General features: G+C 45.3%; 1 protein-coding gene across 1 annotated transcript; it reads left to right on the forward strand.

Annotated features, from left to right (window-relative positions):
• The first annotated feature begins 10,546 nt into the window (after positions 1-10,546).
• LOC122942229 (homeobox protein NOBOX-like) lies at positions 10,547-51,176 on the forward strand. The gene is made up of 10 exons (XM_044299731.1): positions 10,547-10,646; positions 13,273-13,770; positions 16,361-16,467; positions 17,537-17,745; positions 22,836-22,921; positions 23,238-23,457; positions 23,659-23,930; positions 30,351-30,566; positions 47,435-47,579; positions 51,146-51,176. The coding sequence occupies exons 1-10, from the start codon at positions 10,547-10,549 to the stop codon at positions 51,174-51,176; spliced, it is 1,884 nt and encodes a 627-aa protein (XP_044155666.1).
• The last annotated feature ends 13,966 nt before the right edge of the window (positions 51,177-65,142 follow it).

Here is a 65,142-nt window from a genome sequence, read left to right on the forward strand (position 1 = left end):
AGTGATGGCATATAGCTAGGATATGCCACCCATTGCCAGACAGATTGGGGTTCCACTTCTGGGGACCCTCTCCTGTCTCCAGAACTGGACCCCTGAAGTGCAGGACAGCACATCGCTCTTGCGCAGCATGCTCTCCATTCACTGGTATGGGAGCTCCAAAAACAGTCAAGCGAGGGCGCCTGGCTGTTTTAGTAAGTCCCATAATGGTGTATAGAGGGCATTTCTCTCCATTCACCAGGATGGAACCGCTGCCTGATCACGATATGTCATCAATGCCCCAGATGGAAATACCCCTTTAACCCCTTCAGGGCCTTCACCATACATGTACGGTGAAAGTTGTGTCTTTAAATAGGGCTCCCATTAGCACGTGCAAATGAGCGCTACAGCTGCCAAGTTTCTGCTGTTTAAAACACCCGCGGCACATGTATGTGTTCAGCCATAAGGCTGATAGCATAAATTTTCCCCCTCAGATGCCGTGGTCAAATTTGACTATGGCATCTGAGCTGTCTGCAAGCGGAAGCCATGCGCTCCTGCTATGGAAACAGCATTCCCGAGTTGAGATCGGGGAACCTGTTACAGTACACTAAGGCCCCTTTCACACAGGCGAGTTTTCCGTGCGGGTGCGATCCGTGCGGCGAACGTATGGCACCCGCACTAAATCCTGACCCATTCATTTCTATTGGGCTGTGCACATGAGCGTTGTTTTTAACGCATCACTTGTGCGTTCAGTGGAAATCGCAGCATGCTCTATATTGTCCGATTTTGACGTGACGCAGGCCCCATAGAAGTGAATGGGGTGTGTGAAAATCGGATGGCATCCGGATATCCATGCGTTGCGTTCAGTTTTTGTTGGACGGAAGTCACTTAGCAACACTCCTGGGCTATATAATACAGGAAGTAGGCTTTTTTTTCTCTGTGTCGGTCTGCATGTGGTTTTTGGCAGCACATGAGGGAGAAGTTTGCTGCTTCTTTTTCAAGCCCTCGCGGAGCGAATTATCGGCAGCATGCCCAAAAATCCACGTGCCATGGATGTGGAGAAGCTTATTGTCCTGGTGCAGGATAGGCCCTGCCTCTGGGATCTCCGTTGTTCTGAATACCAGGACCGATATAAAAAGGACGCTGCCTGGGAGGAGGTTACCCAGGATCTGTTTGCAGCCATATGGCAAACGACCAAAGGCCAAAGTCGCAGGAATTTAGGTAAGTTAACAATGTATACATGTTTGATCTATGTTGTCCTCCCTAGTATACAGGCCTTGTTATACCTTAGTTTACCTATCACTTTAGAAATTGATCCATGTTCCTTTATTGCCTTTCTATTACCAGTTAAAGAGGTCAAGAATCGTTGGCGGAGCTGCCGTGACCAATTCCGGAAGGAAATGAGAAAGCAGGGGCGGAGCGGGGCTGGTCTCCCCAAGAAAAGACCGTACCTCTTCCGGGAGCAGCTAATGTTCCTCCGCGCTGTCATGGATCTGCGTCCGTAAGTCCATTCTACACAATAAGCTATACGCACTGTATGTAGAATTTTTACGTACTGTGAATGTTTTGAATGGATCAATGTGAAATGTCCTATTTATCACTAGCAAACATTCGCATTGCTCCTTTCTTATCCAAAAGTAGGAGATTAAAATGATAAGTTGAGTAAAGATTGATGGTACGTAAATAATGTAGCAGGATGAACCCACATGCTCTATGGGACATAAGATGTCTACTAAATGTGTTTTAAAATTTTCGTTTCCTCGTTTTGGTTAAAGTTAACACGATAGTATACATGAGTATAGACCTTATATTTCTGAGTGTGTGGGTTATCCCTGCTACATCTATACTACCACAATTACCACATATGTCTATTTTAGGTTGGCAGGGAAGTTGCTAGTGTGTGAAAACATCTGAGGCACAAGGCCACTGTCCAACGCCCCCGTGAATCAAAGTTCCACCCATGAAGCTATGTCGCTATCCCCGGGAGGGGGGCATCACACTAGTTATTAACCCCTTTCAGCAGTCCCCCCTTCAGCGAATGGGGGAGTGCTGAAAGTGGTTTAATAACTACTGCGAAGGGACTAGCCATCTGGGCAACCCCCAGATCAACCCCCAACCCCCCTTGTACTAGTTCCGCTACTTATCTGCTGCGTTGGCATGAGTTCAGTCACTTCTGTGCCATCGGTGCTCAATCGCAGCAGATAAGTAGCGGAACTAGTACAAGGGGGGTGATCAGGGGGTTGGCCAGTTCCAATCAATGGAAAAATTCACTTGAATATTTCCTTAACATTCTATCACCAATCCAGCATAACATTCAGGGCACTGGACCAAACATATGGGGCACAAGCCCCGAATAGTTTGCCAGAATGAAACCTCAGTTTGTTGGGCCTGTTAGTACTATGTGACAAATGTAGATGGTGTAGCTCATGACAGGAATATGTTAATCGTTTTTTTGCGAATCGTCATGTTTATATATTTTCATCCTTTTGTAGAACGGAGGACAACCTAGAGGAGGAAGAAGAAGAATCAGCTCCACAATTGTCAAGTGCCTGTGACGAGGAGCCGACAGCTGGGCAGCAGGAGAGTCTTCTGGGACCAACACCAGCACCTTCCGAGCCTCCTGCAGCATCAGGAGCTGATTCTCCCCCCTCCCTCTGGCTCTACCCATCAGGTCCAGACGACGGGCAAATCCTCCTGCCGAGTCCAACGTGAATGTCCAAGTTTTGGATTATTTATCTCGGGCTCGGCAGGAGGATCATCACGATATGTTTGCCCGTAGTCTGGCCCATTATATGCGGCAGCTCCCTCCAGAACGAGTTTTATGGACAAGAACTTCCGTAGAAATCGTTCTGGAGCTAGCGAATTCCCTTCCTTATCCCTCGATCATGCATGACGCCCTAGAAAATTTGCGCCGCTATGGGCAACTAATTGGCCCCAAACACCCCACTCTTTCCCAGCCATTACCCGACCAACCACAAATGCCCCCCCCAAGGGATCATTATGGGCCACCAATGGCGCCATATGTTCCCCAGATTCAGGGTGAACCCAGCTATGGTCCTCCGGGACCCTCGCCCAGTCGAGCTGGCCCACCACAATGCCTTGGCCCCCCTTCCCAGGCACAATATTCAAGGGCTCCTTCCCAGGCCCAATATTCAGGTCCCCCATCCCAGGGCCAATATTCCGGCCCCCCTTCACAGGGCCAATATTCCGGCCCCCCTTCACAGGGCCAATATTCCAGGGCTCCTTATGAGGGACAAGGTCAAAATCAGGCTGGACCCTCACAATATTCGGCCCCTCCTTATCAGGGATCTTCTTCGCCATCAAGGCAATATGTTAATTTGTAGGAATTTTGGCTGATAAATTTATTTATTTTCATATACCACAGATTTTATTTTAATATTGTGTGCAATAAAACACATTTTTGTTTTCAAGCTTCTAATGTGTGTGATTTTATTTTATTGTGCATACACATACCACAATATATAGCTAGTACATTTGTACTAGACATTAGTAACCACATAGGACACATATGAAAAGTTAATTTTGCACACAAACACTGACGTTCAATAGTTTTTATTTTTAGGGCTTCTTACATCAAAATGTTGGTCATAATAAATTTAAATGAGTTTGTTTTATTATACATACAAAACATGTTAGACCAACAAATCTATACTCCTACAACACCATATAATCAATATTAACACATTTGTTTAACTCTGTATTATACCGAAAAACATTTTGACAAATTTGAGTAATTTTGCCACATTTTGTAGGTAATAGAGAAATTAGGTATTAGTACATATTTCACATACCAGGTAGATTACACTCTTTTTTGGCAAAATATGTAAGCTCGCAACCCACGTCAAGGGTCCTCATTATCTTGCGAGTCCCTAACTTCCAAAAATCAAAACTGAACTAAACTCAAACCATCCTGGTTATGAAAATAGACTGCCAAACACAAAAGTCCATGAATTGACGACTACTGTTGAAAAGGAAAAGAACCGATAGGGGACATAAAATAATCTGACAATAATTCCCGCACTCTGAGTCCAGCAGATACAGATCGTCCAAGTAGTAAAGTGTCTCTTGATGATGGTGTACTGTACACTTGGGCATCTTCATCAGGTGTGGCCTCATAGGTGCGTATGTAGTTATGCAGCACTACACACGCCTTGATGACCACATTGACATTTTGTGGTGCCAGCTGTATTGACGACTGGAAAACACGCCATTTATTAGATAAAATGCCGAATGTGCACTCCACAAACCTTCTGGCTCTACTTAACCGATAATTAAAATTGCGCTTCTTGGCATCCAAACCGCGTCGAGGATAAGGACGCATCAGGTGGGTAGAAAGGGCAAATCCCTCGTCCCCTACGACCACATAAGGCGCAGGTGGCCCAGTAGAGCCAGGAAGGTTTGCTGGCTGTGGTACGTCCAGTTGGTTGGACTGAAGCCAGCGACCCATTCTGGAAGCCCTGAAGATGCGAGCATCTGCAGAACTTCCATAGGACCCAATATCTACAATTATAAACCTGTAGTTTGTGTCAGCCAAGGCCAACAAAACTACAGAGAAAAACTGCTTATAATTATAGTATTGGGACCCTGAGTTCGGTGGCTTCTTAACCCGTATGTGCTTCCCGTCAAGGGCACCAATACAATTCGGAAATTGAGCCCTTTCCTGGAAGCCATGGGCTATATCAAGCCACTGCTGCCTGGTTGGTTGTGGCAGCACTGAAGCCTTCAGTGTCAACCAAATGGCGGCACATGTAGCCCGTGCCACGCCAGCAATTGTGGAAGTGCCCATTCGAAAAACAAAATGCAAACACGAAAAAGAATTACCAGTCGCCAGATATCTGAAAAGAAAAAAAAAATGGAATTAGATACTTTCATAGCATATGTTGGTAAATCTAGCAACATTACTTGACATTATTTAATGGAAAAGTAGCTGGTAAATATAATGAAACAAGCACATAGTGGTATATTTAGTTAACAAATAATTTATATTCTGATATCAAAGTAAATAAGGAATAGCAATTAAACCTTGATAAAGTTCAAGACAATTAACATATACACACACAGGTGAGGTGTCCTCATCATTACAGGCTGCATTTGAATAATTAACCCCTGCGGAACTGGATTCTGGTGTGACTCATCTAACCACACACAGTTTCTCACTACAAATCAGTGAGTTTAAATACAGGTCTACTTCATTTACGCACTCAGGCAGATAATATTTAAACTTTATAATACATAGGCCATTGACCTAACAACTATGTATTGGAAAACAGGGTGGCATTTAATAAGTATTTAGTCTGAAAATATATATAGTCTTACCTTAAAGTAATAATAAGCCGTTCTTCAGATGACACACTCCGCCGCATATTGGTGTCCTGAAAAGTTAAGGAAGGCCTCAACTCCTCCAACAGACGATCAAACGTAGACACCGACATGCGGCAATAATTGAAGAACTTTGGAGGGTGCGCACGGAGCTCAGCGTACAAGCCAACAAAGATACCTTTGCTGGCACGCAGCGAAAGTATAGGATGCACCCACATGCGCTTCCTCCGCGGCTCCTCCTCAAGCATTTTTGGCTGTTCGCCAAAACAGCGGGAGACCAGCCAGTGCAAAAACACATGGTCAGTGGATGACAGGGTGAAAGTGGACATCCTGCAAAGGAAAATCCACTAACAAACACACACACCAATCAACACACAAACCACTCCACCAAAAAATGGAGCCGTCCAACAAAACAATGCATGATGGGGGTATTTATATGGTGTGTGCAGTTACAGGTGAATGTAGTGGATTGATCAGTTTTTTTGAACGCGCGTGGAAAAAAACGCATGCCATCCGGATGTCACACGCACGGGAAAAACGTCGGAACGCGAGCCAAACGTATAATGAACTGACAGCACTCGCCTGAAAAATCGCAAGCTTTTAACTGAACGCACCCTGAACGCATCCGGCTAAAAAACATGACGCCCGTGTGAAAGAGGCCTAATAGCCCAAAGCCTCAAACAGATTTCAGAGGCCATTAGATGAATATACCAACACAGGCCACTAGGTGCCAGCACTGTATTGTTAAATTAAAAATGAAGTGTTCAATGAAAATGCCCATACAATTAAAATATAACAATATTAATGCCATACGGTGATCAAAGTCACACACACTTCAAAATGGTATCACTGAAAAGTACAGATTGCCCCGCAAAAAATGAGCCCTCAAACAGCCCCTACACATAACTACAAAAAAGTTATATGGGTCAGAATATGGTGATAAAAAAAATATATATATTTTTTTTTTTTCTCAAGGCTTTTAATTTTCTTTCAGTATAAAAACGCAAGAACAAGGATACAAGTGCGGCATCACTGTAACCATACTGACCTAGGGAATGAAGGTAACGGGTCAATTTTACCACATAGTGAACGGTGCAACAAAAAAAACTGTCAGAATCGCAAGGTCCTCTAAGAGTTAGGCCTCATGCACACGACCGTATGTATTTTGCGGAACAGAACAGCTGACCCCTAATAGAACAGTCCTATCCTTGTCTGTAATGCGGACAATAATAGGACATGTTCTAGCTTTTTGCAGAACAGAAATACGGAAATGGAATGCACAGGGAATACCTTCCATTTTTTTTGCGGACCCATTCAAATAAATGCTTCCGTATACGGTCCGCGACAAAAGCGGAACGGACACGGAATGAAAATACGTTCATGTGCATGAGGCCTTAAAGCAGAAGCCCCTTCCGATATTTCCTGTGATGGACGATCAGTGACTGCAGGTATTTTACTAATAAACGCAAATTAAGTCTAAAGCAGCTTTCCTATAGTTTCCATTCCTCACCATTTTCAAGATCCTTGCTTGCTGTCTGTGAATGAGAACATTGTAGGGTACGTGCAGCGTTTTAGAGCTCTCCCTCTATAGATCTGTCACCAGAACGACTTCACGGATGATCCACCGTCACGTTTTCTATGTGAAGTTTCCAGATCCATAATGGGTTGGGCAAAAAAGCAATAAAAACTAAAAATAATAATTAGGGGCTGGAGCTATAAAATCAGGGGAAGGCCTCGCAGCGCAAAACGATAAGTGTTTTCTGGTCTGTAAACTGTGCGTCCTCTAAACATGGACACCGGCCGTGTGCACGCCGCATGATGGTGCGGACCCATTGATTACAATGAGTCCATGGTCCGCATGTTGCGGCGAAGTATCGGACATGTCCTATCTTCTGCGCAGCACACGGCCTAATCGGTCATGTGTCCTGTCTTTTGCGGCACAGATGCTTCCGTGTGCTTCCACATCCATGCAGCCGTGCCGCAAAAGACAGGACACATGACCGATTAGGCCGTGTGCTGCGGACTGCAAATTGTGGTCCACAATACACGGGCACCGACCGTGGGTCCGCCGCATGTGGATCGCGGACCTATTCACTTGAATGGAGTCCGCGATCCGCATCCGGCGGTCCGCACCACTAAAAAGTAGTACTTTTTTGCCGTGTGGAGGCACAGACAGAAAACCCACGGAAACGCTTTTTGCCAGATTGCGGACCCATTTAAGTGATGCGAGGTGCACGCGGCCGGTGCCCGTGTATTGCGGACCCACTGTATGCAGGCTGCAATACGGACACGGCCGGGCAACAGCCCTAACTGTTTTGTGGATCTGTGGTTCGTGGACGTGCCCAGATGAGGCCTAAAAACGTGGCTGCATGCAGCTTTTCCCTTACAGGATAACAGGGTCCCATGTTCACATGTGAGCAAAAGCGGAGGCCGAGCAGTAGGCTCCGGCCTGTCTCACACTTGTGTTGTTGGTTTCCGGTGTTGAGATCAAGCAGAGGATTCAGGACCAGGCCAAACGGATCCGTTTTGTCCTCATTCATTGTCAATTGACCGGACACAAAACTGCTGCAACCGTTTTGTGTCTGGTCTGCAAAACAGAACAAACCGGATCTGACATGAAACCGCTAAGCACGCTGCATTTTTAAAAGAAGCCAGAAACACAAAAAAACACCACCTAAAAATTCCTGGAGGTGAAAAAAAAACACTTGTGAATCCTGTGTTTGATGTCTCCCATTGACCTGGAACTGGTGTTTTTACAGCAAAAAAAATAAATTAAAAAAGCTGCAAAAAAACCACAGGTAAAACCGCAAAAGTGCAGAAAATGCAACCACAAAAAAAATGACGTGTGAGAGCGACCTATGGGGACAGCCACGCGGTCAGGTTTCTTAAAACAGAAAAGTATAAGGCTAGGACCACACATCGACATGTACAGGGGCGGACTGGGAACTTAAAGTGGCCCTGGAAAAAATACTAAAAGTGGCCCCGTTTTGTAGTTGGGTCCAAATTGATGGAAGGCGGGGCCAACAATACCACGCGTGGCACATTATACCGCCCAACAGAGCCAAATACAACAATCCATCACAAAATACTGCCAGCAGCGCAAAATACATCCCCAAAAACTACAACCCACCGGCCGTGAGGAGGGCTCAGGCGGCCCCTGGGAACTTCTCCTGTAAGGTCTATGGCCCATCAGCCCCTGGACATGTATCATGGAACAAAAAGGGTGAAACTGCACTGAAACGTGTCGGACGACAATTTTTGTAATGATGGTCAATGGTGTCGCGCTGCGACTGCGCACGGATTTTCTGCCACTGGCACCTTACACCTAAAGGACAGATACGACTTCTCTTTTTTTGAAGTCACTGCTGGTTTTGGCTCCCAAAACTGCATCAGGAAACCTGACCGTGTGGCTGCACCCAACACATAAAAACACAAAAACACAAAAAGCGCACGCAGTATGGAAAAAACACTAACTTTTTCTATGGCTTTTTTAACAGGAAAAAAAAGAACAAAAAAGCCACTTTATGGAGCACCAGATCTGAACATTTACCATCAAAAAGAAGAAATTGTCATTTTCTGTGCCGCGATCTTCCACCAATAACCATTGCACGCCGCGGCGAATCTGATGCGTGTGTGACATCACTGGTCGCTCTACCATACGTTTCTCGGATTCAGTGAATTGTTCCATTTGTGAGGTGCGGCACTTGGGAGTTTGTACTCGCCGCCCCCATAGACATTGCTGACACTGGGGGTCATTTATCAAACTGGTGTAAAGGAAAACTGGCGTAGTTGCCCATAGCAACCAATCCCATTCCACCTGTCATTTTACAAAAGAGATCTGAAGAGTGAAAAGCAGAATGGGATTGGTTGCTATGGGCAACTACGCCAGTTTTCCTTTACACCAGTTTGATAAATGACCCCAAGTGAATTTTTCTCAGCATAAGGCCTCATTGCACACGACCGTTTTTTTTTTAAGGTCCGCAAAAACAGGGTCCGTAGGTCCGTGATCCGTGACCGTTTTTTCATCCGTGGGTCTTCCTTGTTTTTTGGAGGATCCACGGACATGGATGACAATCTTGTGTGCATCCATGATTTTTCACGGACCCATTGACTTGAATGGGTCCGTGAACCGTTGGCCGTGAAAAAAATAGGACAGGTTCTATTTTTTTCACGGCCAGGAAACACGGATCACGGATGCGACTGCCAAACGGTGCATTTTCCGATTTTTCCACGGACCCATTGAAAGTCAATGAGTCCGTGAAAAAAAATGGAAAACGACACAACGGCCACGGATGCACACAACGGTCGTGTGCATGAGGCCTAAGGCCTCATGCACAAGGCCGTTGGGCGCTTTCACTTGAATGGGTCCGCAATTCCGGAGATGCGGAACGGAGTCATGGAATGGAACACCGGAAGCACTACAGATTGCTTCCTTGGTGTTTCTTTCCGTGGTTCCGTGGACATACCATGGACCCATTCAAGTTGAATGGGTCTGGCCGGCTGCACGGATGTTGCCCGTGCATTGCAGCCCTTAATGCACGGAACGGCCGCACAACGCCCGTGTGCATGAGGCCTAAAATGATGACTTTACTTTTTATTATTTTACAATAGGGGTACATTCCCACAGGACGGAGACGGCTGATCTGCGTGCGGCTCTTCAGATCTGCACATGGAAAAAAAGTGTCGTGTGCGCGAACGCCGTGGATCCCGTGTAAATCAACGTGGGGCTTAATTTCAGCAATTTTGTTTTTAATTGCAGATTTCCAGAAAAGGTGCAAAATCCAAATGTTCCCTTTGCCTGACATTGGGTGGAATTCCTGTTAAATCCGCGGCAAGTCCCCATCTAGAGGCAGATTTTTCTCATTCACCCCCATTTATTTTACAATTAATTAAAAATGTCTCATTTCCATGATCTCCAGAATTGTCACTATATTTCTCTGCATCAACCTCCCCCCAAACCTGATCTAATGAGGGCTCTCAATCACCTGGGATTCCCCAGCCAGGACCAAACCACCTGCACTGGAGGGGGTGTTGTGTGCCCCGTGTGTGATGGTACACTGGGCATCCCCGGACTGGCAGCTTTCTCACCTCTCCACTTCCCTTGGATAGATGACTGTTTCCATCGTATGGGTATTAGACTGAGGGCACACGGTCACAGGAGATGGAGTCCTCCCCCGGCACAGAATGGAACCGTCCAAAAAGTTTGCACAAAGTTGCAACCTAGTGCAAAATGAAGGTAAATGTGCAAAGAGCTGAAGAGATGGAGAAGATGGAAGAAGAGGAAGGAGCAGGTTTGGAGGAAAAGGAGCAGAGCCGGCCCTGCGCCCCGGGTAATATCCTCAGCAATTATCAGCGTCATTATCGTATTTATTGTATTGCTCATTACTGCTGATTGAGGGAAATGCAAAGTAATAAAAAGCAGATCAATGAGGAGTCAGCCTGCAGAGCCTATGACTACACCCCCCCCCCACCCCAGTGCTGCCTGCAGAGCCTATGACTACACCCCCCCATGTGCTGCCTGCAGAGCCCCTCACCCCCCCCATGTGCTGCCTGCAGAGCCCCTCACTGCCCCCATGTGGTGCCTGCAGAGCCCCTCACTGCCCCCCATGTGGTGCCTGCAGAGCCCCTCACTGCCCCCCATGTGGTGCCTGCAGAGCCCCTCACTGCCCCCCATGTGGTGCCTGCAGAGCCCCTCACTGCCCCCCATGTGGTGCCTGCAGAGCCCCTCACTGCCCCCCCCAGTGCTGCCTGCAGAGCCCCTCACTGCCCCCCCCAGTGCTGCCTGCAGAGCCCCTCACTGCCCCCCATGTGGTGCCTGCAGAGCCCCTCACTGCCCCCCATGTGGTGCCTGCAGAGCCCCTCACTGCCCCCCATGTGGTGCCTGCAGAGCCCCTCACTGCCCCCCATGTGGTGCCTGCAGAGCCCCTCACTGCCCCCCCCAGTGCTGCCTGCAGAGCCCCTCACTGCCCCCCATGTGGTGCCTGCAGAGCCCCTCACTGCCCCCCATGTGGTGCCTGCAGAGCCCCTAACTGCCCCCCAATGTGCTGCATGCAGAGCCCCTCACTGCCCCCCATGTGCTGCCTGCAGAGCCCCTCACTGCCCCCCATGTGCTGCCTGCAGAGCCCCTCACTGCCCCCCATGTGCTGCCTGCAGAGCCCCTCACTGCCCCCCATGTGCTGCCTGCAGAGCCCCTCACTGCCCCCCATGTGCTGCTTGCAGAACATTTCACTCTTTGTATTAGGCTAGGGCTACACGACGACATTTGTTGCATGACAATTTCTATAATGATAGTCTATGGTGTCGCAATGTGACATGCTGCGACTGCGACACGACAGTAGCAAAAGATCATGAATGTGGTGCGACACATGTAGCAGAGCCGTCCTGGCCTTATTGTTATGGATAAAACTAATGATCATCTGGTGACTGTAGTGCTGTCTGCACACATCTCGTGTCTCTCAGGTCTGCCCAGTTAGGGCTCATGCACACGACTGTATGTATTTTGCGGATCCATATGTTCATTCCGCAGTTTATAGAACGTGCCCCATTCTAGTCTGCAAAATTCGAGCCACGGACCCATCGACATCAATGGGTCAACAAAAAATGCGGATTGCACACGGACAGTATCCGTATTTTGCGGATCCGCTATTTGCAGGCTGTAGAACGGATACGGTTGAGTGCATGAGGCCTAATGTAATGAGTGCGTGCGGTCTGAGAAATACACTCCGTATGAAGGATGCATTTTCCGGATTGATCGCTGCACGTATGAGGCGAGCTCCGCGCGTCATAGTGATGCTATGAGGTCCTGACCGGTCCTCACATGATGCCTCGAGTTCAGCTCAGATCGGCAGAGGCTGCGCGGATTAAAAAAAATTAAAATATTGCGCAGACCGTGTTTCCTGTCAAGCACCTGCTTGTGTGAACACAGCCTTAGGCCCCTTGCAGACGAGCGCGAGCGGATTAGGTCCGAATGCGTTCAGCAAGCGAGTTCATTCAGATTTGTCTGCGACCGCGTTGTTTTTATTGCGCGGGTGCAATGTGATTTAATGCGTTTTGCGCGTGATAAAAAAACTGAATGTTTACAAACAACCATCAGTGAAAAGCGCATCGCATCTGCACTTGCTTGCGGATACGATGCAATTTTGACGCGGCCCCATTCATTTCTATGGGGCCTGCGTTGCGTGAAAATCACTGAATATAGAACCTGCTGCGATTCTCACGCAACGCACAAGTGATGCGTGAAAACCAACGCTCATGCGCACAGACCCACTGAAATGAATGGGTCCGGATTCCGTGCGGGCGCAATGTGTTCACATCACGCGTTGCACCTGCGCGGAATACTCGCTCGTGTGAAAGGGGCCTCACAGTTCTGAACGGCAGCTCTGCGTCTGTGTGGAGTCTCTGGATTCAACATGAATGCTGACCTCGGCAGGAACACCAGGAGACTGGGAAAGCTGGGTGACGAGTCAACACCCGTAAGAGCGGTGATGGCGGCCATATTGGTTGTCACTCAGCTTTCCTAGGAACAGATGAAACAAAGTAAAGGTTGAGTGTAATTTTGGACAGTTTAACAGGAGAGGATATTGGCTATGGATGCTGCTCATGGGAATGATGTGAGTGATTTTCCATGTCGCCGATCAATGCAGATATAATTTCTTTAGATTACAGCCAATTAACTCTTTCAGGCCCAGGGCAGTGAAAGGGATAAGTGCGGTTTAAGCCAAGTAATATTTCAGAGGTTTGGAACAGACGGTGAAGGAGTCCAACCAAGGTTATTACTGGTATATCCTGTACAAGACTGAGCCCCCAGCTAGAGTGAGTTCTGTTACACGCCACCTAGTGGTAGAGAGTATGTATACACAGGTGTCTGCCATGGTGTGAGGTGTCAATTATGTGGAAGGTTTGAGCTGTACGTAGACCCGAATGACCGCGACATCATGGTCACCTCTTGTTCTCTAGATTCAAAGGAAGAGCCGTCTCTGCTGTGCACAGAGCAGGAAGGAGAAGAGTCGTCCGACTACAACACAGTGATTGTAACCGGACAGGGGGATCACCTGGAGTCATCAGACCCTGGAGAATTCATCCTCAACGCCCCGCAGAGTTTAGCAGCTGATGGCGGACACTGTCAGCTGAGCCTCCTGGCGGTATGTGGGACTCTGCCAGATGCCTCCTCGGGTGGATGTTATGGTAACTACAGTAGAGCGGCTCCTCAGGAGCCTCGGTTCTTTACCACAAGAGAACAGTACCAGCCAGTCAACCTGAAAATGGCAGGCGCCTTCCCGACAATGGCTCCCATGCCGCGGCGCTCTACTCGGTGTGCAGCCTCCTGCAAACTGCCAGAATTTGTATGTGACACAGGACTGGAAGGAGAGCGACCGAAGACCAAATGTCTTAGAGAAAGTTTTGATGAGATAGCAGAACCGAGCAAGAAGAAAAGTCGTACCCTATACAATATCGGTGAGCCCTGTAGATGTAACTTACACTAGAACCTACTATAATACATGACTATATACATTTATATAACTACTATAATACTGCACCCTATGTATAGGAATATAACTACTATAATACTGCCCCCTATGTACAAGAATATAACTACTATAATACTGCCTCCTATGTACAAGAATATAACTACTATAATGCTGCTCCTATGTACAAGAATATAACTACTATAATACTGCTCCTATGTACAAGAATATAACTACTATAATACTGCTCCTATGTACAAGAATATAACTACTATAATACTGCTCCTATGTACAAGAATATAACTACTATAATACTGCTCCTATGTACAAGAATATAACTACTATAATACTGCTCCTATGTACAAGAATATAACTACTATAATACTGCTCCTATGTACAAGAATATAACTACTATAATACTGCTCCTATGTACAAGAATATAACTACTATAATACTGCCTACTATGTACAAGAATATAACTACTATAATACTGCTCCCATGTACAGGAATATAACTACTATAATACTGCTCCTATGTACAAGATCATAGCTACTATAATACTGCTCCTATGTACAAGAATATAACTACTATAATACTGCTCCTATGTACAAGAATATAACTACTATAATACTGCTCCTATGTACAAGAATATAACTACTATAATACTGCTCTTATGTACAAGAATATAACTACTATAATACTGCTCCTATGTACAAGAATATAGATACTATAATACTGCCTCCTATGTACAAGAATATATCTACTATAATACTGCTCCTATATACAAGAATATAACTACTATAATACTGCTCCTATGTACAAAAATATAACTACTATAATACTGCTCCTATGTACAAGAATATTACTACTATAATACTGCTCCTATGTACAAGAATATAACTACTATAATACTGCCTCATATGTACAAGAATATTACTACTATAATACTGCCTCCTATGTACAAGAATATAACTACTATAATACTGCTCCTATGTACAAGAATATAACTATACTATCATTTTCTCTTGCATACATGAATATACTAGATTAATGCCACCCACAGATGAGAATGTATAGTTTCTCTATCTCTCTCTCGTAAATAGAATTGGCCAGTATGGATATTTAGATATGGAAATATCTGTATTAATATTGCTCTGTGCGGTAGTGATGCCATTGCAGATAAAGACCCTTAGACTTTTTCACATTTTGTTATATTGCAGCCTTATACTAAAATAAAAAACAAAAGTTAGAAATCTTTGCTAATTTATTGAAAAGGAAAAACTAAAATATTACATGGACATAAGTAATCAACCCCTTTACTCAGGCAGCCTCTGGTCTTCTTCAGGATGATGCCACAAGGTTTGCACACCTTCTCTCCATCTCTGTCAGGTTGGATGGGGGCCGTCAGTGGACAGCCATTTTCAGGTTTTCCAGAGATGCTCCATTGGGTTCAGGGCTCTGGCTGGACCACTCAAAGACATTCACAGAGTTGTCTGTAACCCACTCCTGTGTTGTCCTCACTCTGTGCTTAGGGCCATTGCATTGTTGGAAGGTGAACCTTCGGCCCAGTCTGAGCTCTGGATCAGGTTCTCATTAAGAATATCTCTGTACTTTGCTCCATTCAGCTTTCCCTTTCCCCCAGTATGATGCTGATGTGAGTCAAAACCAGGATTGCATCCTCCACAGACATAAGGTGTAAGGAAAGATCCTGCACCTGTTCTGTGTTTAGAGCCGCACCTGGTTTTGGCTCAAAATCACTGATGGAAATCACTGACCAAAACACTGAGGTGTGAAAGAGGCTTTACTGAGGAGAAGCTTTTTCTGGACACTGCAATAAAGCCCAGATTGATAGAGGCTGCAGTGATGGTCGACCTTCTGGAAGTTTCTTCCATCTGCACACAGAATCCTTGGAGCTCAGCCAGAGTGACCATTGGGTTCTTGGTCACCTCTTACCAAGGCCCTTTGTCCCCAATTACTTAGTTTGGTGGGGCTGCAGCTTTAGGAAGAGTCCTGGTTGTTCCAAACTTCTTCCATGTAATATTTATGGAGGCCACTATGCTCTTGGGAACTTACAGTGGAGCAGAAATATTTTTATCCCCTTCTCCAGATCTGTCCCTCCTGTCTCTGATCTCTACAGGCAGTTCTTTCCTCCTCATGGCTTGGTCTTTGCTCTGATCTGCATTGTCAGGTCTTATATAGACAGGGCTGTGTCTTTCCAAATCATGTCCAATCCACAGAATTTACCACAGGTGACTCCACTCAAGGTGTAGAAACATCTCAAAAGATGATGAAGAGAAATGTGAGGCCTCAGAGCTAAATGTCAAGTGCCAGAGCAAAAGGTCTGAATACTTATGTCCATTTGAATTGTTAGTTATTTTCTGTTTAACAAATTAGCAAAAATTTCTCAGATTCTGTTCTCACTTTCTCATTACGGAGAAAAAGGAGCAAAAGGAGCAACATAAACAAAAAGTGAGAAAAGTAAAAGGGTCTGAAGACTTTCTGAATGTATTGTAGAACCTGTGTCATTTCTCCACTATGGTCTCTTTATCATTCTGTCCATTCTCTGGACCATCGAGTAGATCAGGTGCAGGAGCTGGAGCGAATATTTATGGAGGACCATTACCCGGACACTGAGAAGAGAAGAGAAATTGCTGACATTATTGGGGTCACTCCACAGAGAATAATGGTAACTGTCATGCTTGATTACACTAATTGCAGGGGGGGGGGATGCTTATACTTAATTTTTTTCTAGGCTATCCCCCTACATCATGTCCTACCCTGACTGCGTCTTACAAATTTGCAAATAGTGTTTATTAGAGAGCCCCTACCGTTTTGTGTCTGCAGCTTTATGTAGACTCATGTGTCTCCATGGTTACAGACTACAAACTGTGTAGTCTGATCCTGCAGCCGTGTGCGGCTCATCTGTTTGCATTTTATGAAGAAGGAGGCAGACCAAATGGAGCAACACAAGACTGCAGCATCAGACACCGGGCTTTGTTTGCACTCTGTAACCTTAAAGGCTATGTACACCTTCAGATGCTATTTTTGTTTATGATTTCATTTATATCATTTTGAGCTAAAAAAACTTTTTTTTAAATTGGTCTTTATTAAAAATATTGAGCCGTTCTGTCACAAAGAGTTAACTGTTTCTAGCTGTGTGACTGGTACTTTCACTAAATCTCTAATTTACTAAGACGTCATAAACACTTATTTAAGTCACATTCTTCTCAGTAGGATAAGAACTGAGCTCTAATGAGTGTTTATAATGTCAGGGAGCAGAAATAAGGAGCCCGTCAGCTCCCCAACTGACGGAAAAGAGAGAAAATCCAAAAGCTGCTGCTAGAGCATCTCAGCTCTGTACAGAAAGGAGGACTTTGTATTTTTAATAACGACCAATTGAAAAAAAGATTTTTTTTTAGCTCAAAATGAGTACAATGTAATAATAAAAAAAAGTTGCCCCCAAAGGTGTGCACAGCCTTTAACAATACATTCTGTTCTGTGGCTTTCATATCTGTTTTTGGAAAAGTTGGGTGATGGACAATATGGCTGCCGTGGAGTTTTGTGACTCTGTTTTTCCAAACACCTTGCAGCGTTGGGGTCCTGTGTACAAATTCGACCAGGGTAACCTCTGCACGAAGTCTGTATGTTCTACCCATGTCTGGCCCTAGTGGGTGTGAGATTTTGGGGGTTTTGTCTAGTATTTTTCAGCATATTTTCTCAGTTTCCTTGTTCTTTCATTTCTGCACTCGTTCTAGGTTTGGTTTCAGAACCGACGAGCCAAATGGCGCAAAAGCGAAAAATCCTCAGTTAAAGGAGGCAAGAAGACATTCTCCGGCTCTGTGGGGATGTCTCACCCGGAGAGCGTCCCACTCTCTTCATCTGCACTTTCCCGGCCAGATGCTGTTTCACTTGCAGTCACTTCTGGTCATCACCCCTATGGTCCACTATCAGGCGTCAGAAATGGGTGAGGGTATTACATGGTGTCTGAAGTACTCTGTGCTGCTTTGGAAAGATTCTCCATCCAATTATTTTATTGCATGCACTATCCGCAAGTGTACTTCTCTCCTGAAACACTCTGTGCTGTTGGAGGACCATGCTAGTCCCGCTATGTAACTCTGTGGGACCTCCACTTTCATTCTGTGCATCATGACAGTGCTCCGGTTACTTACAGAGGACCTTTCATGGGTCCAGACTTTATAAACTAAGTATCAGGGTATGTAGGGCACACAGCGGGGATCTAATAGCGCTTACAATTTTTTCTGGGCGCCGCTCCGTTCACCCGCTGTGGCCCCCGTTAAATTCTCCCTCCCTGTATGCTAATTTCCGCATCGGTACAGGGAGGAGGAGACTGCCCTGTTTCTCAATCGGCGTCTCCTTCTCCCTGGCTGTGAGCTGTCCAACCGCAGCGCAGAGCGTCACCGCCAGGGAGAAAAAAACTCACCTTCTCCCTGACTGTGACCCCTGAAAGGTCCTCTTTAAAGGGATTGTCTAGTAGGTTTATACTGATGGCGTTTCCTCTGAATAAGCCATCAATATGTGACTTGCAGGGGTCTGACACCCCACACACCCTGCCAATCAGCCTTTCTGCAGCTGGATTTACCTAGCTCCGTTCATTGTGTATTGGACAGAGCTGGTTACTGCAGTTCATCTTCCATTCTCTTTATTGGGAGCAGAGCTGCAGTTACCAGTTTTGTCCACTACACAATGGATGGCGCTGTGTAGTCCGGCAGCGGAGCGGGGTGTCAGAGCCCTGCAGAGCAGGTAAGATAGGCCATCAGTATAATAGAACTGGCCAATCCTCATATGAGCAGGGAGGTCACAGTCTCTCCTCTCCTGAAATACTCTGTTCTGCTGGAGCACTCCTCACTCCCACCAATCATCTTTTCTGCAGCATCTTCTGCGCTAGAACTACCCAGCTTCATTCATTGCGTATTGGATGGAGCTGGTTACTGCAGTTCATCTTCCATTCACTTCATTGGAGCAGATTATCTCTACAGCATATAGTGGAGGAGCCAACCCGGAATGGGGGCCATTTTAGATTTAGTATTCACAAATGGGAATTTGGTATCTGATATTACTGTAGGGGGAAGCTTGGGATCTAGTGATCACCAGTCAGTGTGGTTTACTATAAGTACAGTCACACCACTCAAAAACAAAAGTTTTAGATTTTAGAAAAATTAGATTAGTGGTGTACGAGTCCCTCAGATTGGAACAGTTTCAGTGGAGTCCAGGAGAAATGGGACTACTTAATAGTGGCACTATTGAAGGCAACAGATAATTGCATTAGGCTTGTCAGTAAAAGCAAAAAAAGGAAGAGACCACTGTGGTACTCAGCAGAAGTGGGCAAAATCATTAAAAACAAAAAGATAGCATTTAGTAATTATACAAAAAAAAACTGAGGCTGATAGACAAATTTATAAGATTAGGCAGAGAGAGGCCAAACAAGTTATAAGAGCTTCTAAAGCACAGGTAGAAGAGAAATTAGCTCAGTCAGTGAAAACGGCGATAAGACATTCTTCAGATACATAAATGAAAAAAGGAAACCAAAACAAGGAATTACCAAATTAAAAACAAAAGAAGGAAGGTATATGGAAGAAGAGAAAGAACTAGCTGACTGCCTCAATGAATACTTCTGTTCAGTTTTTACAAAGGAAAATGAAGGAGAAGGACCTCAGTTAGGAAAGAAGACTAATGAATCTTTTGATGCATGTGTCTTGACAGAGGAAGAGGTTCTAAGTCGGCTTTCTAAAATTAATACAAATAAGTCACAGGGGCCTGATGGTATACACCCAAAGCTATTAACCCCTTAAGGACCCAGGGCGTACCGGTACGTCCTAAGTTTAAATTTACATTGCGGCTTGGCGGGGGTTAATTGTGACAGGATGCCCGCTGAAATAATTCAGCGGGCATCCTGTCACAACGCCGGGGGGGGGGTCCCGTGACCCTCCGTATCGGCAATCGCCGCAAACCGCAGGTCAATTCAGACCTGCGGTTTGCGGCTTTTACCTTATCCGGCGGCGGTGCCATCAGGTCCCCATGCGGCTGTGGGGGGGACCCGATGGCATGGAAGGCAGCGCGATGTCTAAGGAAGGCATCGCGCTGCCTTCCGGTAAAGAGCCTGTGAGATCCAGCCCCCTGGATCTCACAGGCCCCGGAAGCTGTATGAGTAATACTCACTGTATTACTCATACAGCCAATGCATTCCAATACAGAAGTATTGGAATGCATTGTAAAGAATTAGACCCAAAAAACTAAAGTGAAAAAAAAAATTGAAAAAAAAAGAAGTCCCCCCCCCCCCAAAAAAAAATAAGTTTCAACAAAAAATAAACAAAAACATCATTTTCCCCAAATAAAGTTAAATTTGGTAAAAAATAGGGGGGGGGGGAGTATACATATTTGGTATCGCCGCGTCTGTATCGACCGGCTCTTTAAACATATCACATGACCTAACCCCTCAGATGAACACCGTAAAAAATAAAAACTGTGCTAAATAAACCATTTTTTGTCACCTTACATCACAAAAAGTGTAATAGCAAGCGATCAAAAAGTCACACTCACCCTAAAATAGTGCCAATAAAACCGTCATCTCATCCCGCAAAAATCATACCCTACCCAAGGTAATCGCCCAAAAACTGAAAAAATTATGGCTCTCAGACTATGGAAACACTAAAACATGATTTATTTATGCTTCAAAAATGTCATCATTGTGTAAAACTTACATAAATAAATAAAAAAGTATACATATTAGGTATCGACGCGTCCGTATCGACCGGCTCTATAAAAATATCACATGACCTAACCCCTTAGATGAACACCATAAAAAATTTAAAATAAAAACATTAATTTTCCATTAATTCTTGTGGAACACCTAAAGGGTTAACGACGTTTGTAAAATCAGTTTTGAATACCTTGAGGGGTGTAGTTTCTTAGATGGGGTCCCTTTTATGGATTTTCTACTTTAGGGGTGCATCAGGGGGGCTTCAAATGGGACATAGTGTAAAAAAAAACAGTCCAGCAAAATCTACCTTCCAAAAACCGTATGACATTCCTTTCCTTCTGCTCCCTGCCGTGTGCCCGTACAGCTGTTTACGACCACATGTGGGGTGTTTCTGTAAACTACAGAATCAGGGCCATAAATATTGAGTTTGTTTTGGCTGTTAACCCTTGCTTTGTAACTGGAAAAAAATTATTAAAATGGAAAATCTGCCAAAAAAACATGAACTAGCAAAACCATTAACATATTTATTTAACCAATCACTGGTAACAGGAGTCGTCCCAGAAGATTGGAAATTAGCAAATGTTGTGCCCATTCACAAAAATGGGTAGTAGGGAGGATTCTGGCAACTATAGGCCAGTAAGCCTAACATCAATAGTGGGGAAATTAATGGAAACCATACGGATTGTGGAACATTTAAAATCCCATGGATTGAAAGATGAAAAACAGCATGGGTTTACTTCAGGGAGATCATGTCAAACTAATCTTATTGATTTTTTTGATTGGGTGACTAAAATAATAGATGGAGGAGGTGCAGTAGACATCGCTTATCTAGACTTTAGTAAGGCTTTTGATACTGTCCCACATAGAAGGCTTATCAATAAAGTGCAGTCTTTGGGCTTAGACTCCCATATTGTTGAATGGATTAGGCAGTGGCTGAGGGACAGACAACAGAGGGTTGTAGTCAATGGAGTATATTCAGACCAAGGTCTTGTTACCAGTGGGGTACCTCAGGGATCTGTTCTGGGACCCATATTGTTTAATATCTTTATCAGCGAAATTGCAGAAGGCCTCGATGGTAAGGTGTCTTTTTGCTGATGACACAACGATTTATAACAGGGTTGATGTTCCTGGAGGGAAACGCCAAATGGAAAAGGATTTAGGAAAACTAGAGGAATGGTCAAAAATCTGGCAACTAAAATTTAATGTTTATAAGTGCAAGATACTGCACCTGGGGCGTAAAAACCCAAGAGCAGAATATACAATCAGTGATACAGTCCTAACCTCAGTATCTGAGGAAAGGGATTTAGGGGTCATTATTTTAGAAGACTTAAAGGTAGGCAGACCATGTCATAGAGCAGCAGGAGATGCTAGCAGAATGCTGGGGTGTATAGGGGGAGGCATTACCAGTAGACAGAGGGAGGCGCTCATGCCGCTCTACAGAGCACTAGTGAGACCTCATTTGGAGTATTGTGCGCAGTACTGGAGACCATATCTCCAGAAGGATATTGATACTTTGGAGAGAGTTCAGAGAAGAGCTACTAAACTGGTACATGGATTGCAGGATAAAACTTACCAGGAAAGATTAAAGGACCTTAACATGTATAGCTTGGAAGAAAGACGAGACAGAGGGGAGATGATAGAAACTACTAAATACATAAAGGGAATCAACAAGGTAAAAGAGGAGAGAATATTTAAAAGAAGAAAAACTGCTACAAGAGGACATAGTTTTAAATTAGGGGGCAAAGGTTTAAAAGTAATATCAGGAAGTATTACTGTACTGAGAGAGTAGTGGATGCATGGAATAGCCTTCCTGCAGAAGTGGTAGCTGCAAATACAGTGGAGGAGTTTAAGCATGCATGGGATAGGCTTAAGGCCATCCTTCATATAAGATAGGGCCAGGGGCTATCCATAGTACTTAGTATATTGGGCAGACTAGATGGGCTAAACGGTTCTTATCTGCCGACACATTCTATGTTTCTGTCCTCTACACAATGGATGGCGCTGTGTAGTCCGACACCGGAAAGGCAGAGGAGCGGGGTGTCAGAGCCCTGCAGAGCAGATGAGATAGGACTTCAGTATAATAGTACTGGCCAATCCTCATATATTCTCTGTCTTTTCACTGACATTTTTATATATTTATTATTTTATTTGTGGCGCTATACACTGCTAGAGGAATATATATGCAGATATACATATCCTCTCCTTTTTTGATCAATCCAAATCCTGCAAGATCAGCCTCTCCTGTCCTGAAATACTCTGTTCTGCTGGAGCCCCCTGCTGTTCACACTCACTAACACTCGCTGCCTCCTCTCAGCTCTCTCGTCTCTCTCTTCTAGGTTGACTCTGGCGCCTAGCGCACTTCTTCAGCGGTCTCAGTCGGCGGCGATCTCCTCTCAGCACAGTTCTTCTTGCACTTCAAACAGCAGCAGCTCCGGTGGGTGCACACGGCACAAACTGTAGGTACCTGCCGAATCCTTGTAGGCTTGTATGCACTCAGGGGGGTCCTGTAGACTCAGCTGTAGCTTTGGCGGCAGCTGCCTGACACTGGTTGCTAACAAGATCCTGGGGGGCGTCACAAGGGGCACAGATGGCCATGAAGACGGAGTGGGCTCAGAGGTGGTGTCTGAGGTAGTACCTGGAATGGGAGGGAAAAGATCATAATAATCGGGATTAGAAAACAGTTGTACTTCTTCGGATCTATTTTGCATAGTAATTACCGAATGCCCTTCTTTCTGCAGGGTCCGGTCTGGGGTCACCAGGGGGCATCTGCTTACCGCCCTCCCAGGAGTATCCGCCCACATTCCACAGCCCACCCCCGCTGAGGCGCATTGGCCTACCCATGTCTATGACCTTTAACCCCAGCAGTCACATGGTTCCTCTGATGCTGGACACCCCAGAAAGCACCTGCACACCCCCATCCTCCGAGGGCGACATGTTCTCCTATAATATTCAGGAGTATGTACATAACGTTATACTATTATTACAGGCGAGATATAGGGGTCATTTCTAGTAATATCTGTTTCCGGAAAAGCTGGGTCACCCATGATCTCTATGGCCACCATTACGGGCGCGGATTACGGTGTAACTATGGAAAGGAATGACCAAGGTGCAATGTCAGGACAATATTAAAACTTTAGCTGTGTGATTAGGCTGTTGTTCTGTGTGCAGGTCCCCGATACCAGAGACGATGTCGGCATCTATCAGATATGCTCCTCAGTACTTTCACCAAATTAACCCACGAGGACCTTTCCAGATGCCCCAGTACTCCCAGTACCAGCGTCTTCCAGTGCACAGCCTCACACCAACCTCTCCTGATGACGCGGCTTTCTTCGCCGTATCTACCAACAACACTGGCATGCTGGCGTACGGAAACCCAGGAGGCTACCTGCAGGGGCGTCCGGCCGGCCATATCATGTTCCAGTCAGGCACAGGTAATTAATCAGTATGAAACTGGTGTAGCTCCCCCTGGTGGAGCCTATGGGCACACAACCCTGGATCTTCACACATGGGTGCAGCCTTGCAGAGCTATAAACAGAGGGGGAGGCACGGGCTCTCGCCATTCCACCTCACCACCCATCATTTTTTCAACCCATTCCCTCTAGGCCAGTTCTTCCAGTCTCTCGTCTGTGGCCGCACAATAAAATCCCTTTAAAAAAGAAAAAAAATTAGCATCACGGCTTCCCAAGACCCATAACTTCTTTATGTTCCATTCTACAGAGCTGTGCGCAGATTTGATTTTTGCGAGACGACTTGTAATTTTTATTGGTATTGTTTTTGGGTATATAACAATCTTTGCCTTTTATTCCATTTTTTTTGGTGGCGGATAAGCAAAAAAATAATAATAAATTCTACTGTTCTATCATTTTTTATGGTGTTCACCATACTGGATAAATTACTTGATAATATGTGGAGGAGAGTTTATTTTTGCAATTTTTTTTCCATTGAAAAGGTGTATTTTTTTTTTTACTTAGATTTTTTTAATACCTCTTATTTTGCTCCCTGCAGCATGGGAGTCCTGCTTAGACTAGGCTGCTGTAAAAAGCCTTCCTTAGCGACCACCGTAATAAGTTGTGTTGGTGGTCACTAATGGGTTAGGAAGATAGACATCTTTTCATTATATGATAGTTAAAGGGGTTTTCCAAGACTTATATACTGATGACCTATCCTCTGGATAGGTCTTCAGTATCTGATCAGTGGGGTCTGACACCCCCGCAGTAGTGAGTGATGACAAGTGACGCCACGTTCACCGATCCCATAGCCTAGGCACGGATTAGCCCCATAGAAGTTAATGGGGCAGAGCTGTGATACCAAGCACAACCACTATACAATGTACGGTGCTGTGCTTGGTGAGCACGGAGAAGACCTCGGCATGGAGCACTGGTGCCTTCTCAAACAGCGGATTGGCCAGGGTCCCTGTTGTCGGGCCCCCACCGATCAGATACTGATGGCCTATCCTGAGGACAGGTCATTAGTATTTAAGTCTTTGAAAACCTTTTTAAGTTTCAAATCTGGAAACCCCCTTTCATATTTCCCCGTACCTCCTCCACTCAGCCAGTGCCTCATGTGCCTCTCGCAGACAATAGCCGATTGTCCTCACGGAGCAGCAGATCCCTCCATGATCAGTGTGGATGTGTCTAACTGGCCCCGTCACAACGTGCAGACACTTCCTGCATCTCGACTGCGACACAATAAGAATCCGTGCAGGAAGTGTCTGGAGCAATACCAAAAAAATACTAAGCAAATAATAATATATAAATATCGTATTTTATTAAAGTGAACATCCATAAGCTTCGTATGTCAGCGACGTATCGACGGCTTTCATCAGTGAGGGTCTGAATGCTGAGACCCCCGCTAATGGCTAAAACGAGGAGTTGGAAACATTCACACAGCTCAGGACCAGTTCAGGTCTGAAGTCACTTTGCGAGGCTTACATAATAGAAACCACCCAAAAATAACCCCATTTTACAAACTACACCCCTCAAGGTATTCAAAACTGATTTTACAAACTTTGTTAGCCCTTTAGGTGTTTCACAAGAATTAATGGAAAATAGAGATAACATTTCAAAATGTTTTTTGGCAGATTTTCCATTTGAATCCATTTTTTCTAGTTACAAAGCAAGGGTTAACAGCCAAACAAAACTCAATATTTATGGCCCTGATTCTGTAGTTTACAGAAACACCCCATATGTGGTCGTAAACCGCTGTACGGGCACACGGCAGGGCGCAGAAGGAAATGAATGCCATACGGTTTTTGGAAGGCAGATTTAGCTGGACTGGTTTTTTGACACCATGTCCCATTTGAAGCCCCCCTGATGCAACCCTAGAGTAGAAACTCCAAAAAAGTGACCCCATTTTGGAAACTACAGGATAGGGTGGCAGTTTTTCTTGGTATTAGTTTAGGGTACATATGATTTTTGTTGCTCTATATTACACTTTTTGGGAGGCAAGGTAACAAGAAATAGCTGTTTTGGCACCGTTTTTACTTTTTTGTTATTTACAACATTCATCTAACAGGTTAGATCATGTGGTATTCTATAGAGCAGGTTGTCACGGACGCGACAATACCAAATATGACTGGTTATTTGTTTCAGTTTTATATAACAAAGCATTTAAAAAAAAAAAAAAAGATTCTTTAGTGTTTCCACATTATGAAATCCATAGTTTTATTTATTTTTTGGGCGACTGTCTTGTGTAGGGGCTCATTTTTTTCAGGATGAGATGACTGTTTGATTGGCACTATGTTGGGGTGCGTATGACTTATTGATCGCTTGCTATTACACTTTTTGTGATGTAAGGTGGCAAAAAATTGCTTTTTTTACACCGTTTATTTTTTTTTTACGGTGTTCACCTGAGGGGTTAGGTCATGTGATATTTTTATAGATCAGGTTCTTACGGACGCGGCGATACCTAACATGTATACTTTTTTTTTTTAATGTAAGTTTTACACAATGATTTCATTTTTGAAACAAAAAAAATCATGTTTTAGTGTCTCCATAGTCTGAGAGTCATCGTTTTTGGGCGATTATCTTAGGGTATGATTTTTGCAGGATGAGATGAAGGTTTGATTGGCACAATTTTTGGGGTGCGTATGACTTTTTGATCGCTTGCTATTACACTTTTTGTGATGTAAGGTGACAAAAAATGGTTTATTTAGCACAGTTTTTATGTTAATTTTTTTACAGTGTTCATCTGAGGGGTTAGGTCATGTGATATTTTTATAGAGCCGGTCGATACGAATGCGGCGATACCTAATATGTATACTTTTTTTTTATTTAGGTAAGTTTTACACAATAACAGCTTTTTTAAAACAAAAAAAATGATGTTTTAGTGTCTCCATATTCTGAGCCATAGTTTTTTAATTTTTTTGTCTCAGGTAGGGGCTCATTTTTTGAGGGATACGGTTAGATTGGTACTATTTTGGTGGGCAAACTCCTTTTTGATCGCTTGCTGTTGTACTTTTTGTGATATAAGGTGACAAAAAAATGGGTTATTTAGCACAGTTTTTATTTTTTACGGTGTTCATCTGAGAGGTTAGGTTTTTTACCCCTATTTTTTTACTTTATTTGGGGAAAATGACGTTTTTGTTTATTTTTACTTGAAACTTTAAAAAAAATTTGGGGAAAACCTTTATTTTTTCAACTTTTTTTAACTTTATTTTTTGTCCCACTTTGGGACTTGAACTTTTGGGGGTCTAATCCTTTACAATGCATTCCAATACTTCTGTATTTGAATGCATTGGCTGTATGAGTAATATTGTGTGTATTACTCATACAGCTTCCGGCCTGTGAGATCCAGGGGGCTGCCTTCCATGCCATCGGGTCCCCCCTACAGCCGCATGGGCTGCCCGATGGCAAGCTCGATCACCACCGCAAGCACAGGTAAAAGCCGCAAACCGCAGGTCTGAATTGACCCTCCCGCGCATTTAGCCAAGGTGCCTGCTCAATGATTTGAGCAGGCACTGGGTTCCGATCACCGCCCGCTGGGCGGCGGTGATCGGAACAACACATGACGTACCGGTACGTCATGTGTCCTTAAGGACTCGGGAAACATGCCGTACCGGTACGTCCTAAGTCCTTAAGGGGTTAAAGAAGTAAGAAGAGATTGGCAACTACGCGATCAAGAGGAGGAGGTGGGGGAGTTAATTTTTATTAATTTTTTTTAACCCTCAATTGACCTTCTACTAAGCATTCTGTATAAAAAAATGCTATTATTTTCCCTTACAACCACGTTATAAGGGAAAATAATAGAGTGAATAGACTTTCATCTTAGCAACAATGCGTGAAAATCGCACCGCATCCGCACTTGCTTGCGCAGCCCCATTCACTTCTATGGGGCCTGCGTTGCGTGATAAACGCACAATATAGAACTTACTGCGATTTTCACGCCAAAGCACAAGTGATGCGTAAAAATCACCGCTCATGTGCACAGCCCCATAGGAATGAATGGGTCCGGATTCAGTGCGGGTGCAATGCGTTCACCTCACACATTGCACCCGCACGGAAAACTCGCCCGTGTGAAAGGTGCCTTAATGGGCTTCTGTCATCCCACTAAACCCTTTTTTTTTGGGGGGGGGGGGTACTTAAAATCCCTATACTGCGATATATCTATACATTATGTTATTAGTCATTTTCGTTCAGTAGATAATGCAAAAAACATACTTTTATAATATGCAAATTACCTGTCTACCAGCAAGTAGGGCGGCTACTTGCTGGTAGCAGCCGCAAAAAACCGCCCCCTCCTCTTGTTGATTGACAGGGCCAGCCGCGATCTCCTCCTCCGGCTGTCCCTGTCTGCATTTCAAAAATCGCGCGCCTGTCTTGATTCGGCGCAGGCACTCTGAGAGAAGGGGGCTCGCCTCCTCAGCACTCCCTCAGTGCGCCTGCGCCGATGACGTCTTCTCTTTCGGTGATGTCATCGGCGCAGGCGCACTGAGGGAGTGCTGAGGAGGCGAGTCGTGGACCGGAAGATCGGGGGCGCGCTCCGGAAATGCGGATGCTCTCCGCATCCATTCCGTCCCCGTAGAGAATGAATGGGTCCGCACACGTTCAGCAATTTGTGGAACAGATGCGGACCCATTATACGGACGTGTGATATGTGTCAGAATCGCCATAGGTAAATCCAACATGGGAGAACCTACAGAAGGGTGAACGTGCTGGGTGTACAGTCGTGGCCAAAAGTTTTGAGAATTACATAAATATTGGAAGTTGGAAAAGTTGCTGCTTAAGTTTTTATAATAGCAATTTGCATATACTCCAGAATGTTATGAAGAGTGATCAGATGGATTGCATTTCCTTCTTTGCCATGAAAATTAACTTAATCCCCCAAAAACCTTTCCACTGCATTTCATTGCTGTCATTAAAGGACCTGCTGAGATCATTTCAGTAATCGTCTTGTTAACTCAGGTGAGAATGTTGACGAGCACAAGGCTGGAGATCATTATGTCAGGCTGATTGGGTTAAAATGGCAGACTTGACCTGTTAAAAGGAGGGTGATGCTTGAAATCATTGTTCTTCCATTGTTAACCAAGGTGACCTGCAAAGAAACGCGTGCAGCCATCATTGCGTTGCATAAAAATGGCTTCACAGGCAAGGATATTGTGGCTACTAAGATTGCACCTCAATCAACAATTTATAGGACCATCAAGAACTTCAAGGAAAGTGGTTAAATTCTTGTTAAAAAGGCTTCAGGGCGTCCAAGAAAGTCCAGCAAGCGCCAGGATCGTCTCCTAAAGAGGATTTAGCTGCGGGATCGGAGTGCCACCAGTGCAGAGCTTGCTCAGGAATGGCAGCAGGCAGGTGTGAGCGCATCTGCACGCACAGTGAGGCAAAGACTTTTGGAAGATGGCCTGGTGTCAAGAAGGGCAGCAAAGAAGCCACATTTCTAAAAAAAAAAACATTGGGGACAGATTTATCTTCAGCAGAAAATATGGTGGATGGACTGCTGAGGACTGGGGCAAAGTCATATTCTCCGATGAAGCCTCTTTCCGATTGTTTGGGGCATCAGGAAAAAGGCTTGTCCAGAGACGAAAAGGTGAGCGCTACCATCAGTCCTGTGTCATGCCAACAGTAAAGCATCCTGAGACCATTCATGTGTGGGGTTGCTTCTCATCCAAGGGAGTGGGCTCACTCACAATTTTGCCCCAAAACACAGCCATGAATAAAGAATGGTACCAAAACACCCTCCAACAGCAACTTCTTCCAACAATCCAACAACAGTTTGGTGAAGAACAATGCATTTTCCAGCACGATGGAGCACCGTGCCATAAGGCAAAAGTGATAACTAAGTGGCTCCTGGACCAAAACGTTGACATTTTGGGTCCATGGCCTGGAAACTCCCCAGATCTTAATCCCATTGAGAACTTGTGGTCAATCCTCAAGAGGCGGGTGGACAAACAAAAACTCACTAATTCTGACAAACTCCAAGAAGTGATTATGAAAGAATGGGTTGCTATCAGTCAGGAATTGGCCCTGAAGTTGATTGAGAGCATGCCCAGTCGGATTGCAGAGGTCCTGAAAAAGAAGGGCCAACACTGCAAATACTGACTCTTTGCATAAATGTCATGTAATTGTCGATAAAAGCCTTTGAAACGTATGAAGTGCGTGTAATTATATTTCACTACATCACAGAAACAACTGAAACAAAGATCTAAAAGCATTTTAGCAGCAAACTTTGTGAAAACTAATATTTGTGTCATTCGCAAAACTTTTGGCCACGACTGTAGAGTTTAGCATCAGTAACAGAGAAGTGTTTGTAGAATGACAATGTTACGCTCTGGATTATCAGATGACGGGATGGCGTACTGCTGGAATGTGATATATGACGCGTGTGTTTCACTGCCCTCTCCTCAGCAGGTGGACTTGCCTTTCACCCCTCTCCATGGAATGATATGTACATACAAGGAGCTCCATACACCTGCTCTCGACCCCAGATGGGAAATGTCCGTGGCATAACTGAGCAGCCCCAGTACCCCCAGTATAAATCGTGTGTTCTGCAATACCCTCAGAAGCCGACACCAGAAAACCAGGAGGAAATCGAGACAGCTGAAGATGCTGAAAATGAGACGCATGGTATTTACAATATTTACTCCTATGGTTCTCTGGAGAAAGTGAATGTGGGCTGTGTAAGACTGTGATCTAAATCGCCCCAGATAGTAAGCAAGAGGCCAGAGTGCTCCCCCCCCCCCCCAGATAGTAAGCAAGAGGCCAGAGTGTGTGTCCCCAGATAGTAAGCAAAAGTCCAGAGTGCTCCCGCCCCCCAGGATGGTAAGCGATCAGAGGGCTCCCCCCCCCCCAGATAGTAAGTGACCAGACAGACCTCATAATGACAACCAGAGTGCCCCCTTAAAGTAAGCAGCCAGGGAGACCACACAGTGACAACCAAAATCGGGCAGTGAATATTTTTGTCCTATCCTTTTGTTTTTCCGGGAGATAATCCGAACATGTATGTGGGAGTCGGGAGGGATAGCTATTGGCTGAACGATTGTCCGCTCGATATCTATTGAATCTGTACGGCCGCCTTAGATAAACTGAACTGGAGAGAATCCAGGGTCAGGGAGGCAACCTCTGTCTCTGGCCTTCTGGTCTCATTGCAGATCCTAATTTTTCATTCCCTTCCACTCTTGTCCCAGCCAGCGCAAGCAGAGGTTTGTCCCGGGGACATCTCATCTTTACAATGCAAAATGTAATAATCCTGGGTTTTCAGCACCAGAGAGGAGGAGGTCTATCGTGCTTGATGTCCTATATCTTGCTTTCTTCTAGCTCTTGACATAGACTCCTCATCCACCCTATGATGTCCACGACTGGATTTTGAATATTTGGTTGTTTTGGCGCACAGCGATGTGAGGCAGCCTCGCCGTATAAGATGACAGCCGACGTCTGTAGGAATGGTTTATTTGTTACTTTTTTTTCTTTATCTTGTGTTTGAAAGGCATCTAAATAAAGATGATATTTGTTGGAGTTTTGATGTGAATCTGCTTCTATTACCTTTGTTCTACCTCTTCTGAGACACTAGGAGAGTGTTACCGAGACTAAAGGAGTCACCCACAGCAGTAGCCAACTTTGGTGAACAGCGAGAAACCCCCCTGCCCCCCAACTTGTGTCCTGGCCAGAGAGTGCACTCCACAGCCTCCGCCCAGCATGTGTCCTCCACAGCCTCCGCCCAGCATGTGTCCTCCACAGCCTCCGCCCAGCATGTGTCCTGTGCCCGCTGAGCCTGTGCCACATACAGTCATGTTAAAAAATTAGGACACCCTTTGAAAGCATGTGGTTTTTTGTAACATTTTTAATAAAAGGTTATTTCATCTCCGTTTCAACAATACAGAGAGATTAAAGTAATCCAACTAAACAAAGAAAACTGAAGAAAAGTCTTTTCAAGATCTTCTGTAAATGTCATTCTACAAAAATGCCTATTCTAACTGAGGAAAAAGATAGGACACCCTCACATGTATTCCCTCTTAAATTGGCTCAGATCTCACACAGGTATATCACACCAGGTGCACATAATTAGTAGATCGTTACTCTGCATGTTGAATGAGGCTTGCCCTATTTAAACCTCAGACATTTAGTTTGGTGTGCTCCTGACTGTTGAAGTGAGAGTGAGCACCATGGTGAGAGCAAAAGAGCTGTCAGAGGACTTCAGAAAAAAGATTGTAGCAGCCTATGAGTCTGGGAAGGGATTTAAAAAGATCTCAAAAGATTTTGAAATCAGCCATTCCACTGTCCGGAAGATAGTCTACAAGTGGAGGGCTTTCAAAACAACTGCCAACATGCCCAGGACTGGTCGCCCCAGCAAGTTCACCCCAAGAGCAGACCGCAAGATGCTAAAAGAGGTCTCCAAAAACCCTAAAGTGTCATCTCGAGAACTACAGCAGGCTCTGGCTACTGTTGATGTAGAAGTACATGCCTCTACAATCAGAAAGAGACTGTACAAGTTTAACTTGCATGGGAGGTGTGCAAGGAGGAAACCTTTGCTTTCCAAGAGAAACATCGAGGCCAGACTGACATTTGCCAAAGATAAAGTTGACAAAGACCAGAACTTCTGGAATAATGTTCTTTGGACAGATGAGTCCAAAATTGAATTATTTGGACACAACAGCAGAGGACATGTTTGGCGTAAACCAAACACAGCATTCCAAGAAAAGAACCTCATACCAACTGTGAAGCATGGAGGTGGAAGTGTCATGGTTTGGGGCTGCTTTGCTGCAGCAGGACCTGGTCAGCTCACCATCATAGAATCCACAATGAATTCTACTGTGTATCAGAAGGTGCTTGAAGAACATGTGAGACCATCAGTTAGAAAATTAAAGCTGAAGCGGAACTGGACCATGCAACATGACAATGACCCAAAACATACTAGTAAATCAACCAAAGATTGGCTGAAAAAGAAGAAATGGAGAGTCCTGGAATGGCCAAGTCAAAGTCCAGATTTGAATCCCATTGAGATGCTGTGGGGTGACTTGAAAAGGGCTGTACGTGCAAGAAACCCCTCAAACATCTCACAGCTGAAAAAGTTCTGCATTGAGGAGTGGGGTAAAATTTCCTCAGACCGATGTCGAAGACTGGTAGATGGCTACAAGAACCGTCTCACTGCAGTTATTTCAGCCAAAGGAGGTAACACTCGCTATTAGGGGCAAGGGTGTCCTATCTTTTTCCTCAGTTAGAATAGACATTTTTGTAGAATGACATTTACAGAAGATCTTGAAAAGACTTTTCTTCAGTTTTCTTTGGTTAGTCGGATTACTTTAATCTCTCTGTATTGTTGAAACGGAGATGAAATAACCTTTTATTAAAAATGTTACAAAAAACCACATGCTTTCAAAGGGTGTCCTAATTTTTTCACATGACTGTATTATCCCCCTCAGAGCTTCAGTAAAGGTGCCCATATAAGTGGTGGTTTTTCCACGTAGTTGGATTATGCCATAAATCAGCCTGGATTTGCTTTGCGGTGTTAGGCCTCAGAAAGGTGAAGCATTACAACCCCCATTGTGTCTAATTCTGCCAGAAAAAAAAAAGTTAATTTGGCACAGATTGGGCAGATATGCCAAATTTATCAAACAACGTGAGGAAATTACACCCAAGGACTTTCCCCCTGATAAATTTGCTTAGAGTTCCACTTTACAACATCCACGGCTTTAAGCATTTCCTACAAACACTTCCTTTGAGGCAGTATTATCACATTTCATCAACGGACTCCTGTCCTAGCACCATCCCTCTTATTTATTTACCGCACTTATATAGCGCTGACATATTCCGCAGCGCCTTACAGAGATTAGCATCAAGTAATCCCCAACGAGGCTCACAATCTAAGGTCCCTATCAGTATTCCTGTGGAGTGTGGGAGAACACCAGAGAACCCGAAGGAAACCCATGCAAACACGGAGAGAACATCCAAACCCCACGTAGATGTTGTCGGATTCGAAGGCACTAGTACTAACCACTGAGCCACCGTCCTTCTTCATTCACTTGTGGCCCCCACACTCTTCGCACCCTTATGCATTTTCCTATCTGTACACACATAGCGGCTGGTGACCAGCTCTGAACTATCCTGATCTGTAAAAAAGATGGCGGCCGGACCGTTGTGAAAAACAATAAAAAAAATAACATTTTAATCCAAGTCATTAAAGGGATCCTGTCACATTTAACATGGTGTGTGAGCTGAAGGCAGCATCTTATAGAGCAGAGGAAGCTGAGCAGATGGATATATAGTTTTGTGGGAAAAGATTCAGTACAATCTGTATTTCATTCATTTATATCCCAGCTCATTCTGGGCATTGAAGTCCAGGAGGCGGTGCTATCAGTGATTGACAGCCTTCCCTCTATGACTGTGTATACAGAGAGAGCTGTCGGTCACTGATAGGACCGCCTCTTGTCAATCACTGATAGGACCGCCTCTTGTTAATCACTGATAGGACCGCCTCTTGTCAATCACTGATAGGACCGCCTCTTGTCAATCACTGATAGGACCGCCTCATGTCAATCACTGATAGGACCGCCTCATGTCAATCACTGATAGGACCGCCTCTTGTCAATCACTGATAGGACCGCCTCTTGTCAATCACTGATAGGACCACCTCTTGTCAATCACTGATAGGACCCCCTCTTGTCAATCACTGATAGGACCGCCTCCTGTCTCACTGATAGGACCGCCTCTTGTCAATCACTGATAGGACTGCCTCATGTCAATCACTGATAGGACCGCCTCTTGTCAATCACTGATAGGACCACCTCTTGTCAATCACTGATAGGACCCCCTCTTGTCATTTACTGATAGGACCCCCTCTTGTCAATCACTGATAGGACCGCCTCTTGTCAATCACTGATAGGACCGCCTCTTGTCAATCACTGATAGGACCCCCTCTTGTCAATCACTGATAGGACCGCCTCCTGTCTCACTGATAGGACCGCCTCTTGTCAATCACTGATAGGACCGCCTCATGTCAATCACTGATAGGACCGCCTCATGTCAATCACTGATAGGACCGCCTCTTGTCAATCACTGATAGGACCACCTCTTGTCAATCACTGATAGGACCCCCTCTTGTCAATCACTGATAGGACCCCCTCTTGTCAATCACTGATAGGACCCCCTCTTGTCAATCACTGATAGGAACGCCTCATGTCAATCACTGATAGGACTGCCTCTTGTCAATCAATGTTAGAACCGCCTCTTGTCAATCACTGATAGGACCGCCTCTTGTCAATCACTGATAGGACCCCCTCTTGTCAATCACTGATAGGACCGCCTCCTGTCTCACTGATAGGACCGCCTCTTGTCAATCACTGATAGGACCGCCTCATGTCAATCACTGATAGGACCGCCTCATGTCAATCACTGATAGGACCGCCTCATGTCAATCACTGATAGGACCGCCTCATGTCAATCACTGATAGGACCGCCTCTTGTCAATCACTGATAGGACCGCCTCTTGTCAATCACTGATAGGACCCCCTCTTGTCATTTACTGATAGGACCCCCTCTTGTCAATCACTGATAGGACCCCCTCTTGTCAATCACTGATAGGACCCCCTCTTGTCAATCACTGATAGGAACGCCTCATGTCAATCACTGATAGGACTGCCTCTTGTCAATCAATGTTAGAACCACCTCTTGTCAATCACTGATAGGACCGCCTCTTGTCAATCACTGATAGGACCGCCTCCTGGACTTCAAAGACCAGAATGAGCAGGAATTGAAATATATAGATTAAAAATTATACTGAATCCTTCCCATAAAACTATATATCAATCTGCTCAGCTCCTCCTGCTCTATAACATGCTGCCTGCAGATCACATAGCATTTTCATGGTGACAGGTTCTCTCTAACACAATCCAAATGACAGCCAACAAAAAGCGAAAGTGAAAGGTCAAAGCATAACTCAGATAACAAAAATGAAAAAAACTGCAGTACACTAAAGTGCAAAGGTTACCACACGTGCATCACTGCAGCCTGGCACTGGATGTGAGCGCGGTCTCCTCACAGGTTCCCTGATGAGTGTGCAGTCAGATGAAAAACGTAGGGATATACCATTTTAACCCACCTTCCAATAGAGAGTTCTTTGCACTACAAGGAAAAAGACACCGGACAGGGCATACGTGGGGTATAATAGTTTTCTACCAGGGAGCAACAGGGACAGTGATTCCAACTGCAGGACGAGGAGGCAGAACGGATTCCCCAATTTGCACGGTCGGTCTTCAGGCTGGTAAGGCTGTTCCCATATATTACACTTTACATTACCTTGTGTATGCATGCTTACACTATATGGACAAGAGTACTGGGACACACGTCTTAATCATTGAATTCAGGTGGTCCATTGAGTCCTATTGCCACAGGTGTATAACATTCACCACCCGCCATTAACACAGGTGTATAACCTCCAGCCCCCGGACATGCAGTCTACCATTACCACAGATGTATAACATCCACCCCCGCCATGCAGTCTACCATTACCACAGGTGTATAACATCCAGCCCCCGGCCATGCAGTCTAACATTACCACAGGTATATAACATCCACCCCCGCCATGCAGTCTACCATTACCACAGGTGTATAACATCCAGCCCCAGCCATGCAGTCTACCATTACCACAGGTGCATAACATCCAGTCTCGGCCATGCAGTTTACCATTACCACAGGTGTATAACATCCACCCCCGCCATGCAGTCTACCATTACCACAGGTGTATAACATCCAGCCCCGGCCATGCAGTCTACCATTACCACAGGTGTATAACATCCAGCCCCCGGCCATGCAGTCTAACATTACCACAGGTATATAACATCCACCCCCGCCATGCAGTCTACCATTACCACAGGTGTATAACATCCAGCCCCGGCCATGCAGTCTACCATTACCACAGGTGCATAACATCCAGTCTCGGCCATGCAGTTTACCATTACCACAGGTGTATAACATCCAGCCCCGGGCATGCAGTCTACCATTACCACAGGTGTATAACATCAAGCCCCGGCCATGCAGTCTACTATTACCACAGGTGTATAACATCCAGCCCCGGCAATGCAGTCTACCATTACCACAGGTGTATAACATCCAGCCTCGGCCATGCAGTCGCCTGTACAGACATATGTGAAAGAGTGGCTCATTGTAAACAGCTCTCTGAATTCCAAAGTGGCCATCTCTGCCTCATAAATATTCAACCATCACCTGTCAACGGTATTATTGTAAAGTGGAAGGAACTGCAGCAACTCGGCCACAAAGTGGAGACCACGTAAAGTTACAGAGTAGGGTCACCGACTGTTGCATGCAGGCCTTACATCACCAAGCACAATCCCAAGTGTCAAGCACATCCCTGCTGGATTCAGAGCAGTAGAAGCATCTTCTGCGCAGTGACCACTCACACTTCTGTACCTGGTGTCTGATGGACGAGTCTGGTGAATGCCAGGAGGATGATACCTGCCTGACTGCATTGTGCCAGCTGTACAGTCTGGTGGAAGAGGGGTGATGCTATGGAGGTGTTTATCAAGGGTCGGCCTTGGCCCCTTAGTTCCAGTGACGGGAAATCTTAATACTTCAGCAGACAAGACATTTTTGACAATTGTTTGCTTCCAACTACTTGGGCACAGTTTGGGGACGTTCCTCCATGATTGCACCCCAGTGCACAAAGCAAGATCCATACAGGCATGGCTGTGGGAGTATGGTGTGGAAGAACCTGACCGGCCCCACAGAGTCCTGACCTCAACCCCAACCAACACCAGAAAGGAGACTATGAGCCCGGCCCTCTTGTCATACATCAGGGTCTGACCTCACAAACGCTCTTCCAAAAATTCCCAAAGACACCTTCTAAAATCTTGTAGAAAGTCTCCCCAGAGGAGCAAAGGGGGTGAAACTCCATATGAATGGCTATGGATGATAGGAGGTCATGAAAGTCCCTGGAGGTGAAATGTGAAGGCGACCCAATGCTGCCGTCCAAAGTATGTTAGTCTTAGTTACTTTCCATCTAAGTCATCCTGGGGCGCTGCCACCATGTCTCAGAACCTTCTGTTTTGAGGTTTTTCTTCACTATCACATGGATTTTTGTAATGACTTGAATTATAAATCAGGTTTTAGTCTTTGTTGGTAGGGATGAGGGAACTTGAGTTTTCAAGTTCGGCGTAAACGGTCGAGTTATCTAAGAATTTCGTTATGGATTCTGCTACCACGGACCAGGGAATTTTGGCTGAGATCAAGTGTAGTATATGTTCTTATCCGTCCAGAGGGGGAGCCCGTAGTGCCGAATCTCTGAGATGTCAAGAAGAATGGAGAACCACACAGTAAACCTAGGGTGTAGGGCTTGGGCAATTGGTGTCCTATGCTAGGTGACCAAGGGCTCTGCTGGATCGAAGCCAGGGGCCTGGTTGTGATGTAAGCCCAAGGTGCAGAAGTGGTGACCCTGGGGTGCCTGAACTCACTGGGGGTGGGAGCCCACTGAGTAATGGCACATTTTGCACAGCACTTTCCTTGCTCGGCCTCCGCCCATAAAAGATGGGGAATTTTTTATAATTCTGGTTCAATGTCCGGGCCCTAATGGCACACATTTACTTTATTTTTTATGTCACTTTGTGTTTACTATTCATGTTGTTTTGTAACTAGGATTTTCAGGGTTGTGGCGCCCTTATGGGCAACCCCCTGAGGTCTGGGGGGGGGGGGGAGGAGGGTGGCCATCAGGTTCCTGACCCCCCTGCAAAACCCCTTGGTGTGTCCCTCCGGCGTACCCTCAGCTTCGGCTTGCCACTTGTGGTCCGGAGGGATAGGTAATGGTTTATGGGGGGGCCTTCTCTTACAGAGAGGGCCTGCAATAGACCACAACCTAGTGCACGTTTATGTGTGGCATGCTGCACGATTTTGATGCACGGATGTAGAAAACGCGGTTCCTTGGGCTTTCATTAACCCTTAGGATATGAGTGCCGTACATGTATGGCGCTGGTGCAATGTGTAAACATGACGCCCGTTAGCAAGTGCAGTGGGCGTCATGGCCGGCAGATGAAACAGCAGAGACCTGCGGCTAATTACCGTGACCAGCAATAATGCCGATTGCGGTAATTCAATGCTTTAGATGCCGTGATCAAGTGAAATCACAGCACCTAAATGCGCAAAAACCCGGAAACGCTTCCTACCTATGCCCCCATGTGTCCCATCCGGGCATAGATATTTGCACTGAATACTGGTAGCTTTACTGAGTAAGCCAGCAGTATTCAAACTGCAATTATTATTTTGGCCATCAGATGGCAGGCCAGGATAAGAAATGAGCAAAATAAGCTAATAATAAATTCCTGATAAACCCAAAAAAAATAAAAATGTAGTAAGCTCATATATTAGGCACATAATGATCACAAAAAAGAAAAAAAGTTAAAAAATATATAAAAAATAAATATATAAAAGTTTAAATCACCCCCCTTTCCGTATACCATTAAAAAATAAATACCTAAATAACAATAAATATAAACATCATGGGTATCACCGCAACCGAAAATGCCCATACTATTAAAATAGAAAAAAAATCCAATACGGCGAATGGCGTAATGGAAAAACTGTCAAAATGGCCAATTTGCCATTTTTTCATTGCTTCTCTTACCCAAAAAAATTTAATAAAATGTCATCAAAAAGTCATGCATGCTCCAAAATGGTATAAATTAAAAGTACAGATTGTTCCGCAAAAAAATTAGCCGCTAAACAGCTCAGTAGACATAAGTATAAAAAAGTTATAGGGGTCAGAATATGGTTATATAAAAAAAATATTTCTCAAAGTTTACATTTATTTTTACACTATTTGGACATAAAGAACCTATACATATGGGGTATTGTTGTAATCGTACTGACCCAGAGAATGAAGGGCATGGGTCAGTTTTTCCATAAACAAAACTCCATGGGAACAAAACCCATAAAACGGTGGAGGGATTGCATTTTTTTTTCCAATTTTACCCCATTTGGAATTTTTTTTACCGCTTTCCACATTTTATGCCATAATTAATAGTGGCATTTGAAAGTAAAACTTGTCCCGCAAAAAATAAGCCCTCATACAGCTATGTGAACGGAAAAATAAAAAAGTTATGGCTCACGGAAAATAGGGAAGAAAAATGAAAACGCAAAAACGAAAAAAAACTCCGGTATCCAAAGGGTTAAAAAAAAATGTATGCATTTTATATAAAAACCTATCACTAACAGTAGTTACTAAATTTGGGGCGTGCAAGCCCCACTGGGACCAGACTAGCCACGACCATTGTTGGCCGAGGCCGAGGACAGACTGAATTTGCAGGGACTGTTGGCTACAATGTCTTTAGGGTTATTCACACATAGCGGTTGAAGGGGAGGTTAAACCCACATCAGAACATCACATGTTTCTGCTGGAGTTTTGTTGTGTTTTTTTACAGCTTCTGGTGTTTCCCCCGTCTGACGTGTCAATGGCATCTTTTACATAGGCCGAAGACTTGGGCAATTATTGGGAACAAAGCTATTAACTTTTGAGTAATTTTTTTTTACTGCATTTATTTACTTTCTTCTCTTCACAAACAATGGCTACTCAGACACATCAGGGAAAGCTGTACTGCTGCAGGACATAAACACATTGCACCATTCTCCTAGATGTGAATATTTATCTGTACACTCGATCAGATTCTGATACTAAACTAAGAAGCTTCACTTCTGTCACGGCTGCAGCCATTCACACCACAGAACAGGTCGCCATTGTGTATACGGACCTAGTCCTTACCAAGTATGGGAAATAGCCAGCTCTATAAGAGCTGTCTAAACTCCATACATGGTACAGACCTTTTAACCCCCTAGTGGACAGGACCGGAACAGAGCTAGTGTTTAGCCAGCTCACAGTGTACTGTCTATTTCCCATACACCAGAGGGACCTTTTCTATGTATTATATACAGAGAGGTTCTTCTGCTGGTGAGGTCCCCTCCAGGCATGGAGTTTAGCCTGCTCACAGTGTAGTGTCTATTTCCCACACATCAGACGGACCTTTTCTATGCATTATATACAGAGAGGTTCTTCTGCTGGTGAGGTCCTCTCCAGGCATGGAGTTTAGGCTGCTCACAGTGTACTGTCTATTTCCCATACACCAGACGGACCTTTTCTATGTATTATATACAGAGAGGTTCTCCTGCTGGTGAGGTCCTCTCCAGGCATGGAGTTTAGGCTGCTTACAGTGTAATGTCTATTTCCCATACCCCAGACGGACCTTTTCTATGTATTATATACAGAGAGGTTCTCCTGCTGGTGAGGTCCTCTTCAGACATGGAGTTTAGCCTGCTCACAGTGAACTGTCTATTTCCCACACACCAGACGGACCTTTTCTATGTATTATATACAGAGAGGTTCTTCTGCTGGTGAGGTCCTCTTCAGGTATGGAGTTTAGCCTGCTCACAGTGACTGTCTATTTCCCATACACCAGACGGACCTTTTCTATGTATTATATACAGAGAGGTTCTTCTGCTGGTGAGGTCCTCTTCAGACATGGAGTTTAGCCTGCTCACAGTGAACTGTCTATTTCCCACACACCAGACGGACCTTTTCTATGTATTATATACAGAGAGGTTCTTCTGCTGGTGAGGTCCTCTTCAGGTATGGAGTTTAGCCTGCTCACAGTGTACTGTCTATTTCCCATACACCAGACGGACCATTTCTATGTATTATATACAGAGAGGTTCTTCTGCTGGTGAGGTCCTCTTCAGGCATGGAGTTTAGCCTGCTTACAGTGAACTGTCTATTTCCCATACACCAGACGGACCTTTTCTATGTATTATATACAGAGAGGTTCTCCTGCTGGTGAGGTCCTCTTCAGGCATGGAGTTTAGGCTGCTTACAGTGTAATGTCTATTTCCAATACACCAGACGGACCTTTTCTATGTATTATATACAGAGAGGTTCTCCTGCTGGTGAGGTCCTCTTCAGACATGGGGTTTAGCCTGCTCACAGTGTAATGTCTATTTCCCATACCCCAGCCGGACCTTTTCTATGTATTATATACAGAGAGGTTCTCCTGCTGGTGAGGTCCTCTTCAGACATGGAGTTTAGCCTGCTCACAGTGAACTGTCTATTTCCCACACACCAGACGGACCTTTTCTATGTATTATATACAGAGAGGTTCTCCTGCTGGTGAGGTCCTCTTCAGGCATGGAATTTAGCCTGCTCACAGTGTAATGTCTATTTCCCATACCTTAGACCAGGGGTGGCCAACCTTACATACACAAAGAGTAAAAAAACAACAACATATGACTACCAGGAGCCACACGCTATACAATTACACACGAGTCACCATATTTTTCGCCCTACAAGACGCACCTAGTTTTTCACAAAGAAAAATAAGATAAAATAAATATTTTTCATCCGATCTGAGGTCTGCTAAAATATTTTATTTTTCATTAGAAGAGAAAAATACAAAAAATATATTTTTCAGACCTCAGATCAGACTCCTAAATCAGATCCCCTATCCTAATCTGACCTACAATAAGATCCCTAAACCTCATCAGACCTCCAAATCAGACCCCCAAAATAAGACCCCCAATGCTCGGATCAGGCAACACAAATCAGACTCTGTGTCAGACCCCCAGTGCTCAGATCCCCCCCCCATGCTCAGATCTGACCCCCCCATGATCATACCTGACCAACCCATGCTCAAACAAGACCCCCATGATCATATCTGCCCCCATGCTCAAATCTGAACCCTCATGCTCCGATCATCCAACTCATGCTCAGATCAGACCCTTATTGTCCAGATCAGGACCCCCCCCCCCCCCATGCTCAGATCAGAACCTCCCATGCTAAGATCAGACCCCCATGCTCAGTTCTATCATTTAAAAAATATATCTTCCCTTCTGATCAGGCACTGGGCTCCTGCTACTCTGCAGGTCTGACACGCTCTCCACTGTGACCTGATGAGCACAACGTCAGGTCATACTGCGTGTCTCCACGTACTACGTTCACACACTGTGTGCATCAGGACGTAGTGGAGAGTGACCTAGAACTGCAAAGTAGCAACAGTGCCCGATCAGGAAAAGAGATCGGAGCATGGGGTGGAGAGTGAGCCGCCTGACTGCTTCCTGGCTCCACAGCAAGAGCCGCACTTGAAGAAGCAAAGAGCCGCATGTGGCTCAAGAGCCACAGGTTGGCCACCCCTGCCCTAGACGGACCTTTTCTATGTAAAAAGAAGTGGCTTTTTTTTTTTTTTTTTTAAATGGCCTTTCAAAATGTATTCCCTTATGAGGCGCAGGTCCAAAATGGCTGTTGTCTACATTTTCAATACAGAAGAGATCAGGGCGGACATAACGGCGACAGATAACTGGCTGTGTCCTGGTGACAGCGGCAGTGGCGAGTTGTCATCAGTGGCGAGTTGTCATACAGTTTGGAACATGATGCGGGCAAAGCAGCAGATGTCTCGCTGTGTAGTGGTGGAAGCAGCAGTGGTGCGTCAACATAAATGGCTGTACAGTATGGAACATCATGGACAAGGCTGGATTTGAATATCAAATAATGTCTGGCTGTGTAGTGAGAATGGTAGAGGCACTAGTGGTAGTAGTAACTGGTGGCAGCACAGTATGGAACATGACGGACAAGGTGCAGAAGATGTCTGGCTGTGTGGTGGTAGTAGTTGGTGGCAGTACAGTGTGGAACATGATGGACAAGGTGTAGGAGATGTCTGGCTGTGTGGTGGTAGTAGTTGGTGGCAGTACAGTGTGGAACATGACGGACAAGATGCAGGAGATGTCTGGCATTGCAGTTGTAGTAGCAGTTGGTGACAGCAGTGGCAGTATGGAACATGACGGACAAGATGCAGGAGATGTCTGGCCTTGCAGTTGTAGTAGCAGTTGGTGACAGCAGTGGCAGTATGGGTCTCCACAAACGTCTTAAGCATCTGCTTTAGGGTTCCGTTAAAGCATTCACAGAGACCATTTGTTTGCGGATGGTAGGGACTGGCAACTATATGCTCCACCTGCATTTTCTTGCACAAGCACTGCATCAAGTTAGACATGAATTGTCCCCCATGATCAGTGAGCATCTCCTGTGGGAACCCTACATGAGAAAATATACCTAACAGAGCATCTGCCACTTTGCGCGGATGGAAGACAAAGCAACAGCCTTTGGGTATCGGGTGGCATAGTCTACCACAGTGAGTATAAACCTTTCGCCAGAAGAGTTAGGAATGGCCAAGGGTCCGATGATATCCACTGCCACCCTCTGGAAGTGCTTATCAATGATGGGCAGAAGGATCAGCAGAGCCTTACTTACATCCCCATGTTTTCTGATTCGTTGGCAAGTAACACAGGAACGACAATAGTTGGCAATGTCCGTTCCCATGTTAAGCCAATAGAACCGTCAGGACAGCCTGGCTTTAGTTTTCCGTACCCCCAAATGAACAGACCAGGGGACTTCATGAGTTACTCTGAGTAGCTGAGCCGGTACATTTGGGGTACAATCAACACCCTCTCAGCAACCTGTGATTGGCTGGGGTCAGGGAAAACCAGGTCTCTATATAGTTTCCCCTGTTTCCAGTAAACTTTTACCTTGTCAGACTCTCAAGGGGGCCTGGCGGCAGAGGCCCTTAGATCTTCCAAAGTGGCATCTGTAGCCAGGGCCTCCTCGAATTCCAAGCTTGTGGCGGGTGCCTGCTGCACCGCCCAGGTAATTTCAGGGAGAGGAGGTGGGGAAGCTGTATCCCCCAGATGCTCCCCCTGGGCAATCAAGTTCCCCGCATCCTTCTCAGCAGCATTCTGGGCACTCTTTTGTTGAGTCACAACTGCTATGGAGGGTACAGGGGCTCCCTGGTCAATAGTACCTTTTAACTCAAGTACATCACCATCATCATTCATCTGGGAAGCCGGTGGGGGACAGCGCTTCCGGAGGGTGGGGGACGACAATAGTTGGCAATGTCCGTTCCCATGTTAGGCCAATAGAACAGGCAGGACAGCCTGGCTTTAGTTTTCCGTACCCCCAAATGCCCAGACCAGGGGACTTCATGAGCTACTCTGAGTAGCTGAGCCCGGTACATTTGGGGTACAATCAACACCCTCTCAGCAACCTGTGATTGGCTGGGGTCAGGGAAAACCAGGTCTCTATATAGTTTCCCCTGTTTCCAGTAAACTTTTACCTTGTCAGACTCTCCAGGGTGCCTGGCGGCAGAGGCCCTTAGATCTTCCATAGTGGCATCTGTAGCCAGGGCCTCCTCGAACTCCAAGTTTGTGGCGGGTGCCTGCTGCCTCCTCAGGGAGAGGAGGTGGGGGAGCTGTATCCCCCAGATGCTCCCCCTGGGCAATCAAGTTCCCCGTATCCTTCTCAGCAGCATTCTGGGCACTCTTCTGTTGAGTCACAACTGCTATGGAGGGTACAGGGGCTCCCCGGTCAATAGTACCTTTTAACTCAAGTACATCACCATCATCATTCATCTGGGAAGCAGGTGGGGGACAGCGCTTCCGGAGGGTGGGGGCAAGCTGCTCTCCGAGCCTCGCTGTCATTGGGAAAATCCAAAGATCTTACTCTGGTCATAACTCAAAAATACAGCGCAATAGAGATTATTGAGGTACGCCATTTTAACGGTCAGGAGGTGACGGTGCCACACATACCAAAAACCACCCACTTATGTTAAATCTTGGCTCAGAACATCAGTTCTTCTGATTGGGGTCACGTGGACACCCCGTGTTTGGTGCCCCTGTGACCCCAATACTAAGAGCTGAAAAATGAGCCCACAATTATCGGGCGGGCATTCTCCTGTGTAGAGATATGGGCAAAAAATCCATTTTAGACCAGATTTCAGCGTGACTGACCGGTCATAAAAGTCACAGCCAACCCATATGACACGCCCTAAAGGCGGGTTTACAGACTGTCTGGACCAATTCTTATAAATTGGACAGAGCAGATTGTACCGGGTTCCCCATTTTGAGGCCAATCTGATTGAATGAGGATCCGTGTCTTTCTGTCTTGCCTCAGGACCTGATAGCTGCAAGTCTCTGTGAGTAAAGTAGGCCTCAGTTTTCTTTCATCCTTTTTATTTTAAAAACTGCTCTGTGTATATTTGTATGCTTCTGTTTTTTACATGTTTCAATTTTTATTAAAAAACAATTATTTAAAGAGGACCTTTCACCTAAAAAAAAAAAGTAAACTAAGACCATAGCTTTACTTACATGCCCCCATGAAGTGTTGATCGTTTTTTCTTTTTTCAAACTGTGCCCCCGTTTGTCCGCTATGCCCCCCCCCGGAATAATTCCCGCCGTCTATGCTAATGAGCCAGCCTCAAATGGGCTGGCTTTAAAAGTTCTCCTCGGCGTGCCTTCTCTCTTCTCCCTGGCACGGAGCGCATCCAATCAGCGCGCTCCGCTCTTAGCCAGGGAGAAGACGCTCCAGTTCTCGCGAGACTTCAGAGAACTGGAGCGATTTCGTCTATCCGGCTAAGAGCGGAGCGCGCTGATTGGATGCGCTCCGTGCCAGGGAGAAGAGAGAAGGCACGCCGAGGAGAACTTTTAAAGCCAGCCCATTTGAGGCTGGCTCATTAGCATAGACGGCGGGAATTATTCCGGGGGGGCATAGCGGACAAACGGGGGCACAGTTTGAAAAAAGAAAAAACGATCAACACTTCATGGGGGCATGTAAGTAAAGCTATGGTCTTAGTTTACATTTTTTTTTTAGGTGAAAGGTCCTCTTTAACCTAGCAGGGGCAATATTTTTTAAGGCAATTGGAGCTCCTAATTTTCAGCTACCTGTTTGCTTTAAAATGCGAATCTCAGAAGTTTATTAGTTGTTAGAAGGAACCGGCAACAATTTGATCTCCTGTGCAATCTGGTCGATTGTAGGAAGCAAGGTGATCAAATCCGATAGTGTGTGTAGTGTCAGTACTTGTCCCGATTGACCGCTGGTACCTGATCCCGGTCTGATCAGGTACTGCGACCTGAGGAATCAGGCAAGATCGTGACAGATTGGTGGCAGCAGGTGGGATTTAATTGAAAGCATTAGTACCGGGTTTAAGCAATTAAACCTTCCACTAACAGCTGGCAGTACGGTGCCTGGGTACAGGTGAGCTGACCGTGCTGAGGTTATTTATTTTGGTTTTGAAGCAGAACATATACATACAGGACAGTTTCCCCTACCCCCTCTTGTTTTTATTTTCTATCTTTCATTTGGGAGAAGTGCAGCATCATGTCCACTTCATACCAGAGGATGACGAAGGAAGCGCTAGTCAATCTCTGTCAGCTCAGAGGGATTGATGGAGCGGACCGGACAAAGGACTTCCTTGTACATGCGCTCCAGGCGGATGATCAAGGGAGGACAGGCATGACAACCGAGCCAGATGGCAGTCCTCCCCAGCTGTGAGATAAACCCAAGGCCTGCCTATCCTGCCGGTGAGAACTCTGAGCAGAGTACCACCTCAGAAGGACTGCCCTCATCCATACAGGCTGCGCTGCCTGCCGAGGTGACTCGGATGCCGAACTTCGTTTTCAACTCATCCTAGAGTACCAGAAAGCTGCCGAGCGCCAAGCTGAGAGGGAAGCTGCAGAGTGCCAAGCTGAGAGGGCAGCCGCAGAGCGCCAACTGAAGCTGGAGTTAGTGCGACTCGACCGGAGCATTGCATCACCACCCCCACAGAAACCAGAGAGGTACGTCAACCAATGCCATCTTTTGACAAGTTCCCCGTGATGGATGAGAGGTCAGGGGTTGATGGATTCTTCGGGAGCTTTGAAAAGGTGTGTCGCCAGTATCAGCTCCGCGACACCCAGTGGGCAAAATATCTCACTCCAGGCCTGAGAGGGAAGGCACTGGATGTTTTTTGCTGACCTGCCTATGGACGGTGATGGGGACTATGCTAAAATCAAAGCGGCCATAATCAAAATCTACAACCTCACCCCTGACATGTACCGGAAACGGTTCAGGACTCTGCAGCTTGCCCCCACCCTCCGGAAGCGTGCCCCTATCATAAAGTAATAAACCCCTTTGAAGCTGTCCACTATACAGGCATGTTTATATAAAGTGTCATGGAGGACAGTGATTGTTGTCACCTCTGGGTCAGGGACTAAGAAGTTTATGGCGGTGGTCTGGTTTAGGATGTGGGGGAAGATAGAGAGGGAGAGAAGGGACAGTTATTTGTTTGAATAAGGGGGAGCTCCGAGTCCCCAGAACACAGGCCAAGCGCTCATGCTCGGTGTGCCACAGAAACCACCCATAAATCACACCATTTTAGAAACTACACCCCTCAAGCTATTCAAAACTGATTTTACAAACCATGTTAACCCTATAGGTCCCCCACCAAATTAAATGAAAATGGGAATGAAATTTTAAAATTTTAGCAGATTTTACATTTTAATCTATATTTTCTTCAACACATTTAGGGTTAACAGCCAAACAAAACTCAAAATCTATTATCCTGAATCTGGAGTTTACAGAAACACCCCGTGTGTGCTCAAAAACCGAAGTATCGGCGCACAGCAGGCTTTAGAGTGGAAGGAGCACCATATGGCTTTTGGAGAGCGGATTTAGTTGGAATGGTAATTGGGAGCTATGTCGCATATGAAGACACCCTGAGGTGGCCCTATAGTGGAAACCCCCAAAAAGTTACCCCATTCTGGAAACTACACCCCTCAAGGAATATTTCAAGGTGTGTAGTGAGCACTTTGACCCATCGGGCGTTTCACAGAATTAGGAAACGCTTGGCTGTAAAAATGAAAAATATTTTTTTTTGCAGAAAAAGTTGCTTTACAACCACATTTTTCACTTTCAAATGGGTAACAGGACAAAATGCACCCTACATTTTGTTACCCATTTCCTCCTGAATACGCCAACACCCAATATGTGCTCCAAAAATTATGTATGGGTGCACGTCAGGGTCCAAAAGGGAAGTAGTGCAATAGGGCTTTTTGAGGACAGATTTTGCAGGATTTGCTTTTGGGAGCTATGTCGCATATAAAGACACCCTGAGGTACCCCTAGAGTGGAAACCACCAACAAGTGACCCCATTATGGAAACTAAACCCCTCAAGGAATATTTCAAGATGTGTAGAGAAAACTTTGTCCTCAATGGTAAATCATGGAATTGGCTGTGAAAATGAAAAATTTAAATTTATTCCAGAAAAATTTACTTTAGGCCCAAATTTTTCACTTAAAAAAAGGGGGAACTGGAGAAAATGTACCCCCTAATTTATTGCCCATTTTCTCCTGATTACAGCAATACCCGAAGTGTGCTTGTATACTGCTATATGGGCGTACCACAGGGGTCAGAAGAATAAGAACACCAAATTGCTTCTGGAAGGCAGATTTCACTGGAATAATTCAAAGGCGCCATCTTGCAATTGAACACACCCTGAGGTACCCCTAGAGTGGAAACCCCCAAAAAGTGACCCATTCCGGGAACTACACCCCTCATGGAATTTTTCAAGGTGTGTAGTGAGCACTTTGACCCATCGGGCATTACACAGAATAAAAAAACTCTTGGCTGTGAAAATGAAAAATTGCAAATTCTTTCCCCCGAAAAAGTTGCTTTACACCCACATTTTTCACTTCCACAAGGGGTAACAGGACAGAATGCACCCCATATTTTGTTACCCATTTTCCCCCAAATACGCCAACACCCAATATGTGCTCAAAAAATGATGTATGGGTGCATGTCAGGGTTCAAAAAGGAAGTAGCGCCATAGGGCTTTTTGATCAACAATGTTACAGAATAATAGGACCTCTCAGCACATGGGTGACGATTACTTCAATAGTGCCACTAGATATTGGTCCTAAGGACCTGTCTACGTCTTTTTTCATTTGCTGTTTTTATTTAAAACTTTATTTATGTACATTTATTAAAACTTTTCTCTATTAACACCAGTTACTGTGACAACTAAAAATTCCCAGTGGCTGCAGATTGTCTCCTTCACTTAATCAGCAGATTCCTTCATAGCAGCGCGCTCGCTCCTATTAGTCAGCAGCAACTTCAGCCCTGAGCGCGTCGGCTGACAGTCTGTTCTCCTCCTGCGGAGCTCCCTATCTGCTTGCCACTGTTACTAAAATCACACACACATAGATTTCCTGCCTCCCGACATGTTCTGCTGGACGCCCAGCGTCTTCAGGGGATCACGCAGGTATGTGTGTTGGGGGCAGAAACCATCCTTTAAAGGTTCGGTGTCAGATGACATTCCTCTAATAACCTATCATATTATTCCTTTTGTGTCCATCCCTCTGTCATTGTGTTCATCTCCGTTCTAATAGGTTAGAGTATCCGGGCCTTACCACCCATTAGCCGCGTCCCCTGCTCCATGACTGTGGAATATCTGTAGGTTGCCACCCACCAGCCGTATCACTCGGCTCTAGTAGGGTGGAATATCTGTCTATTACCATCCACTGGCCGCATCTCTCAACTCCAATAGGGTGGAATATCTGCAGGTTACCACCTACCCGCCGCGTCATTCGGGTCTGATAGGATAGCTTGTCTGCAGGTTTCCACCCCTTAGTTCCTCCCACTCTCGGTGTCCGGGAGGATCTGCGCATGCTCGTCCGCTTGGTGACTAAAAGTCTTTCAGCGATCTACGCTTTGAAGAGATGTGCGCAGGCGCGCCAACTTAGAGATTTCTCTTCTCTCCTTGCCTTCATATGTAGAACTGCGGTTGCTCATCAGCTTGGACTTTTAGGCTGAGTTCACACGGGCGAGATTTCCGCGCGGGTGCAATGCGGTAGGTGAACGTATTGCACCCGCACTCAATCCTGACTCATTCATTTCAATGGGTCTGTGTACATGAGCGTTTTTTTTCACGCATCACTTCTGCAATGCTTTGAAATCGCAGCATGTTCTATATTCTGCGTTTGTAACGCAGGACAGGCCCCATAGAAGTGAATGGTTGCTAAGAGATGTTGTTTGTAAACCTTCAGTTTTTTTATCACGTGCGTGAAAAACGCATCAAAACGCATTGCACCCGCGCGGAAAAAACTGAACAACTAAACGCAATCGCAGACAAAACTCACTGAACTTGCTTGCAAAATAGTGCGAGTTTCACTGAACGCACCCTGAACGCATCCGGACCTAATCTGTCACGCCCGTGTGAACCCAGCCTTAACGTTTTGGTGGGGTTCATGGTGCGCATAATTTCTATCATGGTCCTTATGTCTTTCTTCTTTATCTTGCATTTGGCCCATGTTATCTGTTCCTAGGGTCTTGGGTTTAGTTCTTTTTTGCTGCTTCACCTTTTTAGGAACCTGGTGACTACAGTAGAAATACTGTAGATGAATAAGGAACCATCCTTACTTGATAAGAACGAATATAAATATTAAAAGAAGGAATAATGATCTTAATATATGTAGAAATGAAAGTACATGCCATAAGAAAACTCAATAATCCTGCCTCCGTGAAGGACAATATAAGAAAAAATATATAATAATAAATAAATACTTGAGAGTATCTAGTACCACCCAGTAGTATAGAAGACCCTAGGATAAAAACCCTTTGACATCAAAATTATAAGGTAAATAAAGAACAGCATAAAATAAACAGTCGAGAAGATTTAGCACCATCCATCAACACTAAGACCTCAGAAAAATATTGACATCAATGAAAATGAATTCCATAGAGAAGAGTCCTAATGAAACATCTAGGACCTATATCCTCTGTAAAATATGAGTATATGGCATCCACTATAAGCCACCATGTTCCTTAAAAAGTGAAGCAGCAAAAAATAACTAAACCCAAGACCCTAGGAACAGATAACATGGGCCAAATGCAAGATAAAGAAGAAAGACATGAGGACCATGATAGAAATTATGCGCACCATAAACCCCACCAAAACGGTAAAAGTCCAAGCTGATGAGCAACCGCAGTTCTACATATGAAGGCAAGGAGAGAAGAGAAATCTCTAAGTTGGCGCGCCTGCGCACATCTCTTCAAAGCGTAGATCGCTGAAAGACTTTTAGTCACCAAGCGGACGAGCATGCGCAGATCCTCCCGGACACCGAGAGTGGGAGGAACTGAGGGGTGGAAACCTGCAGACAAGCTATCCTATCAGACCCGAATGACGCGGCGGGTAGGTGGTAACCTGCAGATATTCCACCCTATTGGAGTTGAGAGATGCGGCCAGTGGATGGTAATAGACAGATATTCCACCTACTAGAGCCGAGTGATACGGCTGGTGGGTGGCAACCTTACAGATATTCCACCATCATGGAGCAGGGGACGCCGCTAATGGGTGGTAACACCCGGATACTCTAACCTATTAGAACGGAGATGAACACAATGACAGAGGGATGGACACAAAAGGAATAATATGATAGGTTATTAGAGGAATGTCATCTGACACCGAACCTTTAAAGGATGGTTTCTGCCCCCAACACACATACCTGCGTGATCCCCTGAAGACGCCGGGTGTCAAACGAAACATGTCGGGAGGCAGGAAATCTATGTGTGTGTGATTTTAGTAACAGTGGCAAGCAGATAGGGAGCTCCGCAGGAGGAGAACAGACTGTCAGCCGACGCGCTCAGGGCTGAAGTTGCTGCTGACTAATAGGAGCGAGCGCGCTGCTATGAAGGAATCTGCTGATTAAGTGAAGGAGACAATCTGCAGCCACTGGGAATTTTTAGTTGTCACAGTAACTGGTGTTAATAGAAAAAAGTTTTAATAAATGTACATAAATAAAAGTGAAGTTTTAAATAAAAACGGCACATGAAAAAAGACGCAGACAGGTCCTAAGGACCAACATCTAGTGGCACTATAGGGCTTTTTGAGGACAGATTTTAATGGATTTGCTTTTGTGAGCTATGTCGCATTTAAAGAAACCCTGAGGTACCCCTAGAGTGGAAACCCCCAAAAAGTGACCCCATTCTGGAAAATGCACCCCTCAAGGAATATTTCAAGATGTGTAGTGAGCATTTTGATCCATCAGGCATTTCACAGAATTAGGAAACGCATGGCTGTAAAAAATAAAAAACGAAATTTTTTCCAGAAAAAGTAGCTTTACACCCACATTTTTCACTTTCACAAGGAGTAACAGGACAAAATGCACCCCACATTTTGTTACCCATTTCCCCCCGAATACGCCAACACCCCATATATGCTCAAAAAATGATGCATGGCCGCACGGCAGGCTTCAGAGTGGAAGGAACACTATATGGCGGTAAGGAAATACTAGATAGCATTTTCAAGCACACATTTGTAAAAATGAAAAATTACTAGCAGACCCCACTTTTTAACTTTCACAAGAGGTTAAAGGAGAAAATGCACCCGGTATATGTTCCCTATTTTGCGAACACCCTATATGTGCTCGTAGCCTACTGTATTGGTGCACAGCAGGCCTCTACAGGCAAAATATGTATTTTGCAGGCCTGAATTGGCAGACATGGATTTTAGCTGCCATGTTGCATTTAAAAAATTCCCTGAGGTCCCCAGAAATAAAAAACCCCAATAACTGACCCCATTTCAGAAAGAGCACCCCCGTACGAACATTTTAAGTGGTAGAAAGGGTACATTTACCAAACAGGTGCCTCACAGAAGGCAGAAATACTAGAGAGAGGATTTCAAAGCACACATTTGTAAAAATGAAAAATTACTAGCAGACCCCAATTTTTCACATTTACAAGGGGTTAAAGGAGAAAATGCACCCCAGTATATGTTCCCCATTTTGCAAAAACCGCATATGTGCTTGTAGCCTGCTGTATTGGCGCACAGCAGGCTTCTACAGGCAAAATATGGTTTTTGCAGGCCTGAATTGGCAGACATGGATTTTAGCTGCCATGTCGCATTTAAAAAATTTCCTGAGGTCCCCAGAAATAAAAAAAAAACAATAACTGACCCCATTTCAGAAACAGCACCCCTGTACGAACATTTTAAGTGGTAGGAAGGGTACTTTTTACCAAACAGGTGTCTCACAGAAGGTAGATATACTAGAGAGAGGATTTCAAAGCACACATTTGTAAAAATGAAAAATTACTAGCAGACCCCAATGTTTCACTTTCACAAGAGGTTAAAGGAGAAAATGCACCCCAGTATATGTTCCCTATTTTGCAAACACCCCATATGTGCTTGTAGCCTGCTGTATTGGCGCACAGCAGGCCTCTACAGGCAAAATATGTTTTTTGCAGGCCTGAATTGGTAGACATGGATTTTAGCTGCCATATCGCATTTAAAAAATTTCCTGAGGTCCCCAGAAATAAAAAAAAACAAGAATTGACCCCATTTCGGAAACAGCACCCCTGTACGAACATTTTAAGTGGTAGAAAGGGTACTTTTTACCAAACAGGTGCCTCACAGAAGGCAGAAATACTAGAGAGAGGATTTCAAAGCACACATTTGTAAAAATGAAAAATTACTAGCAGACCCCAATTTTTCACCTTTACAAGGGGTTAAAGGAGAAAATGCACCCCAGTATATGTTCCCCATTTTCTCTCCATTTTGCGAACACCCCATATGTGCTTGTAGCCTGCTGTATTGGCGCACAGCAGGCTTCTACAGGCAAAATATGGTTTTTGCAGGCCTGAATTGGCAGACATGGATTTTAGCTGCCATGTCGCATTAAATTTTTTTTTCCTGAGGTCCCCAGAAATGAAAAACCACAAGAACTGACCCCATTTCAGAAACAGCACCCCTGTACGAACATTTTAAGTGGTAGGAAGGGTACTTTTTTTTACCAAACAGGTGCCTCAAAGAAGGCAGAAATACTAGAGAGAGGATTTTAAAGCACACATTTGTAAAAATGAAAAATTACAAGCAGACCCCAATTTTTCACCTTTACAAGGGGTTAAAGGAGAAAATTCACCCCAGTATATGTTCCCCATTTTCTCTCCATTTTGCGAACACCCCATATGTGCTCATAGCCTGCTGTATTGGTGCACAGCAGGCTTCTACAGGCAAAATATGTTTTTTGCAGGCCTGAATTGGCAGACATGGATTTTAGCTGCCATGTCGCATTTAAAACATTTCCTGAGGTCCCCAGAAATATATAAAAAAAAAAGAATTAACCCCATTTCAGAAACAGCACCCCTGTACGAACATTTTAAGTGGTAGAAAGGGTACTTTTCACCAAACAGGTGTCTTACAGAAGGCACAAATAGAGGGAGGATTTCAAAGCACACATTTGTAAAAATAAAAAATTACTAGCAGACCCAAATTTTTTACTTTCACAAGGGGTTAAAGGAGAAAATGCACCCCAGTATATGTTCCCCATTTTGCAAAAAACCCATATGTGCTTGTAGCCTGCTGTATTGGCGCACAGCAGACTTGAAAGGCATGATGAACCGCGTTTAGCGTGAAACGGCTGTACCTTCACTGATCTATGTGCACAGACCTGCTTGTACCCGATTTTAACAAGTTTAATAAACTGGACGTTTTACTTTGGAATTGGTGAGTGCCGCTGTTTCTTCTCATCTCTCCTTCAAATATAACACGGCAGACTTGTACAGGCAAAGTGGAAGGCAAAGTGGAAAATATGGTTTTTGCAGGCCTGAATTGGCAGACATGGATTTTAGCTGCCATGTCGCATTTAATAAATTTCCTGAGGTCCCCAGAAATGGAAAACCTCAAAAAGTGACCCCATTTCAGAAACAGCACCCCTGTACGAACATTTTAAGTGGTAGAAAGGGTACATTTACCAAACAGGTGTCTCACAGAAGGCAGATATACTAGAGAGAGGATTTCAAAGCACACATTTGTAAAAATGAAAAATTACTAGCAGACCCCAAATTTTTCACTTTCACAAGGGGTTAAAGGAGAAAATGCACCCCAGTATATGTTCCCTATTTTGCGAACGCCCCATATGTGCTTGTAGCCTGCTGTATTGGCGCACAGCAGGCCTCTACAGGCAAAATATGGTTTTTGCAGGCCTGAATTGGCAGACATGGATTTTAGCTGCCATGTCGCATTAAAATTTTTTTTCCTGAGGTCCCCAGAAATGAAAAACCACAAGAACTGACCCCATTTCAGAAACAGCACCCCTGTACGAACATTTTAAGTGGTAGAAAGGGTACTTTTTACCAAACAGGTGCCTCACAGAAGGCAGAAATACTAGAGAGAGGATTTCAAAGCACACATTTGTAAAAATGAAAAATTACTAGCAGACCCCAATGTTTCACTTTCACAAGGAGTTAAAGGAGAAAATGCACCCCAGTATATGTTACCCATTTTGCAAAAAAAACATATGTGCTTGTAGCCTGCTGTATTGGCGCAAAGTAGACATGTACAGGCAAAGTGGAAGGCAAAGTGGAAAATATGGTTTTTGCAGGCCTGAATTGGCAGACCTGAATTTTAACTGCTATGTCGCATTTAAAAAATTTCCTGAGGTCCGCAGAAATGAAAAACCCCAAGAAGTGACCCCATTTCGGAAACAGCACCCCCATACGAACATTTTAAGTGGTGGAAAGGGTACTTTTTACCAAACAGGTGTCTCGCAGAAGGCAGAAATACTAGAGAGAGGATTTTCAAGCATACATTTGTAAAAATGAAAAATTTCTAGCAGACCCCAATTTTTCACTTTCACAAGGTGTTAAAGGAGAAAATGCCCCCTAGTATATGTTCCCCATTTTGCAAACACCCTATATGTGCTCGTAGCCTGCTGTATTGGTGCACAGCAGGCTTCTACAGGCAAAGTGGAAAATATGTTTTTTGAAAGGCCTGAATTGGCAGACATGAATTTTAGCTGCCATGTCGCATTTAAAAAATTTCCTGAGGTCCCCAGAAATTTAAAACCCCAAGAACTGATCCCATTTCAGAAACAGCACCCTCATACGAACATTTTAAGTGGTGGAAAGGGTACTTTTTACCAAACAGGTGTCTCGCAGAAGGCAGATATACTAGAGAGAGGATTTTCAAGCACACATTTGTAAAAATGAAAAATTAGTAGCAGACCCCAATTTTTCACTTTCACAGGGGGTTACTGGAGAAAATGCCCCCCATTATATGTTCACCATTTTGCGAATACACCATATGTTCTCATAGCCTGCTGTTTTGTCACACAGCAGGCTTCTACAGGCAAAGTGGAAAATATGAAGTGACCCCATTTCGGAAACAGCACCGCCGTACAAACATTTTAAGTGGTGGAAAGGGTACCTTTTAACAAACAGGTGCCTCACAGAAAATAATATGTAGTGGCTGTTGGAAAGTGGATATTCAAGCGAGGTGGACTAAATCAGAGATATAAAGTGGAAATATTTCAGGGAGCATAAAAATTAATATTCCATGGAAGAATAGAGATTCTTAAGCAGTCCTGCATGCACAGGCCAGGTTTTTCAGGGCAGGTTTCGCAGTGGTAAATGGTGTCTTCCGTTTTTTGTGACACACCCTGCATCTATTTTGGGTCCTTCCCTTCCTTGTTGTCTGGGGGACTTGACCTGGAAAATGTTGCCCTGGTACAACTCGGGCACCATGACTTCCTGAAGTACTGGGACCCTCCCTGGCCTGGGTTTGAAAAATTAGGGTCTTGATTACCACCTCTTGGAACTGAAGGAAAGTTCCTCTGTGGCCTGAGGATTGAAATAAGATCTGTACAATGTGTACGGCTAGCTTTTTGTACCACACTTTAGTTTTTCGTGTGGCACTGTAGTGATTTATAAGTTGATCTGCAAGATCCACCCCTCCCATCTGCCTGTTGTAATCAAGGATGCAGGCAGGTTTGGGGACAGTGGAAGTGGTACCTCGTACAGCGGCGGGGAGCTGGCGTTAGTGTGAATGGTGGTCAGTACGTTCACCCATTCTCAGTGGTTGCCCTACCAGGGATGTAGGGAGGCCTCTCTGATTTCTGTGCACTGTGCCGCAAGCCACAGTACCTCTGGCAGTTAGGGACCTGAATAGGGGTATGCTGGTATTATAGTTATACACATAGAGGTGGTAACCCTTATCCAGCAGTGGGTGCAGTAAGTCCCACACAATCTTCCCCATAATCCCTAGGACGCATTCCTAGGTGCATTCTTGGGGTTTTTCTATTCTGGAAATCTTTCCCTTCGTAAACGCGGAATTTGTGGGTGTACCCGGAGCTACTCTCACAGAGTTTGTATATTTTTATGCCATTCCTTTGCAAGGCAGGTACTGGTGGAATCTAATCCTCCCTTTGAACAATAATAGGGACTCATCTACACTGACATTTTTCTCTGGGTTGTACACCTCAGCAAACTTAGTGCTGCAGTGGTCAATGACAGGCCTAACCTTGAACAGACGGTCAAATGTTGGGTCGTTTGGGGGGGGCACTGTGCATTGTCATTGTAGAGTAAGAATTTTCGGATTTATTCAAATCGCTTCCGGGTCATAGTCTGACTGTAAATTGGAATCTGGTAGGAAATGTCAGAACTCCAATATTGCCTAACGTTTTTTTTTGTTTTTTTTTTATTAAACCCATATGCAGCATAAGTCCCCAAAACTTCATCATCTCTGCTGCATCTACTGGGGTCCAACCTAGGGGTCTAGCGTATGGCACGGTAGGGTTCTGAACAATGAAGTGTTGGACGTACAAATTGGCTTGGGCCAAAAAAATCTAGCTCAGTGAATTCCGCACAATCTATCAGAATTCCTAAGTTGCCCACAAACTCAGGAATTTGGGGCTGATGATCGCCAGGGGGTGGGGTCCATGTGGGTTCACTCTGGGGGGGCTGCCTTTGCTGCTACCCTGGGGCGGCTTCTAGGGGGTCCCTCATCAGTGGATGATGATGTTGAGGGGGTAGAGGAAAGTGGCATTCTCTTCTCCCTCACTGGCAGACTCCGTATCGGAGGCAAGCATGGCATGAGTATAGTTGTTGGGATGAATGGGAAATTTTGATTTTATTGGGGTGTGAAATGTGGAAAGCTTTATTTAGTGTGGGGTGTGTATGTAGTGTTTCTTACACATGAAGGGGCTTGTAATAAATTAGAAATTAAATTTAGAAGAAAAGTTGTAAAAGAAAGTCTTCTGCAGAAAAAAAAAACCTCGCAGACGCGATCAGTAATGGACAGTACTGATCGGTGCTCCGTGGTTGCAAAATGCACGTACGCTGATGGTGCGTTCGTGCTAAAATCTAGACACTAACTGAAATATATATATATAAAACTAACTACCAATAACTGCAATTATTTTTTCACACACGAAGAAATGTGAAAAAAAAATAAAAAATTTGCAGATGCTACTGAGCACACAACTGATTGGTGCTCTGCAGCACGCACGCACACAGATCGTGCGTGCGTGCAAAAACTGTAGTATAAAACTTTACACTGGCTAAAAATGTTACTTATATCTATAGATATAGAAATATAGAACTCTATATACATTTATATAAAGCCCTAGCTGCCAGTTCTTTTTTAACAAAAACATCAGCACAAACAATCCACAGGTGCTGATCAGGCAGGTACGCACTGAAAAGCACTTGGCGGTCACAGCTCGCACGCAGAAAAAGTGATGCAGAGCTGGAAAATGGTAAAACAAATACCAAAAAAAGGACCAAATGGTGTCTGTAAAAAAAGTATGGGGGGGGGGGGATATCTAGAACAGCTGCAAATAAAATAAAAAACTTTGTGCAGCTATTCCAGATGTTCTTCTTTCTAGCAGCAAAGGGGTTAAATTCGCAGTGGTGGTACACCACAAGTCCCAGCAAGCCACAGCAGCACAGAACCTCTCTGCAAGCAGTCAGCAGCTAGAATGGCTGCTTGCAGGGAAGTTCTGCCCCTTCCTGTGCAGCTATAGCGCTGCCATTAGCTGGAGCGTTGTTCCAGCCAATCGCAGCGCTGGCAGGGGACCCAAAACACTGATGTCCCCTGCCTCACCTCGGATGTGACCGCTGCTGACCAGTTCAGCACCGGCCACTGACCTCCTCCCGCAGCTGCTGACAGCTTCCTGCGATGTGATCGACACATTGATCGGCCAATCGCAGCACTTGGAGCTGCAGGGGGGTGGATCAGCATCCGGTAAGAGCAGCCATGGTGCCGCGATTCCACCTCGATCTTCCCCCAGACCTGATGAAGTACATGTACGTCATGGGTCCTTAAAGGGTTAAATACACACATAAATGGTGTTTGTGCACAGCCTGAGGCAAGAAATTAAATTACCACTGAAAATACAATTTCGAAATGTACGTTTTCTCAAATACTCACCAAAATAGCGAGTGATGATTACCTGCTGTATAAAAAGCCAGTTGTGTCTGCACTGCACTAGATACAGCGCGCGCCGTCACTAGGGTCAGATTTCCTTTGTGCAGAAAGATTGTGTGGGGATCTGTGAATGTGTCAGTGACACGCACAGCCTGTGTAAATGGCTGCTACGACCCTGCCTGGCACACTGTGCCGAAACTGCAGGGGTGACGGTGTAAATAGCTGAGACCCCCCCCCCCCTCCCTAACACTTGGGGTCATTTATCAAACTGGTGTAAAGCAGAACCGGCTTAGTCGCCCACAGCAACCAATCAGAATCAGGCTTTCATTTTTGACAGCTCCTTTGGAAAATGAAAGGATGAATCTGATTGGTTGCTATGGGCGACTAAGCCAGTTCTGCTTTACACCAGTTTGATAAATGACGCCAACTATTTTTACTCTAAATCTATCTAGCTCTCTTCTCACTATCTCTGTCCGCTCTGCTTTATACTGATTATTAGTATTTTATACTTTCTCTGCTGGCAGATTAGCACATACATGATGCGTCTCTTCTCATTATGTCTGTCCGCGATCCGCTGCCCCACGGTTGGTGTTCGTGCATTGCGGCCCGCAGCACGGCCACGGGGCGCACACGTTCGTGTTCAAGAGGCCTTAGGCCTCTTTCACACGGGCGTCATGTTTTTTGCCCGGATAAGAGGCGGGTGCGTTGCGGGAAAATGCGCGATTTTTCCGTGCGAGTGCAAAACATTGTCATGCGTTTTGCACTTGCGTGAGAAAAATCGCGCATGTTTGGTACCCAGACCCGAACTTCTTCACAGAAGTTCGGGCTTGGGATTGATGTTCTGAAGATTGTATTATTTTCCCTTATAACATGGTTATAAGGGAAAATAATAGCATTCTGAATACAGAATGCTTTGTATAATAGTGCTGGAAGGGTTAAAAATAATAAAAAAGTTAACTCACCTTCTCCTCTTGTTCGCGCAGATGCCACTCTGTTCTTTAGCTGTGGACTGAATGACCTGAGGTGACGTCAGATCACATGCTCCAATCACATGGTCCATCACCATGGTGATGGAGCATGTGATCTGACGTCATCAAAGGTCCTTTAGCCCACAGATAAAGAACAGACCGGCATCTGCGCTAACAAGAGGAGAAGGTGAGTTAACTTTTTTATTATTTTTAACCCCTCCAGCACTATTATACAAAGCATTCTGTATTCAGAATGCTATTATTTTCCCTTATAACCATGTTATAAGGGAAAATAATACAGTGAATAGACTGTCACCTAGAACCCATGCGTGAAAATCGCACCGCATCCGCACTTGCTTGCGGATGCATGCGATTTTCACGCAACCCCATTCATTTCTATAGGGCCTGCGTTACGTGAAAAACGCACAAAGAGGAGCATGCTGCGATTTTCACGCAACGCACAAGTGATGCGTGAAAATCACCGCTCGTGTGCACAGTCTCATAGAAATGAATGGGTCAGGATTCAGTGCGGGTGCAATGCGTTCACCGCACGCATCGCACCCGCACGGAAAACTCGCCCGTGTGAAAGGGGCCTTATAGTTCCCCCAATAGTCTCCAATGCACAGGTAGGGTCTTCATAGGAAGACAGCTGTTGCAGCCTTGAATCACTCAGGGGCACCAAGGGTCAATACGGGGAGCCGACGCATGGTCACATTTCACCAAGGCACATGAGGGGGTTAAAAGTGTGCAATCAACGTTATCGTCAATCACATACATTAGCCCCAGGTGTCTGCTGTTTAAAACAGCACGCAGCGGCTACGGTGCTCGCGAGCGCCTGCCATTTAAATACCCACCGAGGTATATTTACATTGGGTGGTGAGGAAGGGGTTAAAGCATTGTGCAGGGAGTCCCCTTGTAGCAGTAAATGCTGCTCCTTGCAGATCCGCAGGGCGGTGCAATGTGCGCGTCTGGTAGGCCATTGTTGGTGTCGAGGGAAGCGAGCGTTGGATGCTTCGCTTTGTTCAAAACTTCGGAATAATACTGTACAGTATTAGAATGTATGGGCTCCAAGGAGCCGAAGTAAGTTATTCACGAAGTCACGCGAGACTTCATTGATTAACTTCGGTGGTTAATTTTTTAAGTGGAAAAACAGGGCTTGACAAATTTCCTTCGAATCTAGGAGCGAGATGGAGCCACGTCGAAAAGCCCCCAGTAGATGCCCCCCCCCTTCTCCAGGGCCCCCCAATAATGCATGCCAGTACATAGGGCCCCCAGTAGATGCCCCCATAGTGCTCCTTCCCAATTAAAGGGGTTATCCAGAAAATAATATTGATGACCCATTCACAGGAGAGGTCATGAATGTCACAATGGCAAGGGTCCGAGTCCCGCCACCCCGACTGCTCTTGTGAGCATGGCAGCCTTCCAGTGCTGGACATTGGATTGTATATTGGTATTGACTTGAATGGGGCACTAGGCCAGGTGACCAAGGTACGGTGACGTCACATTACCTAGCAATTGGCCACAGCACTCACGGAGAGCCTGGCCTCTTCTAACAGCTGATAGGATAGGTCAGTGATGGCTATCCTTGGCACTCCAGCTGTGGTAAAACTACAACTCCCAAGATGCCCCCCCTTGCTTGGCTGCTCTCAGAACTCTGTAGAAATAAATGGAGCATGCTGGGAGTCGTAGTTTCACCACAGCTGGAGTGCCAAGGTTAGCCATCACTGGGATAGGTCATTAATATTAACTACTGGATAACCCCTTTAAAAGAGTTGGCCAAGATCTAAACAATATAAGGGGTAGCCAGGTATGGGTACACTTTCCAACCCCGCCAGACCGGAAGTGTGACATGCATTCACTGCTGCTGGCCAAGCAATGGCTTCCGTGGTGATGGGTGGTGACACCACCACTGAGCCCACCGATGGGTATGTAAACAGTATGGTGAGGACCAAAAGCAATGACTGGGCCGCAGTGCTTGAACCAGGAAGCTCCAACCAAGTGAGGTGTGTTTTTTAATTTTTATTGCCTGGACACCCCCCCCCCCCCCCCATTTTTTAGATTTTGAACAACCCCTTTAAAAGTCGCGCTGTTACGGCCAGAATCGGAGAAATCTGATAATATTTCTGTCAGTACAGCACTGGTCGGGGTGGGAACTACCAGGGTAAGCGCTGCCCGGGAGGCTGGCGTTCTGGAGACACCAAGCTGTCTGCATTGTCCAATTGGACAGTTCCATAACTCCATCTATCCGCTAACTGCGGCCATTCCCATCTCAGCCGTAAAATAACCAAAAACAGCTTGTCATAAAAAATAAATAAATCCAGATTTGGTACAACTGCAATCATAAGGACCCCTACAGGAGACTTGTTACTTTCTGTATTCTCCCCTACAAAATATGTACAGGTACCAGACAACCCGTCCCCTAAACATCAGGCTCTCACTGGGACAGAACAAGGCCATGGCCATCACAGGACGGAACAGCGCCGGCCGCCGCAGGACACACACGGCATTCTCCACGTTACAGAGACCGGTTTACCGTCAGTCCTGGTACTCAGCCTTCTCTTCCTGCTCCACTGCCACACAAACACACCGGTGACGTCAGACAGCGGAGATTACGCCAGCGCAGACTACGGGAAGCAACGGAGTACAAAGTTCCTTCCTTGTTCCTGCGCTTGCGTCTCTCGCGTTTTATTGTTACTGTTATAACGTTCCGTGTGTTGCCGTACTGGTCTCTCTCCTCTCTGCCCAGTCGTTCCGATAGTGTGTATCGTGTCCGATTGGAGCTGCTAATTATCTGACTGCGCCTGCATGAAACAGATTGTAAATATAGAGGCTATGCACTGTACGGCTCAATGACGTCATCGCGCCGCCTGCAGCCTATCAGAGGAAAGGGCAAGGGAGACGCCCCTCCCCTGCTCCTCCGCACCATTCACCCTGAGGACGGCGATACAGATGAATATGGAGAGGAGGCACTCATCTCCTGCTGCCGCCGGACAGAACGGGCTCCGCACCGGTCGCCCGGGCACCTTGTCGAGCCCTGCTTTAAAACTTGAAACCGAACTCTGCTTCAGTCCCGTCTACTACCTCTGAACCGAAGCAGAGTTCAGTTTAAAGTTTTAAAGTGTTTTTTCCACTTTAAAAATCAACTACCTGAGTTATTTGAATGAGGTCACGCGCGACTTTGTGAATAACTGACTTCGGCTCCTCGGAGCCCATACATTCTAATACTGTACGGAGACGGAACGCTGTACAGCATTACTCTGACGTTTGGATGAAGCATCCGATGCCCGCTTCGCTCAACACTGACCCTTCTAGACGTCTGCGCCCGTCTCTATGCACAGCTACAAGCGCCCAGAATACAGAGGAATGGCAATAAAAAAAAGAGAGAAATGAACTAATATATAAAATACTTTATATTGGTTCAACAATAAGTTTTTATTAAAAACAGTAAAATCGGCAACTTTCACTTTGACTTGTACAGTAGAAAATATATAAGAATAAATATCGTGTGCGGAGATAAAAACCTGTTCTATTCAGTAAAACATGTCAGATACAACGTGGCCCCCCAGATAGCAGCCTGCACACAATATTACATGGCCCCCACCTCTGCACACAATATTACATGGCCCCCCCCTCTGCACACAATATTACATGGCCCCCCCTCTGCACACAATATTACATGGCCCCCCCTCTGCACACAATATTACATGGCCCCCCTCTGCACACAATATTACATGGCCCCCCCTCTGCACACAATATTACATGCCCCCCCCCTGCACACAATATTACATGGCCCCCCCCCTGCACACAATATTACATGGCCCCCCCTCTGCACACAATATTACATGGCCCCCCCTCTGCACACAATATTACATGGCCCCCCCTCTGCACACAATATTACATGGCCCCCCCTCTGCACACAATATTACATGGCCCCCCCTCTGCACACAATATTACATGGCCCCCCCTCTGCACACAATATTACATGGCCCCCCCTCTGCACACAATATTACATGGCCCCCCCTCTGCACACAATATTACATGGCCCCCCCTCTGCACACAATATTACATGGCCCCCCCTCTGCACACAATATTACATGGCCCCCACCTCTCGCCCCTCCCCCTCGGCACACACATGTACCTCCAGCACTGCCACTCCTTCCCCCCTCTCTATCAGTGATGAGCAGCCATCTGTGA

Source organism: Bufo gargarizans, chromosome 6 (genome assembly GCF_014858855.1).
Source record: "Bufo gargarizans isolate SCDJY-AF-19 chromosome 6, ASM1485885v1, whole genome shotgun sequence".
Lineage (NCBI taxonomy): Eukaryota > Metazoa > Chordata > Amphibia > Anura > Bufonidae > Bufo > Bufo gargarizans.

What these genes read in the sequence shown, in the direction of transcription:
- LOC122942229 (XM_044299731.1), top strand. Translation starts at nt 10,547, where the DNA reads ATGAAGGTAAATGTGCAAAGAGCTGAAGAGATGGAGAAGATGGAAGAA. An exon ending in CATGTTCCAGTCAGGCACAG is followed by an intron (nt 23,931 to 30,350) that starts GTAATTAATCAG and finishes TCTCCTCAGCAG; the next exon opens with GTGGACTTGCCTTTCACCCC. An exon ending in TGCTGAAAATGAGACGCATG is followed by an intron (nt 30,567 to 47,434) that starts GTATTTACAATA and finishes AACTCATCCTAG; the next exon opens with AGTACCAGAAAGCTGCCGAG.